At 44.1% G+C, this 72,089-nt stretch overlaps 3 protein-coding genes across 6 annotated transcripts; all 3 read left to right on the plus strand.

Annotated features, from left to right (window-relative positions):
• Positions 1-6,445: 6,445 nt before the first annotated feature.
• On the plus strand, positions 6,446-9,470 carry enam (enamelin). Of its 4 annotated transcripts, none has more exons than XM_030352912.1 (7): positions 6,447-6,605; positions 6,854-6,913; positions 7,106-7,129; positions 7,289-7,354; positions 7,824-7,847; positions 8,065-8,130; positions 8,713-9,470. In XM_030352912.1, exons 1-7 carry the CDS (start codon positions 6,549-6,551, stop codon positions 9,232-9,234), a joined length of 819 nt encoding a protein of 272 aa, XP_030208772.1. In that variant the 5' UTR covers positions 6,447-6,548; the 3' UTR covers positions 9,235-9,470. The 4 variants fall into 4 exon arrangements, with proteins under 4 accessions (XP_030208774.1, XP_030208775.1, XP_030208772.1 ...); XM_030352913.1 differs by having other exon boundaries at positions 7,292-7,354; positions 8,713-9,331; XM_030352914.1 differs by lacking the exon at positions 7,824-7,847 and having other exon boundaries at positions 6,446-6,605.
• Positions 9,471-10,660: 1,190 nt separating this feature from the next.
• On the plus strand, positions 10,661-16,709 carry cnga1a (cyclic nucleotide gated channel subunit alpha 1a). The gene is made up of 8 exons (XM_030350658.1): positions 10,661-10,800; positions 11,304-11,414; positions 12,315-12,377; positions 12,623-12,823; positions 12,920-13,024; positions 13,718-13,824; positions 13,937-14,547; positions 14,670-16,709. The coding sequence occupies exons 2-8, from the start codon at positions 11,329-11,331 to the stop codon at positions 15,576-15,578; spliced, it is 2,082 nt and encodes a 693-aa protein (XP_030206518.1). The 5' UTR covers positions 10,661-10,800; positions 11,304-11,328; the 3' UTR covers positions 15,579-16,709.
• Positions 16,710-32,848: 16,139 nt separating this feature from the next.
• Positions 32,849-58,999, plus strand: tacr3a (tachykinin receptor 3a). Its single transcript, XM_030352807.1, has 6 exons — positions 32,849-32,993; positions 33,157-33,553; positions 40,741-40,929; positions 41,465-41,615; positions 54,059-54,255; positions 55,875-58,999. The coding sequence occupies exons 2-6, from the start codon at positions 33,183-33,185 to the stop codon at positions 56,218-56,220; spliced, it is 1,254 nt and encodes a 417-aa protein (XP_030208667.1). The 5' UTR covers positions 32,849-32,993; positions 33,157-33,182; the 3' UTR covers positions 56,221-58,999.
• The last annotated feature ends 13,090 nt before the right edge of the window (positions 59,000-72,089 follow it).

Raw genomic sequence — 72,089 nt, forward strand, 5'->3', positions numbered from 1 at the left:
GTCCTGCGTGTTCTCTGTGGTTACCTGTGTTCCCTTGCTCCTTGCTCCTTGCTCCTTGCCCCTTGCCCCTTGCCCCTTGCCCCTTGCCTTAGCCTTTTGGCGGAAATAAATTGCAGTTTTCCCTAAACCGTCTGCATCTGGGTCCTACCTGCCTGCCTGCACCCACAACCTTAACACATTGTTTAATGAAGCATGAGTTGGACATTTAAAATCCCTCCCTTCTACTTGTACAGTAAATAAAATAATATAAAATCTCAAAAGGCCCCTTTTTCCGGTAATTGCTGCCAGGATTCATATGTTTTTGCTTAATTAAAACAGAAAAAATGATATTTTGTAACAATGTTTTGGACTAAAATCATTAGGGTTTGTAACTACCCATATTCCTGTTTTTTTGCAATTTTATAGTGACTCTTGGTCAGAAAGTAACTAGCAGCCCAAGTTGTACTGCCAATTCTACTCCATAGCACCTCCTGTACAACACGCAACATGTTTTTATTCATTATAAGCAACTAGGTATTCAAACCTATGTCATGCTCCGTCAACTTCATTTCTATGCTTTTAAACAAATCAATGTGGACATCTTTCACAGCCTAAATGCCTTCACTCAGATGAGGAATCTGCCTTCGGAAACTTCAGAAATCAGACCATAGACGAATCACTGAAGGGAAAGTCAACAAAAGAAAGTAAACGACAAGATAAACCTTTCCGCAACAGGAAAACGGTTGTTGTATAAGCTTTCAGTGCACATTGTGAAGCAAAACAATTGACATAATGTAATGTGTGTTTTGGTATGTGATCCTAATCCCTGGTTTTATTTGCACTCAGTTGAATAGTAGTTCTTTTAGAAACGGCTGAAACAGCACCTGCAAGATTCAGCCGTGATCAGCCTGAAAACAATACGTGACACACTTTCTCTACAGATGGCCTATTATTTTCTCCTCAGTTTTAAGTTGGAAATAATTTCATAAGAAATTATTTTTGTCTCTCTACAATCTTAGTGGACGATTTTATCAAAAGCCATTTGAGTGATTTAGAAAAAGGTTATTAAGGACATTTGGGAAGGAACCAAGGGCCTTGAAGATGGGACAGGGATTAACTGCATCCTGCCCCCTCTTAACATTGATAATTTGCAATAAAACAATGAGTGCTGTGTGTTCATGGCTGGTTTTACCTGTGGTTCAGTCTCATCTTGTTTCTGAAGTAAAGCGTCTACCACATGGTGCACATGTAACTATAATAGCTCCTTGTTGTTTCACGTTCTCAGGCTGTAAAAGTTCTCCTTCTTATATGATGATGATGATGTTTATTTTTCGTGTCATGCCTAAGGTGATGGTTGTCCTTTCCAGGAACCATCACCTTATCGTGGTGGAGAGGTTTGTGTGCCCCTATGAACCTGAGGGCTGTGTTTTCTGGAGCCTAGTGCTCCTGGTAGGGTCTCCCAAGGCAAAGTGGTCTTCGGTGAGGGGTCAGACTACGAATGGTTCATAGTACTTTAACAGCAAGTACAGTTTAGCTGTGAGGAGTTGTGCCCCACAGCCCTATATTATGCACAAAGTTCAACAGTATGGAGAATCCAATCATCACAAATCCTATACTTCCAGTGGCGGGAATCCGCAGGAATCACGTGGGTGATGGAGAAGCTGAACCCCCCATGGGGGGCAGTATGACGTCAGGACCACAAACCTGAAAGGGAGGGTTCAGTCCGAACACAGTGACCCATCTAACGCATTCCTGCGTCGTCGGAGACCACTTATAATGAGAACCTTCAACGCAAACACAGTGAGAGAAGAAGCAAGGCTGGCAGAGCTAGCACACTGTGCAGAGGAAAGGGGAGTGGAAATCCTGGGAGTCCAGGAGCACAGGAGAGTACATGAACAGGACCAGATTGTGTACTGCAGAGTGGGGAGTTACTCGTTCATCACCTCATCAGCATGGAGAAACGAGGCCCAGGCAGTGAGGAGTACGACATCCTACCCTGAGGAGGTCTAGGAGATTCCCTGCCGTAGTCCTAACAGACCTGGGCAATGCAGACAACATCAGCCTGATATCGGACCGTGTAGAGCAGGCACAGGAGCTCTTGTCCAGAGCGGAGAAGAAATGTGGCAGGGTTGGTCTTAGGCTAAAGGCCAAGAAAACCGAGGTAATCACCTACAACATCCTCCCGGACATTCCACCCCTAATTACAACAGGGGGCATTGCTCTGAAGGTAGTCAATGACTTCAAGTAACTGGGCTCATGGGTGAACTCATCAGAGCAAGACCTGAAAGTGAGGAAGGCGCTCGCTTGGAGGTCCCTGAATGACATGGCCTGTGTATGGAAATCCAACCTCCCCAGAAACATCAAGCTCAGCTTCTTCTCTACAGTCATTGCCAGAGACACCGCAAGCTTCCAGCAAGCAGGCTGGTGCTATGGGAACCAACACACGGGCATCGATCAAGAGGACGTCCCACACAACATACGTGGACATACTTCGGAAAGACGTGGGAGCAGAAAGCACTGGCGAACTAGCCAGATGCATAGAGGATCGAGAGGATTGGAAGCACCGCTGGAGGACTCGCCCGAGGACGACCTAGAGATGTCACACAAGTGGCCCATCCCACACAGGATAACAAGACACCGATATAACTACACAAAAAGTGAAGTACATAGACAATCACAACACACTATACAATACAATACAATGCATCCGCATAATGAACTTCGACTTTCTTGAGTAACCTTAGTCGCAAATCATTATAAAACGGACATCCCAAAGTAAAAGTAATTTCATTTTCAATTTCATTGTGCTCACAAAAGTTACAGTCTATTCTCCTCACTGGGGCCCAACCACCGGCCTGATTCAATGTGTAGAGGGAGTATTCGAGACCTTATAAGAATGCAGGTCCAAATCGTGTCTGTGAATGTTCAGTATGATAATCAGAATCAGAAATACATTTTTGTTCCCCTGGGGGGAATGGGGTCCCGTTCCAGAGGCTCTCATTCTAGAATATTAACATATCCATGCATAAGACAATTCAAAGTATGAATAAATCTGTGCATTACACAAAAAAACGAATGCATAGGTCTACACTCATTACTAGCATATTATGTTGTTAAACAATCCTGTGACTCTTTTTGTTTCAGTGTCACCGAATGTATGAACCTTCCTCTGCTCTAAAAACCAGTGTAGCTGTGTAAAGACTTGTGTTCTTTAAGGCCTGCGCTGTGCAGAGTCGTTTCTGACATAGATGAAGCAATCTCAGCCTCCTAAGTAGGAGGCCTGCCTTTCAGTCCAACACTCTGGTAATCACAGGTTCACAGCTCCGCAGGGGCCTTCGGAGGAGGGGAGGGTGGCAAGTCTTAAAGCAATCAAGGGGAAATGCTCAGAGCAGATACGATCTGGGATTGAAAATTGCTATTAGGCTATTTTAAAACCACCACCTGAACTTCGGTGGGGGTAATTCAAATTTTTCTGTTGGTCTGTTTCACTCTTTATTACCATAGCGCTTTGGAAATTATTATTTCCAAATGCTACTTTGTGTTGCAGAGTGTTGCAGTGTGTTGCTCAGTGTTGCAGACACTCTATTAAGGCATTCAGTCAACAGAGTGACAATAGTGACTATAGGTCAATCATTTGTTTGAAAGCTTACATGTAACATTATATTCGGAAGGGAAGTGGTATTAAAATAAGAAAAGAGAACCAAACAGAATTTAAATGATTGGGTGAATTGTTGTTAAATCAATAACAAGCACTTCCGGATGACACACAATTTTTCTCCATTGGGGTTCAAATGAAGTCAGAGTGTAGCAAGATGTCACAGTCAAGATAGGCCTTTCCATTTCAGATAAATTAACATCTGTTTTACCAGTAATCCCAAATATATCCTTTTATCACTGTGGTCGCTCAAGTGATGAAAGGAGTGGAAACTTTTTATTAGTACAAGCCAAAGCCTGAATGTCTCTTTCCCTTGATCTAGTCTTCAATTTCCATCTAGTCTATTATTTCCACGTCAACTTCAATTCGTAAATCAAAAACCCACCAATGCCATTTCCCTTACTTCAATCCCCATCAAGCCGCGGCAACAAGCTTAAAAGCCCAGTGCATAACCACAAGCAATTTACGGCTTGAATAGAACTGCCTGCATTAAAAGATACAACATATACATATATTTGTTGTTGTTTTTACGTTCGTGATGCAATCTACTTGAAATAGCTCAGAGTTCAACCAGTTGAAGACGAATGTCTGGTTGCTGATGACTGATCTATAGGCATCTATAGCAGTCACTGACAGATACCTTATAGCGCGGCAAATTATGGCGGTTATGCTTGCATGTTTCATCTTCCCTCTCCTCGCCCCAGGATCCCTACTTGTAACAACAGGCCCTCCGTGGAGCACAGAGACAAGCGAGAGCGCTAGACAAATACACAGGCGCCACCTTGTCAAACTATTTACGTCTAGGGCTGGAGCCTGCAGCTTTAGGCTGTAGACCTGCATTGCTCATCCATTTTGTAAGCGCACACACAGAAGAACCCGAGTGAACAGATACACATAGACACCGCCACCAGCCCCGCTGCCTTACGCTTTTCCTCTGGCAAATGCATTCGATGCAATCCTGAAATTATTTTGAAACTGCCTGGATGCCTTTGTGATTCTCAATGACTCTTGTTCCCTGACTAATAGGCAAAAATGTACCCTGCACAGAATTAATCACATTAATTAATATTCATTCCTTATTATTCTCTTGGTATTGTTTGGTGTTGCATCATTACATTGTTCGATTACAGGGTTCTGTCTCCTCAAGGCATCGTTTTGAATTCTGTGCTCCGTTTCCCCACCGAGGCAGCATTTAGAATGCATTTCCATTGAGTTGTCATGGTTTCCCCAAAGATTCTCAAAGGTTTTCGCCCCAATATGGCCGCTATAGGTGGATAAGGTCTAGCGTCAGTCATATGTTAGTCACTCCCTGCTATATGCGGTGTCAGTCAGGACATAAAGAATAGTATATGTTCTTTGCAGATGACACTGTTCCACTCTAGTAGTGCTGCATTAATCCAAATCCTTATGGTCACAAGAAAAAGTGGGTCTTACCAGGGCAGTAGCCAGGGTTTAAAGAATAGCGAGGGCCGAGGGGGGGTCGAGGTTAGAGGTGAGTGTCTTTTCACCAGCCTGATGAATGAGGCCCCTGTTGTTTGGGCCCCGAGAAGCTGGTGAAGCACACCACTGACCCCACAGCTGAGGACAACCTGTGCGCAGCCCTGGACAAAGGGAGGGGGTGGGGCATTTTTGTTGGGGAGGGGGGGGGGGGGTTGTGCTCTTAGCGCACGCACCGACAGATTTCTCAAAAAGGTTTGCAACTGCTGACTTGTATACAGATGTATTTAGTCTCAAATTTAATTTTACATCTCGAGAAGAATGACCTCATAGCCGCCTGTGGGCATGGGTCTTACCCTCCACGCTTAAAGACTACAGACCAAGCGATGAATCCTGATGGAGGTCTGGGATCCCGGCTCGCGAAGCACTGTGATATGTATCGCACAAGACAGGCATTCGCCACCTACATCACAAGTCTCTGTTATAAACTCCCGCAAGACACTCATGTGTGATGCCTGCGCTCTCTGGCGTGACACCGACGAGACGGACGAGACGGAGCCCTTTCAGCGAGCCTCTGATCCCCTTTCAGATGGGCCCCCAGATGGGCGCCCAGAGGCCGCCCTGCTCCTCAGTGAGGCCGTCTCGCTGTCTTCCCCCGGGGACATTTGTACCCACCCCCATGCATGGAGCCCTGCCTTAACACGCTGATACACACTTTCTACTTACATACGCTGTTACACTGATATTGTGCAACAGCTAGGGAGCAGAATGTTTTCTTTCCACTTTCTTTTTCTAGAACTTTTATGCAAGGAAACAAAGGCATATTGGGATAGAACATTAAAAGGCTTGGCTTGCTTGATTCGTATTTTATCTATTTAAAACCAAGACCCTATGATTGATGAAATTAATGAATGCTTAATTAAAAATAACAGTGCAGGCTGTAACATCCATTATCTGATTTGGAAACCAAAAAAACGATTCAAAGCCATGACAGGGAACTTTCAATGTTGCGCAAGTAAGCATGAACAGACCTGGATTGGAGGAAAGTCCTGACATCAAGCAAATACAAGTTGTGGTCAAGAGGAAAAAAAGAGCAATGCGAAGTGTCAGCTATGAAGCATTGTCCATCCCCTCCCTTCCTCCTTGGTACAATGACAGCCATATGATTGTATAACCAGGTAATCTTTGGATCTATACTCTACAGACAGACTGACAGCCTCTGCATGGCTCTACTATCCAGTATAATTACTGGGAATATAGTCGCTTATACTTCCCCCATAGGTATGAGTTTGTGTTTTGGGGCAATTAAGTGGGTATGTGTATTTAGCCCATATGCGCAGCGTGTAATTAAACATAAAAGTGCCATTGAACATGTTTGGCTGAGTGTTGGGAAATTTCTCAAGCCCCAAAGGTTGAAGTGGATTGGCTGTGTGTGGGTATATATAGGGTCTATCAGTCCATCTCGCAGTCAAAGTAGATGACTGTGTTTTACCTGAAGCATTCATTTTCAGCTGTTCTTGTCAAGACGAAAAGGGTGAGATATGTTACTTTGGATTGAAAGATTGTTTAATGTGTATGTTTAGCTTGTGGAGCTCGAGAAGTAATTTGCAAAGTGCAAGTTTAAATTTCTTTCCTTTTTCTCCCTTTCTCTCATTCACACTCTCTCTCCCTCACTTGCTCACTCTCTCCCTCACTTTCTCCCTCTCACCGAATCTAACGCACACACTCACGCCTGCACACCTTCACACACACCTTCACACACACAAATTTTCTGTTCCTCAGGAGAAAATGGGGCCACTGCTGCTTTTAGTCTGCATGCTGGGAGCAACGCTCGCAGCTCCTGTAAGTCTTGAAAAAAAATGTATAAGTTAGACTGTGATACCTCTTCAAACTCTTTTGATGGGATCAAACTCAAAATCTGTCATGCAACTATTTTTATATTTAGCTCATTAATCAATCAATGTACTTTTAAATGTTTCAGAATAATTTCCAATTCTTCTATTCAGAGCCTTAAACTCTTTCTCCTGTCCCCAGGTCCCGGAAAGCGGAAGCAATGAGGTATATTTTCATTCTATATTTTTTGACCCTTTTTTATATTTTGTTTCAACTACTCAAACCCATTCTGTCTGGGGGCTCTGAATGGCTCTGGATGGTGTCGCACTGTGATTGAGTTCCTGTTGCCAAATAGTCCGGTGGGTTCATGTGGAATTCTCCCAGCAGGTGGCAGCACATGCTAATGCTGCCCTGCATTGGATGGAGATGTACCGGAGCTCCCTGCAGCTGGTTAGTGTCTCTGTTGCACTTATCACACACACACACACACACACACACACACACACACACACACACACACACACACACACACACACACACACACACACACACACACACACACACACACACACACACACACACACACACACACACACACACACACACACACACACACTAATCTCACACATGGGTTGGCCAGTGTAAACTAGAGCAGCATGATAAAGGCTCAGGATACCGATGGAGGTGATCTGTCTGTCCAGGAGGAGTTTCTCCACTTGATGCGACGTGAAGGAAGAATATGGAAATTATTTGTTGTCTGTTTCGTTAAGGGAGCAGTAGCTGCAGGGGTTTGTCTCTCTGTGTCACTTAAAATAAACTAAAAAATAAATGTAGTCCCTCATAAACACGATGCCGTGCAATGAATCAGTAACTAGGCCTATTGATCGCTCTAATTGTTGTTTTTTATTAAACTCCTCAGGGTTCCCCGATGGAGGAGCAAATGGTACGAACACGACAGGGTACTTCACCAGGCTAGACTTCAGACTGGATGTCTAGACTCAGCTTAGGCTGTGCTTCTAGGCCTTATTCCCCTACCAGCCAATCCCACAGAAGCCCCGCCGGTGTAGCATTTGGAACAAAGATGGCTGCCCCTATGTGAATAAGGCCCATAGGAATGTCAACTTATCAAAGCATGACATCTCCTTCCTTTATTTATTCAGATGGGTGACGCACCTGCTGCAGACCTTCCCGCTCCTCCGGTCAGTGATGACTCAGAGGAAGAGGAGGTGAGCAGTCCTCAACACAAAACACTTTGTTTTTATTTTTGTAGGTCAGATTTAAGAGCTATCATTTGAGCGTAATATGTTTGAAATGCCATATCCATCCATCAGCTATAAGTGAGTGAAATGCTCTGTGAGCAAGACTGCTTACGGTTTATTTCTGGGGACAAACTTTTTAAGCACTTTGGGTATCTCAAAAGCACTAACTAATGAATTGCCTCTCTTTCTTACTCTCTCTCTCTCTCTCTCTCTCTCTCTCTCTCTCTCTCTCTCTCTCTCTCTCTCTCTCTCTCTCTCTCTCTCTCTCTCTCTCTCTCTCTCTCTCTCTCTCTCTCTCTCCCCCCCCCCCCCCCCCCCCCCCCCCCCCCTCTCTCTCTCTCTCTCTCTCTCTCTCTCTCTCTCTCTCTCTCTCTCTCTCTCTCTCTCTCTCTCTCTCTCTCTCTCTCTCTCTCTCTCTCTCTCTCTCTCTCTCTCTCTCTCTCTCTCTCTCTCTCTCTCTTCCTTCGCCCGCTCTCTCGCTCTCTCTTTTTTTAAACCCTTTCTATCTTACCTACAGCAGCTTTAAGTTAACCTCCCTCTTGTTTCCAGGAAAAAGCCGCCGCAGCCCCCAAAGCAGCCGCCGCCGCCCCGCTGAACTCGGAGGAGGCTGGCGAGGACGGAGCCGAGGAGGAGGAAGCGGCAGAGGCGGCCGAAGAGGAACCCGCGGCCGAGGCAGAACCCGCGGCCGAGGCAGAACCCGCGGCCGAGGCAGAACCCGCGGCCGAGGCAGAACCTGCGGCCGAACCCGCGGCCGAAGGGGCTACTGAAGCTGTTGCCGAGCCTGCTGCCGAAGCTGCCGCTGTCGACCCGGCCGTAGTGGAGGCCCCTGCTGCGGAGGTAGTCCCAGCCGACGCCACTCCCGTGGTGGAGGCGGCCGCGGTGGAGGCTCCAGCGGTGGAGGCTCCCGCGGTGGAGGCTGCAGCGGTGGAGGTTCCCGCCGCGGAGGCTGCCGCGGTCGAGGCTCAAGTGGTCGAGGCTGCAGCGGTGGAGGCTGCCGTGGTAGCGGTGGAAGCGGTGCCAGAGCTGGTGGTACTAGCGGGTCCCGTGGAGGTCCAGGCTGGGACAGCGTAATCGCCCCAGTTTGTCACCTCAATTTCTCTCCTACTGACCTGAGTATTATGTCTCAGTAGGCCTAGGTCATGTTAATATACTGACGGCGGCAGATTTTTTGTCATTTTGCCGGATCATTGGACAGATCACAGGCCGCATATGGTCAGCCCAGACTGATGTTATTTTTCTTATGTCATTTACTTGATGATGTTTGTGATGATCTGTGAAAATAAATATGTGGTGGTTGAATTCATCCACTCATCAGGTTTATTGTATTACACTTAAAACGGATCAAATTGATTAAAAGGTAACCATTTACAATAAGGGTACAATAATGAACTATCAATCTAAATTAGTTAATGCGATTATAAGCATTATCTAACAATAACAAGAAGATAATTAACTTCTTAACGAATAATGGTGTAGTAGTCATTACTTGTTAACTAAGTCAGTTTTTGATTTATACTTTTTCTAATAGCACACAAATTAAGATATTTGTTGTATTATATTGAATGATTACTAGACCATAAATTAACTGTAAATAAGCCCTTAGTTCACATCACTCATGGTTAACCTCTTTACCCTTATTGTAAAGTGTTACCGAATAACAGATTACTACAGTTGATCTTTTAGCAATCCTTAAACAATCATATTTCCATATCAAACCTATAGTTAACCTATCATAAAATATATACTATAGCCTACATTGCATTTCCGTTATTAGTCGTCGGCTCTGCTGTTTGGATGCGAATTGTCCATCACCCACAGAACACTGCAGCCAAAGGATCTTCCCATGGGATCGCAGATTCATCTAACATGCAGTAGATGTAGGCTACCATTGTAACAATCAAGCTCAGATCTACAGATGGGATGGTTCGGACAGTCATTTATCACCACATATAAATGCACAAGGGATCGTGTGGCTCCAGTAGGACAGCATTAGCAGCAGAACCGGTACACTCCCGGTGGATTTGCTACAGCTTTAATAGGATATAGAGGGGATAGGCTAGAGTGCTGAGTAAGCACTTAACCAGCCAGGGAGGACTGAAGCGCTTAGAATCCCTCCAATATATATTGGACATAATGCCCCCCCCCCCCCCCCCCCCCCTTATGGGGAATACAAACCACCTTACATTAAGGATCAGAGCTCTGTTTCATATTTCGTGTTTTGTTCTTTTTTTTTTTCTTTTACATTCCTGGATAACAAGTAAATCCAGGAGAGTGCAATTTTCTCCCTGAAGTAAAAAAAACATAGCTAGTCACTTTTTTGCGGTTTCTTATTGATTGTGAAGTGTCTGATAGTTGTCTGTAGTTGTGATATATGATGATTACTCGTGTTCTCTGTAAAAAATGTGTGAAAGAAAGGAGTGTGGATGAATGGTGGCCTCATCCACTTTCATCCTTCTCTAATCCCCCTCGATCCTCCTCAGGGTCACTCACAACTTAGTCTCCTTCCTGGGACTCTACGCTGCGTTTAATTGTGCGGCTGCTCACCAATACATTCATATTATGATCAATTCAACCTTCTGTGCTCCAAAGATCAAACAAAACATGGACTCATCGCTCTAGATTAGCTTGGTGGGAAAGGTAAGTTGGACATATATATATTATTTTTAAGTGTTATAGCCTACTATACACAGTCGGATGCAGCTTATGGGGATTTAATATGCAGATTGCAGATGCAGAGAACATGAATTATGAACACAGTAAAACAGATGGAGCATGGAAGATGTAATACATAATCAAGGGTGATGTAGGGCTTACATCTCTGAGATTAGCCAGGCTGGAGTTAATAAGGAGGTTTTCTAAAACTTTTTGCACATCCAAAGTTTAGAAAATGTGAGATGTAGAATGGCTATCCATGTAATATAAAATGGATGCCTTTTCAAATACCATGTACCTGTTTGGTCTAATGTCATTATCACAAAAAGTATGCATCATTTGTCACAGACTAAATCTGTTTCATATCAACTCTCATAACCCATACCAGACTCGACTCAATCTTAATTTGAAACCTAACAATTCCAGATAATGTAAGGGATGTTCCCATAATCTCCATGCACAACGAGTCTATCATTGACATATTACAGGCTAAACTAGACACCTCCTCTGGGCATGACCACTGCACGTGGCTCCGTCCGGCTCTGGGAGTCAGCGGACACCACCAATGTTGAGATGGACCAGCAAAGTGAAGAGGATATGTATGCAACCCTATAATCCTAGCACAAACCCTATGACAAAAACCCTAATGCTATGACCCTAACTCTAAAACTCAACCAATAGCCCTATACCCTAACCCTGTAACATTATAACCCTAAATATAATTCTAAGTAACCCTATTCCTTAACCATAAAGCCCTTTAACAGTTAATCCTACGCCCTAACCCAAGAACATTATAATCTTAACCCTATGTTACACTGCTCCTTTACCATATAACCCGATAACTTTAAACCCCAACCCTAACCCAATGTAACCCTATTCCCCAACCATCCCTTACCCTAAAACGAACCCCAACTCTAAACCCTAACACTATTCCCTAACCTTTAAACTCAACCCTATAATCCTATACCTAAAACACTTAACCTCTATAACCCAATACCTAACCCGATAACCCAAACTAAAAAAAACCTCAACCCCATAACCCCATATTACCTTAACCCTATCCCACATTTGGTCCAACCCTAATAACCCTAACCCGAAGCCGTATAGTTATAGGGGCGGCAGTAGCTCAGGAGGTGGAGCGGGTTGGCTGGTAACCGCAAGGTTGCTATTTTGATCCCCGGCTCCCGAGTGTCGAGGTGTCCCTGAGCGAGGCACCTCACCCTAACTGCTCCCGCGAGCTGGTTGTCGCGTTGCATGGCTGAAGCCGCCGTCAGTGTATGAATGTGTGCATGAATGGGTGATGTCAGGCAACATTGTAAAGTGCGTTGGTTGGCCACTGGTTACCAAAAACGCTATAAAAATGCAGTCCATTTACCATCCATTTACCATCTATAACCCTAACCCTTCCTAAAGCTACAGTACGTGTTTTATGCTTAGGAACAGCTAAGCAATAAGACAATAGCAAATGATAGAGCCAACACATGTTTGTTGTCTTCTAGAGTGGAACCTGGTGGATCTTCTCACCCTCTGCAGAACATGAACAACAACAACAACAATGAAGAGTGAGGAAAACAGCCCATACAGCCTCCCTTTGATGTGTTTTTAATGGCATTTCAGCTTGTATACTAAATATAATTATATGTATGGTGTTATTTTTCCAACAGGGAAGAAAAGAAGCTACAGAAAGAGTAGAAAGAGTTAATTAAGTTTTAATTACGGTTAATGGCCCCAACATCTACATCAGTAGAGCGCAGTAAAGGCGTTGGTGCTCAGAAAAGACATATGTGTTTGTGTCTTTTTCTTCTAGGAAAGAGAAGGAGGAAGAGGAGAGCAAAGAAACAGAGGAGGAGGCTAAGGAGAAGGAGGAAACGGAGAACAAAGAAAAAGAGGAGAAGGAGGCAAAGGAAAAAGAGGAGCTAGAGAAAAAAGAAAAAGAGGACAAGGAGGCCAAAGAAAAAGAGGAACAAGAGAAAAAAGAAAAAGAGAAGAAAGAGAAAGAAAATAATAAGTGGGTGAATTATTCACTATTATGAGTTTGTCTGTAGTGAACAAGATATTGTTTTCCCCATCAGAGTTAAGGCCTGTTGTGTTTGTGTTTTCCCAGGCCCAAAGAGCTCTTCGTAATAAACCCGGCTGGTGCTCTTTACTATAACTGGCTGTTCATCATCACTCTGCCCGTCATGTACAACTGGACCACTATCATAGCCAGGTGATGAGCTTTACAGATGTGTCTAGTCCTGGGAGTACAGAAGAGAAACTGGGTTACCTGCTGGCTGTCGCTTAACTTTCTAGACATCAATAATATCCCCAAAGTATATCAAATGATCAAACGGTTCAGACCACTGTGCAGGATACATAGTGTGGTTATAAACAAACCTTTCCAATGGGTTGGGCTTATGTTAGAATTTTTTCAAACGTGGAGTAAGCTTCTATTAAAAGTATAAAAAGATGTAATTATTTTGAAAGAATTTGGGGCAACAACTTCATGTTTTTCAGAAGTTGGAGGGGACTTATCCCCTCCGTCTCCCCTGGGATCTACGCCCATGTTCAGGATTATACAATGTTCTTGTATTGTTTTTCAATACAATACAAGAACATGGTTTTTCGTGTTTTAATTCGTAGATTAAAATCAGTATGTCAGCAGGAACAAGCACTCATTAACATTATGTTGCCAGCTCTCTGCATAGTCCATTTACCCAGGGGAAAGGACTAATCTTGGTTTCGCTATCTCTCATAGGTCATATTTGCAAAAGTTTTGTTCACATATTTATAATTATGTTGTTGTTACGTTTTTGACCTTTGAGGAATATTGATGTTCTTATTTTTAATGGCTTAATATGTTCTAGAAGTGTAATGAAATGGCAATTGAAATTCATATTAATTATGCTTTAATTTCTTCCAGGGCCTCTTTTGAGGAGCTGCAACATAACTTCTTCAAATATTGGGTTGTTTTGGATTACACCTCAGACTTCATCTACCTTTTGGATATGGCCTTCAGAACCAGAACAGGTAAAAGGCAAATGACTTCAGGCAATATGTTTTTTCAATTGGGAGGTTCATCAGCTGTTTAGCGTCGGGAATTGGACCATAAGACCTTCTCATATTTACGTCTTCCATCCAGGTTACCTGGAGCAGGGACTGATGATAAAAGATAAGAAGCTATTGATGGAACACTACACCACTAGCTTTCAGTTCCGTCTGGACGTGATCTCCATGCTGCCCACGGACGTCATGTACCTGTACTTCGGCCTGGACTACCCTGAGATCCGCCTCAACAAGCTGCTGAGGATCAGCCGCATGATGGAGTTCTTTACAAAGACAGAGACCAAGACAAACTACCCCAACATCTTCCGCATTGGCAACCTCATCTTGTACATCGTCATCATCATCCACTGGAACGCGTGTTTTTTCTTCTCCTTCTCCAAGTACATTGGCTTTGGTGCAGACGACTGGGTCTACCCGGCCTTGGATGACCCTGAGCAGCCTGCCTTTGGACAGGGCATGAGGAAGTATTCCTTCAGCCTGTACTGGTCCACTCTGACACTAACCACCATCGGAGAGACCCCACCTCCAGCTCTGGACTCTGAGTTCTTCTTTCACGTGGTGGACTTCCTCGTTGGCGTCTTGATTTTTGCCACCATTGTGGGTAACATCGCCACCATGATCTCCAACATGAACGCCGCCCAGGCCCAGTTTCAGTCCCGCATTGACAACATAAAGCAGTACATGCAGGTTGGTATGAAATAACTAACATTTACTTATGGTGTTCTTATCCTCAAGTCTATCATTGATATGTTTTGATGTTGCTATTTGTTTGTTCTCATTGGAATGTGTTGGTGTCTGACCCTCTACAGGTGCGAAAAGTCAGCAAGGATCTGGAAGACCGGGTTATTAAATGGTTTGATTACCTTTGGAACAACGGCAAGGCCCAGGACGAAAGGGAGGTGCTGAGGTATCTCCCGGACAAACTGAAAGCTGAGCTCGCCATCCAAGTCCATATGGACACCCTGAAGAAGGTCCGTATCTTTGCGGACTGCGAGGCAGGTCTGCTGATCGAGCTTGTGCTGAAACTCCGACCACAGGTGTTCAGCCCGAATGACTACATCTGCAAGAAAGGCGACATCGGCCGCGAGATGTACATCATCAAGGACGGCCAGCTCGCCGTGGTGGCCGATGATGGGGTGAAACAGTTCTGCGTCCTAGGCAGCGGCAGTTACTTTGGTGAGATCAGCATCCTCAACATCAAAGGCAGCAAGGCGGGTAACCGACGCACGGCCAACATCCGGAGCATCGGGTACTCTGACCTCTTCTGCCTGTCCAAGGATGACCTGATGGAGTCCCTCACAGAGTACCCCGATGCCAAGGGAATGCTGGAGGAGAAGGGCAAGCTGATCCTGATGAAGGACAATCTCATAGACCTGGACCCGGCAAACATCAAACCGGAGGTAAAGGAACTGGAGGAGAAGGTCAACCGCCTGTATAGCATCATGGATTTGATGCAGATCAAGTTGAAGAAGGTCCTTGTCAAACACAAGAGCGCAGATGTGGCTTTGAAACAGCAAATCCGGGAGTTGGAGATCCTGTCAGGAGAAGAGGTGATGGACGAGGAGGATGGAGAACAGGAAGTGACCGCAGGAGAAACGGTGGCAGGAGAGGAGAAGAAAGAAGAAAAGGTGGAAGAGGAAGAGATGAAAGAAGGTGAAGACCAGGACGCAGACACCAAGGAGGATGTGAAGAAAGATGAGGATAAGGATGGTGAATGAACAAGACGTAGATGTAAATAATGAAAGAGGCTACTAATGAAGTCGAAAAAAGAAGCCATTGGTTTACAGGAAGCGAGTCAACCCATGGATCATCCACATGAAGATCTGATCTGGTTATTAGTGACAGCCACATTATTGAAGAATTTTTTGTTGTCTTTCGTCATCTATTTCTAACTTGCTTTTGACCAAATGAATATAATCCAAATCAAAATTTGCGGGGAGCCAAAGAAAATGCCTATAAATAAAAAAAATGATATAATAGGATTATGATTGTTTCATAATTGTAGTACTGTACTTTTAATTTGCATGTTTTTGTTGTGACTTCCATATTTTAGAAACAGTGTTTTACCAATGTCCCTTCTAGATTACTGATTAGTCGTTCGCGACCGAATCAGTTTGAATGAACAAATCTTTAACTAGAACAAACCAAACTGATTCTTCTCTCCTCCCAGAACCACTAGTCACTTACTTGGTGACTCACTGTTCGTTCACTGACTGTGAGAGGTGAAGAAGGAAGAGGCTTATTGAGCGACTAATACGATTCAATATCAGTGAAATGGTAAATGCATGCTGTCTTTGTATTTTATGTGTCACGCCAGATTAATCAAATATTTGAATGTCTCGTCAATCTGTCTCGTTCTTTCATGGTTCGTTATCCACCCGGCCCGGGACCCCCACCATCATTGTTAAATCAAGTCTATTATCTTACTGATATGTTAAACATCCAATGATCAACTACGGCCCCCCACCCCAGCGTTTGGTTAAAGTTGTAATGTTGTGTTGATTGATGACCGACTTCCACAATCGTTTGAGAATAAGAACGAGGGAGGAGCTGAGTCTGACTGACTCAGCTGAGAACCGTGCATTCCATGATTTGATTGCTACCGGAAACGCGATTGAACAAACAAACAAACTAATGATTCTGAACGGTTCTTCTTGGCGAACTGACCGACGCAAACTGAATCAAGGAAAATAATCATGAAATCCATCACTTATCTAGATGTCTTCTTTCTGTCTGTTGTTAACACTATTCATATTGTGCCACCTGCTGTAAAAACAGTAGTGGCTGGCTAGTCTAGTTGCTTCAAATGAACAGTTTCCCTTCATAAAATTACTGTTTGGCCTCCTGAACTTCCCTTGTAATTTGGTTCTTTCTATTGGAGGCCGAAATGAAGCCTGGGTCCGTCTAGGGATGTCACACACATTAGTAGGGTTAACTTATTTCCCTGGACAAGGAAAGAACTTTGAACTTTGAACTTCATGAGCTCCCTTTAAAAACAAACTTTAAAGTAAAAGTTCTAAGGTGGCGTCCAGCCCAAATCCAACCACACAAGCAGATCTATTAAACTGTAGCTGTTGTCATCATGACCAGCCTATTAAGACCCAGAATGATGGCTCCATTTGTCCAGAGATGCGATAGGAGGACAAATCTTTACAAAAGAAAAGCAAACAAAACATGAATTACAATGAAGCTAGACTTTCTAGCGAAGTCAAACACTACAAAATCCCTCATCTCTCGGAAGACGTGATGAAGTGACGGTGATTAATAATGAGTTACCAGTCCACCCCAGGATAATCTGTTAATCTGAGTAAACACCAGGGTCATGAAGGAGTTATTTCATGCTGCCGTTTTTGGCCAAACTAAATCAGACTGATGGATGCAACTCCCATACATCCACAGAGCCTTACCATCAGGACATTCTTGTGTTAGCTAGGGTGTTTGACAACCAAGGTTTGGTGTTTGAACCCCCATGTCTTCAGTCTACCTGTAGATGTCCTTGATGCAAGATGTCATAACCCCCTACCTGCCCATTAGATATAAGTTCATGTTAATGAATCAATGGCTATATAGTCCTTCATTTTGTGTCCTTACACCAACATGCTGCATTTCATGGTTGCTTATTGGTTACGGTCCTTATTAACCATAGTGTCCGTCTCGACTCCGAACACTTTGCTGTGTTGGGGAAATGAATGTAGAATTACTTAATTAGTTCTACCCCCAGTTAGCACATAGAACCGAGCAGACAAGACAAAACATTTTCAACTGCCCTGCCCAGCAGTTTCCTTATTTGGAGGTGATAACCCAGAAAAAGTCAGTCGGCTCACAGGAAGAGCAGGTGTATACCAATATATATATCAATACCAGTATTGATTGCAGAGCTTAATGCAACAGGAAATTCATCACTGTGTTATTCAATTATTAAGTATTGAGTTGACTCAACTGCGTATTGTCTCGTAGAGTGTGTGTGTTTTTCTGTGCGTGTGTGTGTGTGTGTGTGTGTGTGTGTGTGTGTGTGTGTGTGTGTGTGTGTGTGTGTGTGTGTGTGTGTGTGTGTGAGTGTGTGTGCGTCAGTTCGTCAAGAATCTGGAGTAGGGCGTAAAAGCATATTCCTTCCTGCTGTTGTGTGTGTGTCAAAGAGAGTGTGAATGCAATTAAGTGTAAGATCTATTGATCTAAAAAAAACCACAAGATGACAAGTTTTCTCAAATATATTTTTATTTGATTCTATTGTCCTCAGTGCAGCCGGATGCAGCACAATGCACAGTATAAAAGTCTGTGACCTTGGTTCTTCTAGCTTGAGATGCTCTTGTGCTTGGCCTGTTTTCCTGTGGAAGACGCCTGAGAAGATGGGGAGACCGTGGTCATAAAAAGATTGGTCCATATAGCCATGCTGTTCAGGCCCCATTCTGACTGTCTGCTGCTGCAGGAATATGGCTTTTCAGCCTGGTCAGTTGTAAAGGTTATATCTTTGAAGGAGGACCTGTCCCGGAGCTACCACCAGGTGTCTGTCCAACCAGAGGAGCCACCACCAGGTGTCTGTCCAGCCGGAGGACGTTGCCAGGATGGCAGTTATAACTCCTTTTGGTCTTTGAGTTTTTACCATTGCCTTTCAGACTCAGGATTACAGCACAGAAGTTGGATTTTCCAGTGTGATGTCTCCAATGGCCAAGCAAACGGTCCATCGTTTCCTGGCAGGTTTGCAGAGACAATCTCAATGACACATTAAAGTGGACTAAGTTGGGGCCCATCAGATGTAGACGTGCATACTTTGTGACAGCCCAGGTAAATTGCAACGAAGCTGGGGTTTCACTCCTCCATCGACCTAGGTTGAAAAGCCTTGCTGAACGTTTTCATCGCTCCATGAAGGCTTCCTTTTGGGCCGTCCTGATGGACGACAGCTGTTAACTTGTGTTTAACAGCTGTCTTGTGATCCGGAGTAATCCCTTGTGAAGTCTTGTGATCCGGAGTAATCCCGTGTTCCAGAGAAGCTACGCATGGTGAAGAACGTGTGTCCGTCGAGACGCCTACAAGGGTCTGTTGAGGAATCCTGGGAAGGCACATTCCTCGTCAAGGAAACAAGACATTCCTCTGTGACATCAGAGGTAGGTTGGGGGGTTAGTCTTGGTGAGTCGTCTCAAGGCTGCTCATCTGGATCCAGACTGGCTTGTTGAACCAGGGATTTTCCCAGCCCTGGCTGTATATTTGCTTGTTTTCTTCTCATTGTATTTCTCTGTATTCCCTGGAAGCTTTTGTATTTTTTTTTATTTTTCTATAGATTTTATTCTCTACATGGGTGCCATATAGTTGCTTCTATTTCCTTCTTTTTGCACTCTTGTATTTCTTTGTATTACTTTGTATTCTTTTTTTTTTTTTTGCTGTACATGTGATCATCGGGGATTGCCGAGTGGAGGGGGTTGGCTAAGCTTAATTGAACAGGGAGACCAGTCTGGAAATGCAACTGAAACAAGAGGGAGAAAAACAATTCTTTGTTCACACTGATGCCTAATATCTTCTCATATCAGATGAGGCCCACTTTAGCAGCCCATTGCTGGTAGCGCAGCTCCTCCTTAGCCCTCAGAGCCTCCTTCTTCTACTTCCTTATGGAATCGACTATTCTCACCTTCTTCTTCTCCTCCCAGAGCAGACGGTTCCTATCCATCATCTTCCTCTCGGCTTTTGTCGTCTTGGTGTTGAACTAACCACCCTATGTGCATAAGTGTCAGCGGAACAACATGTACACCTAAGACGATGTATAGCAAAGCATGAGCATGTGCCCCACCACAACATCCTGGGTGGCTTGATGGAATGTGCTGGATTTCACAAAAAGCCAAGGTTATTACAAAGGACCCACAACTGTAGATCAGGCGCGCCTCCCTGTCCTGCTTCAGGTAGGTCCTGGCGATCTTCTGTTCGTTAAGCTCCTTCACTTTCTCATTGAGCTAATAAGTGAATCTCCGCCTGAGGCTCTTTTCCTTTGCAAAATTACGGTTCAACCCCTTTTTCTTCTGTCATGTCCTCCCCATCTTCGTCGGTCATGTCCGAGAAATCAAAGAATAGCTCTTCTTTTATCTTCTTCTTTCGTGTTTTTTCTCTGTTCCTGTGTTTCTGGGGGGCAACGGTCACGATGGCCACCTCAGGTTCTGTTACTGTAATGAGTTCAGAGGTGCCATGTTTCACAAGTCCATTAAAACATTTCACCTCGATCTCTTCTACATCCGGCAGGGCGGTGGCTGCCGGTTGATCCTCTTTCAGGATTGAAGTGCAGAAGATCGGAGCGTTTTTGCGATGTATTTCTTTGTATTTACTGAAGGCTTTTGTATTTGTTTTCTATTTCCTTGAATTTGTTTGCGTTCCTTTATATATTTTTTAACTGTACATGGGTGCCGTACATTCGATTCTGTTTTCTTTTTTTGCATTCTGTATTCTCTTTTGCATTTCTTGATATTTTTTAGTATTTCTTTGTGTTACATTGTGTTTTTTTGTATTTTCTTTGTGTGTTTTTCAGTGTTTTTTTGCTTTGCATGTGATCTGCGGGGCTGGCTGAGTGGAGGGGGTCCGCCTAATGGAACAGGGAGTCCACTCTGGAAATGCAACTAGAACAAGGCGGAAAAAAAACCTTCTTTGTACACATTGAAGCCTCATATCTTCTCTTCGTAACTCACTATGAGTATTTATCAAACAATAACTCACCCTAAAGCCGCCCTCTCCAATTTAGTTATCATTTTCTTATGCTAGAAGATTAATTTTTCATGAGTTTGCCGTGTGGTTTCTCCAGGTCATCGTTGTCTTTCCTCGGGTGTCAAAGGTCTGCTTAGATGAACCTTCTGCCCTAGAATATGTCTTCAGATAAGACATACTTACTTGGGATGCCCTTCATCCAAACCTTTCTGGTGGTCATGACAACGTGTGTCAGGTCGTTTTTGGATGTCGATCTCGGATATAGCCTGGCCTTCGAAGTCCTCAAGGCTTGGTGTTTGTGTCCTTTCAGATATTAATGACACAACTGTAATTAATGATGAGCATTATGGCTTTTATGTGTTTGTTGCTTTTATGTGTTATAATTCAGTGACAATTAATGTTTCGTGATTATGCTGCCATATAGAACTCAATAGATAAATGCAAACCAACACACACAAACACACACACATAGACACACACACACACACACACACACACACACACACACACACACACACACACACACACACACACACACACACACACACACACACACACACACACACACACACGCACACACACACACACACACACACACACACACACACACACACAGGTTTGTGTGGAAGTGTGGAGCTCTGTCTGGGCAGTGGTCAGTGGTACGTTTTCGGAAACCAATCGTATAACGCTACGGTGTAGTGGATGTTGAAGCTCCGTCTGAGTATAGATTTATTTAATACTCCCCTCCGAAGGTTAGGATTGCCGGACATACATAATATATTGCTATGGTGTGTGTGTGTGTGTGAATGGTGAAGCTCCGTCTATGCAGCGATACATTTTCTGGGTCCGAGGGTTGGGCTGCCTGGACACCTATAGTATATCGCTACGGTGTATGGTGCATTTAATTTACAATGCTCATACATTTATAAAAGTATCACAAAGTGGGTTCACTGACTCTTTAAACTGAAATGGTATCATTAAGTCCTCATATCGGTACTCTGTATCTGTATTGTTACTCGATATCCAGCTCATCATGTGTTTAGCTGAGGTTTGGCCTTGGTTCAGGGCTGATAGCCCGTACTCTGCTTAATCGTACACCTCCAAGACCCCCGGTCTCCTCAACATCTAGAACAGAACACACAGCGTCAGGAACTCGTCAAGTTCAAATTTGAAACTACGCTGAAGATTAGGGATGCATCAATACTGATGCTAGTATCAGGGCCTCATACTGTGCTCATGTACTCATACTCGTAAAACTTCTCAGGTACAACCACCCGATAAAACTTTACTCACAGTGATGTGAGTAAAGTTTTTCAAACATACCACGTTTGAAAAAAACCTTTTTTTTCAAACGTGGTATGTCCTAGATTTCCTATATGACCGTCAACATAGAAATCGATGCCATTTCATCACTGTTCAATTTAGAGAAAAAAGGGCACAGTTGGCTCAGTCTGTGTGGCTGCGTAAAGCTCTGTCTGGGCAGCGGTTGATTGCGGCGTCCAAGAGAAAGTTGAGCTTTTCTGAAACTTATTGTGTAACGCTACGGTGTAATGGATGGTGAAGCTGAACATCGATTTACTTAATACCCTTGTCCGAAGGTTAGGCTTCCCAGACTCATTTAAAATAAGTCTATTGTGTAGTGGACGGTGATGCTCCGTCTGAGCAGCGATTTATTTTCTTGGTCCAAGGGTTGGGCTTCCCGGACACCTATAGCATATTGCTGCAGCGTGTGGCGCATTTAATTTACAACACTCATACACGTATAAAAGTATCACAAAGATGCTGTCGGCCGTAACCATGGCAAAAAACATGCCCCCCTCTTACCTAAAACTCTCAGCCCAAACACTTTGTTAGTATCTCCTACGGTTCGAAATCCTATGAAACAATGGGTTCAATGGCTCTTTAAACTGAAATGGTATTATTAAGTTCTCATATCGGTAGTCGGTACTTGGTATCCAGCTCACCATGTGTGTAGCGGAGGTTTGGACTGGTTTCAGGGCTGATAGCCCTAACTCTTCTAACGCGTCCACCTCCGACCCCTCCTGAGTCTCCAAGACCCCCAGTCCTAACACCATTTAGGACACAACACATCACGTCAGGAACTCGTCAAGTTACATCAGGAAACAACGCTGGAGACCAACGAGAGGAAACCAAAAGACTTCTAAGTCGGTCTGTACCCGTGTCCTCTCCTTCCTCACCTCTCCCAGTTGGTCTTCCCCTGGGAGCGGGAGGCCAGGAAAGACTAGTCAGGCTATCATTTGGTCTTTTACCAACTTTAATGTTATTGATATTTTAACACAAGTTTGAAAGCATCATTCTTGTAGATCAATTGGAACACACACACATACACACACAGACACACAGACACACACACACACACAAACACACGCACACACACACACACACACACACACACACACACACACACACACACACACACACACACACACACACACACACACACACACACACACACACACACACACACGTTTGCATGTTAACCAGTAATACGCTTCCAATCAACAGCTGAGGAATGTCATGAAAGTCTCATGACATACACATAAAATATCCATCCCATACTGTTGTAGTATATATAATCCATAGTTCACCTGCGTGGGTTGCTGAAGATAACATGGAATTTTTGATGCGGGAAGTTCTTCTAGGTCTGAAGAACAGAGGAACGACGAGGGGAACGGTAGACCTACCTGCCTCTGTGTCACCATAAGCCGGCCGGTTTGGTTTCTAAGAGCAACTTGTATTCCCTTGCATCTTCAATCCAGTCACGTCGCCAGAGAAACCAGAGCCACACTCGGTTTCACTAGGAGGAGAACTACTTTGGTCGCTGAATTAAAGAAGGAGGCTGTTTTTGATTTGTTCTACTATGGTAGAATTCACAACACAAAATAGACGGTATTATGATTCAACAGTGAATGTCATGTTCAACCATAATAGCTGAGGGCTACTGTTATTGATGAATATTTTGAATGGAATGTAAATCTAAATATTTCACGTTTTCAATATTTTATCACATTTGAACATCCAAGTTCTGCATTATTCATCAAACGGTAGAGCATGGCATAAACATTGCCATGGAAAAGAGTTTGAACTTTTGCCACTGATGTTGAGAAACGTATTTGTAGGCGCTTTGACCATCCGCTGAATGGTGTTCCCTAGGCAATTTTGTTTAGTATTTATTCAGGTTACATGTGCAAGTAAATGGACCAAGAAATCAAAAGGAGGTTCAAATGCTTCCTCTAATATTATCATAACCATAACGGGTTGGCGTGAAGATGCACTCCATCCTGTATAAACCTTGAGTTAGCTTCAAGTTACTGTAAAAAGTCTAATGCTTCCCTCATGCCTGCTGTATCAAACTGAAGAAGAAGCTGTAGCCTTTTGTTTGTATGTTTCGAAATGACTACATTGAAAGGTAATTTTCGCACTAAGTACGCAACCCAGTCGCCAAGAAAAAACGTTGACTGTGTACGTTTCCATGAACACTGGATACGTAGCATTTCAACGTAAAAAATAGCGTGTTATAGTAGCCTATATTAATCTTTATTATCTGAATGGGAAATGCAATACTTTAGGACAGATACACCATTAAACACGTTTCTAATGACATTTCTAGCGAGAAATGTACATTTTCCTTACATAATCTTCAGTCAGTGATTGTGTCTGATCTTTAGTTTTATAGTTATTAGGATTTCATCGGCTCGCTCGCATGTTTCAACGACGTCAGGTTGTTAGGGACGCTGCTTTCGCTAAACTAGCAGCTCACGTGCTTCCTGCGTTTGTGTTATTAAACTGTTACTTTATGTAACTTTAAATGATATCATCTTGTTAGAAACACGTATATCTGAGAGCCAACCCAGTCGCCAAAAGCATACGTTGAAAGTGTACGTTTCGTGAACACTGGATTACGTCTCATTTCAACATAAAATAGCGTGTTATACACACGCACGCACACACACACAAGAACACAGACGCACACGCACGCACAGACACACACAGACACAGACACACACACGCACACGGTGCATTTCGCTGCTAAAACAACAACAAAATTCCCTCAAATATTATTACTAAAGAACCGTTTTCCAAAGAACGAAATGTAAACCCATGCATTCTGAATGGGAGTGTTTCTCAGATTTTTCCATGCTACACAGAACGAAATGTAAACCCATGAAAATAAAGACTTCATGGTCATAATAATTTAAATATCATTAATCTCCTGAGTGTGTTGGGTGGTATTCTATTTTTTTCAACGGGGCTGCATCCAGTCACTTGACTGTCATGGTTGCTATGGTGGTTGCTATCGACCGCCCCCTCTAATCCTTACATGGCTCTAAAAACCACGCGGCAAAGGAGCTGCCGTAAATTGTGTTGTTTTTGTCGTAAACTGGGGTCCGACGGTTAAATAATAGACAGATATTCCGAGGCATCCTTAAAAGGCAGCTTGGATGTTTTTATTTTCTGCAGTTTAGACTTCTTCTATAACCTATTTTTTAAAGCAAAACACCAAGTTCATTGATTTAACGAGGCAGGGTTATTTGAAACAATTTATTCAATGAATATTTGTGAGAGGTCATTCCTTCTCCTGAGTTTGCTTCCTATTTATGTCTAGTGTACACCCCTACTGTCCAAAAGCATCCCCCCCCCCCCCCCCCCCCCCATATGGATTTGGAGAGTTGTTGCCACGTCCCAGTGGTGGAAGTATCATATAATATGAAAGAGGGCATTCAATTATACTACAATGATCAATTAGGAGGCCGAAGCCCTAAAGGAAGTGATGCAATAGGTCACTGAGGCGAGAACATTTAAGTAAACTGTACCTTGGGGTCTCTTATATATCAAAGGGGGTTTCAAAGGATGCGTATACGCTTCAACCTGTGGCTCCAGCCCTACAGGAAATGACTCAGCAAGTGCTCCATCTCGTTGCACCTGCACCCAGCGGCTTGCTTGCAAGATTTTGGCCTGAAGTTCTTCCCAGACCTGTACCCTAACAGTCCAACATGCATATCTGAGAATCAGGCCTCTCTTCAATAATGACAAAATGTTATGAGAGAAATACAGATTCACTTTTTGTTATCTCATAAGCGGCGTGGTGCCGGCTCCTTTTGACCTTTTGACCCCAGACTTCAAAGACGTGGCCACAGGCCAGCTGTGTCTACACACATTAAGCCACAAATGTACACCTCCATCCCGCAAAAATGGGGCCTAGAAACTAACCTCTGTCTTATGTGCAGTGACTGTACTGTTGGAGGTCACGCCCCTTTTCCAGCCTTTTCGAGATAGCTAGGGATGCTAAAATGTTTACACACATTTCCCGGGGCCCCGAGAACGACCTATCCAAGATTTGTAGTTCTAGCCCATAGAGAAAAAAAGTTTTCCCAAATGGACTGTCATTTGGACAAAGCCCCTTCAGAAGTGTTGCCTGCGAGACCTAATGGTTCAGAATGTGGTGGAAAAACAGTTTTTGAGATAGGAAGGTCCTACCGCCCTGAAATTTGAATACCATATTCTAGGGCCTAACTGGGACCCCCGCACCGAAACTTGGCCCCGGTCGGACCCCGAGTGCAGGAAGGGGGGGCCTGGACTTTCATAATCTTCGCTCGGTGAATGTAAAGGATGTTTGGTCGGATGTTATGACGAAGAATCATAATGTGAATGGGAATATTCTATAAATGTCTTGATATCATCTTTCGTCTCAACACTTCTGCTGCAGCCGCTTAAAGTCTCACTCCGAGAACCTTAAAATATGAATCAATCCATTAGAAGTATGAAAATATCTTCCCGGTCGTGCAACAGGGCAAACAAGGTGTCCTTTGACATCTATGTTTCGAGACGATTGCAACAGTGCCACACATGATCATATTTGAATATGTTTCGGGGTAGTAATTAGCTGTCGATTTTGGAGGCCTTTATCAATAATGACCAGCTATAGATTTGCTTCCCGATGGAGATTTTTGTGAACTTGTTTTGTTGTTAGGATTAAGTGGGGTTAATGGGTTCGGGATGTTATGTGGTTGTGTGTTGTTCTATTAACATTGTTCGTGTGTTCATTGTTGTCGACACCGTCACCGAGAGTGACGTGACCATCGTTTCGTGCAGCTGTTCCGTGTTGAAGTCTCGTTGAATAAAAACCAACTCTCGTTGTCGAGCGTGCCCCCCCCCCCTACAAACGTGTCTCCCCCCCCCCCTCAACAAACGTGTCGCCCCCCCCCCCCCCCCCCCCTACAATCGTGTCGTCGTCGTCCCCCTCAAGAAACGTGTCTCCCCCCCCCCCCCCCCCCCGGTCAACAACAGTCTACCCCCCCCCCCCCCCCTAAACAATCGTGTCCACAATTTGCCGCGAAGCCGTGAAACCCAAACCCCGAAACCCGCCTCCACAGCGGCACACGTGGATACTGTAGGTATAACACGCTATTTTTTACGTTGAAATGCACGTATCCAGTGTTCATGGAAACGTACACCGTCAACGTTTTTTCTTGGCGACTGGGAAGTACGCCAGGCTTGCTACCTTAGACAAAAGGCTGTATTGCAGTCTCAATGTTAAGCACACACCAGAAACAGGCTCAATGGATCTGAAGGGAGCTGCATGCTCCCTTCAGATCCATTGAGCCCATTTCTGGTGCCCAAACAAATTGCTATTTGGAGGCAAACATATTGGTTATGGTTAGGAACGACATAAGAAGCGCATTTGTTCTGTGTGTTTACTGTTACTGCAACGGACCTTCCTAATTCGTCCGTTTCCACATCCCGTTGTCACAGTGATGACAGGAAATGATCCTGGGGGTGTTTGGCATAGTTTGGACAGAGACACATTGTTGACATTTGTGGAGATGATCTCGGACGTGGCACGTGGCTTTATTAGAGGGAACCGCTTCAAAGTGCTGGTGAGGCAAGGTCAGGGAGGGCTGCGGGAGACGGGCTGTCCTAGGCCTGCAGATATGTGAATTCCATTTAAATGAGGCAGTGGTGGCACAGCCATGGTCCTCTGGTGAACACTGAGACCCTCCATGGACGAGCCTGTCACCGCTTGTAGTTGTTGTAATCAACATTCCTTCAAAAGGACGTAAGACGTAAACAGAGGAAGATGGACTGCTATTTTCTTTTTCGTCATAGCTTTACTTACATATGAAGAGACAACCTCATCAATTTATCTCCATCTGTTTACATCCCACAAACAATATGCTTTAAAGGAATGTAGGAAGGGGTGAAGCAACGTTTCTGGCTGCTATCAACACTGATAGATAGATAGATAGATAGATAGATAGATAGATAGATAGATAGATAGATAGATAGATAGAGAGAGAGAGAGAGAGAGAGAGAGAGAGAGAGAGAGAGAGAGAGAGAGAGAGAGAGAGAGAGAGAGAGATAGATAGATAGATAGATAGATAGATAGATAGATAGATAGATAGATAGATAGATAGATAGATAGATAGATAGATAGATAGATAGATAGATAGGTAGATAGACAGATCGATCGATCGATCGATAGATAGATAGATGCATTCAACACTGAAATTCAACACTAGGAGCTGCAGAAGGAGGCTGCAGCAGCAATGTTTCAATTATATCTCCCCGTTCCTGTGAGAGTCCATGTGTTGGCCTGGAGGACCTAAGGGGAGGTGGCTCACTGGTTACAATTAAGGCTCAGTCCTGGGTTCTATGCCTGTCCGTGGTCCTTTGCTGCATGTCTTCCTCTCTCTCTCCCATACCTTCCTGTCTAACTCACTCTATATTACTGTAAGAGCATAAAACCTGCAAAAATAGATCTTTAAAAAAGGAAGCTTGAATTCAGGGGTGTGTTAGAGCGTTTTCGACCCTCTCAAAGGACATCTGATGCTGCTCGGTCCACCGGACTGGATCTGAAAAACTTTTTTCGGGTGGGGTCGCTGATGGGACTGGTCTGCTCAGAAAAGGCAGGGATGAACCGTCTATAGTAGCCCGCCAGCCCCAGGAATGGCCTCACCTGCTTTTTACTCTCAGGCCTAGACAGCCTATGACTTTCCCACCTGCGGGCGCCCAAGTGGTCTCCCTGCTACCGTACCTCCCGGCGTCCAATCAAACACCTCCTTTAGTTTGTCTGGAGCCCTTCCCGCCTCAGATACCCAGCACCAGCGCCACCTACTGAACATTTATAGTACACTTTTATAGGCCTAGATTAGGCTAACTTCAACAAGCTTTCTCCACAACAAAACTGTCAGCTGTGGAATAACCTTTGAGAGAATCTGTCCAAATAAATCTGGGAAATAATTAAGAATCCCTCATGTTGTGGTCATATCTTAGTAGTTGAAATTACTAAAACAAACATTTTTGTGTCTGGATTAGCAATTTAATGTTATGTTCAGAATTGTAATTTCCAAGAAGGCAGATTAAAATGCCAGCGGTGTTAACAGGTGGGACGGCCTCTCCACAGCGGTCCCACTGCCCACTTGAGTCGTGCTTCATGCTACTGGTCATTAGGAGTCCGTGCAGCGAAGCTGCTGGGCCCCTATTGTTTCTGTTACGTTTTTTTCAAATTCTATAAAACTCATACTGCAGCCTATACCGTAAATCGAAAACTCTTGACATTTTTCGGTATGGTTACCAATAACCCCCTCTACCCATAAACCCAATTTATGGTACTGCACCCAAAGGTGGCGCTATTGTACAATATGCGCTTATTTCTCCTCACCAGATTGACCTGGCCTCATAATTCTTTCTGAATATTAATCTCTAGAATCAGACGCATTTATAAAACCCTAAAATGGTATTCTTTTCCCTCAATATCATATTAAAGCTAAACATGGTAAAAAGATTCACAGGCTACAAAAATAATAAAAAATTCACCAAAATCGCCACATCAAATCTTTAGACCAAGCCTCACAAAAGTCATCAAACAGAATTTGTTTTACTTAGTTCCATTTGAGACAGATTGGCCAATAAAGTTGGAGCAGTTAGCCCATTTTTCTTATATGACCATTTTGTTATTGTATAAAAAAACACTACTGCACTCAAAGGTGGCGCTATTTCTGGCCTTATTTCTCCTTAATTAATCTATAAAATCAAATGCATCTTTTCACCCTGGTCTTCTGCTCTAAAAATGTTTACTTTTCCCACAATTTCATAGAAAAGCCAAACATTTTGCCTAAATGTCCATTTTGTTAAAACTACCATACGGCTATCATTAGGTGGATACCATTAACAGTGCAAATTTTCAGATCTGTATACTCTTTTAAGAATGCCCTTAATTCTCTTGTGAAATGTATGCTTGGAGTTTTCTTGATGTTGTGTGCTTATCAATCGACATTTTGGCAATGTGAAGCTTTGTGCAGTTCAGGCATGTCAGTGGCTCAACGGGATAATGCCGGGTACTGGTGATCCTTCGGTTGAGAGTTTGAATCCTGATTAGAGCAATATAAACAAGCAGGACATGGCATTCTGTAATTATCATTCAATTATTAACACAACTTTGAACCGCACCTGAAATTCATCAGGCAATCAGCATTCCCGCTCATTATTTTCCAAGAATCTGACTGCGAAGACACTATGGGGAACATAATTAATTCTGTCATATTTATATTTCCTCCTTTAGTGTTCTTGACTACCAATGTTTAATTTCCCCAGAATTTCAAATATTGTTCAGACATTTGCTTTGAAGAAATCCCTTAATTAAATTGAGAAATGTGTGCTTGGAGTTTTCTGGATGTTATATGCTTATCAAGGTGATCCTTAGGTTGAGACTTCGAATCCCGATCATAGCGTCATGAACAAGCTGAACATGACATTCGGCCATTGACCATGACGCACATAAGTCACACATAAACCACGTCACCAAAATATCCTTCTTCCACCTGCAGAACATAGCACGCCTTCGACCCACTCTCTCCTTCTCAGCTGCTGAAACACTAATTCATGCCTTCATCACCTCCAAACTCGACTACTGCAATAGCATCCTGTATGGTCTCCCCTCCACTGTTCTTCAAAAACTGCAATATGTTCAAAACTCGGCTGCTAGACTGCTCACCCACACCCCCTCCAGAGAACACATCACGCCCATCCTCCATCAACTTCACTGGCTTCCGGTAAAACAACGAATACATTTCCACCTCACCACCTATAAAGCCCTAAACAACCTTGCCCCCTCATACCTGACGGATCTCCTCCAACGCCCCATTCACCCACACCGATCACGCTCCACTGTTGCCAACACCCTCATCCCCATCACCAGGACCAAGTACCGCACCATAGGGGACAGAGCCTTTGCCATTGCCCTACCCTCTGGAACTCCATCCCCCTGGCCATCCGTAACTCTGAATAACTGCCGTCTTTCAAAAGTCATCTCAAAACCCATCTCTTCAACATCACTTACAACACCTGACGAATCTTTTTTCACCCTCTCTCTTTCTTATTGTCCTATCTTTCTCTGTATTGTTGTTTTGGAATATTTGTATGTATGCATGTATGTATTGTACTGTCCATTTGTATCCTTTTTGTTTTGTGTTTTTGTAAAGCGTCTTTGGGTACCGAGAAAAGCGCTATCTAAAACCTATGTATTATTATTATTATTATTGCTTTGCAGCTCATTTGAAAGCCGAGGCACAGTATTGCATTAAGTGGAACATCTTCATCAACAGCTTACCTTCATAATTAGATGTCATATTTATATATCTTCCATTAGTTTTTTCTTGACTTTTAATTTTGCTCGGACCCCGTTAATCACCGCTTGCGGTTATATTTTCTTTAAGAAAAAACCTCCCTGGTCGATTTTGATCAAAGTATGACAAATTATTTTGCTCCTTTCACATTTTGTCGTATGCATGGCGTTCTGTTTCGAGGTGCATCTTGTTTAAAGAAAGGATCCCATATAATGTTTGTTTTAACCGGTTTCTGGTACGATTCTGGTGTAGAATTCTTATTTTATTTTGTGCACCTATGTCGATTTTTGTTAGCTACTTCTGTCAGGCATTATAAGACCATTCCCATTGATGGACGCGCCCACGTGTGATGTCAATAGAGGCTAGATGTAAAGTGGCTTGTGATGGCGGTCCAACATAACATCTGGTGGTGACATTGGGGTCCTTTAAAGATGTTAACCAAGACATTGCCACTGTAGCCCCTTCTTCTACGGGGTCTCTGCACGGCAGCTTTGTCTTCCCTTTCATCGATTTGCAGACAGTACAGTAGTTTGAAGATGTTGATATCCATGCACTATAATGCTGTGTCTGTGTCATCGTCAGTCAACAACATGGTGAGCCCTGTTGGGCTCACTGATGATGACACGCCCATGTCATCATCGGTCAACAGCACGATGAACCATGGGCTGTGTTAGAACCGGGCTGAGACCCTGACTGTTTGATGAATAGTTACGGATATCTTCATTATTTGTCATTCCGATTATGCATTAAAGCCCACGATAATGACATGTCCCCCTGTACTTCACACAGCTTTGCACGTGCACATTTTGTGTGTGTGTGAGAGAGAGAGAGAGACAGAGAGAGAGAGAGAGAGAGAGAGAGAGAGAGAGAGAGAGAGAGAGAGAGAGAGAGAGAGAGTGAGCACAGGTTGCAGGGATTGTCATTGCACCTCAGTGCATGAACTGAATCTGACAATTTTATGTGTGTGTGCGTGTGTTTGAGAGAGATATGTGTGTGTGTGTGTGTGTGTGTGTGTGTGTGTGTGTGTGTGTGTGTGTGTGTGTGTGTGTGTGTGTGTGTGTGTGTGTGTGTGTGTGTGTGTGTGTGTGTGTTTGTGCGTGTGTTTGTATATGTGTTTGTGTGTGTGGGGGGGAGGGAGTGTGTGTGTGCCTGTGTGTGTGTGCGTGTGTGACAGGGTTCTCCGTTTTTGAGGAAAACACATACAAGATGTTCATTGATAAAGACACATAAATAAGGTTCCATATTGCATCAAAAAATAAATCAATCATGAAAGAAAAAGACTTCCGGATCCCTCTGGAGAACAGAGCTGCGGGATAAGCACAGAATTTCCTCAAATCCTGGCAGCGCCCCTGTGCTGATATGTTTTCTGGCAAATTGCGTTGTGATGTGATGTTATTTATCAGTCTTTCCCACCCTATTACAATCATTGTGTTAAACAAAATAAAATAATCATTGAAAATATGAATCAATCATTATTAATAAGGTATATTATTCCAATCATTAAACAATTTGCAAAGAACAAAACACCAAACCAACTAAAGCGGAAATGCATTCATAATCGATTTGTTCCCAGTCGACGCGCAGTCATTTCAATCAGTCAATCAATCACTGCGCCCCTCGTGCGTCACTGGGCGCGCGTGGTGACTGCCTGTTGCTGAAGCTGGGCGCGAGAGCGGTCTACTTCACACCTCCTCGGAAACAGACAGTGAACATGTCTCCTTGAACAACATCCTCTCCAACTCAACTCACATTTTCTTTTCTTCCGTGTATCCCGTTTGTCCGGGATATTCCAAACGTGGACTTTTAAAGGTAATTGCAAATTGGCGGTTCTTTATTGTTTTACCCGAGAGTGCGCGCTATGATGGGCCGACATCACACGTCACACAGCGGCTGCTCTACCAGCGCGAGACCACATGTGTAGGAGAGTTTTATTGCAACTAAACACTTCTGTTTGTTTGTTTTTTATGAACAGAAGAGAGAGAGAGAAAAGTAAGAGCAATGGCAGCCATGGCACAGAACGTTACCAGCGTGCCCGACAACCTCACCAACCAGTTCGCCCAGCCACCGTGGCGCGTGGCGCTCTGGTCTCTCTCCTACAGCGCGTTGGTCGCGGTGGCCGTGTTCGGCAACCTCATCGTCATCTGGATCATTCTGGCCCACAAACGCATGCGGACGGTCACCAACTACTTCCTGTTGAACTTGGCGTTTTCCGACGCGTCGGTGGCGGCGTTCAACGCGCTGGTGAACTGTATCTACGCCACCCACGGGGACTGGTACTTTGGTGAGGCGTACTGCAGATTCCACAACTTCTTCCCCGTCACGGCCGTGTTTGCGAGCATCTATTCCATGACGGCGATTTCGGTGGACAGGTAAATGCACACACACACACACACACACACACACACACACACACACACACACACACACACACACACACACACACACACACACACACACACACACACACACACACACACACACACACACACACACACACAAACTATGGATGTAATGGACGGAGAGAATAAGTGCGCCTGCTTCACGCAGCCTTGTATCCATCAATCAAATAATGAAACATCTACGCAACGAGTACGTGGAGCGTGGCCATCGGATGACACTGTAAAGTCTGTATTACTATTTGCATATATATGGGCATCCGCTTATTTGATTATGATCTCATCCTTCTCCACGCGTCCAAGCTTTCCCTTTCACAGTTTAGGACATGCTACAATCCGTGGTGTAACTCGTGTGTGTGTGTGTGTGTGTGTGTGTGTGTGTGTGTGTGTGTGTGTGTGTGTGTGTGTGTGTGTGTGTGTGTGTGTGTGTGTGTGTGTGTGTGTGTGTGTGTGTGTGTGTGTGTGTGTGTGTGTGTGTGAAAGGTAAATATGTGCGTGTTTATGTGTGTCATTTTATGCCTCTGCATCGGTGGTCTGTGTGCGCGTGCGTGTGTGAGCTGGCACACGTGTGTTTTTGTATGGATTACTGTGTGGGTGCATGTGTGTTTAAAGACTGTGTGTGTGCGTGTGTGTGCCTGTGTGTGTGGTTATTCTCTTGTGCCAGCACCTTTGTGCAATGAAAGGGTCTCCAAGCAGACACAAATGTGCACATCCATTCACACACCCTCCGCTGAGACGGTTATGCAAATAAAAGCGCTTTCCCCCCGCTTCACATGACTCCACTGCCAACCTGCGGCCCTCACTTATTTATTCAGCCCCTCCTTCCCGCCGCGTGTCACCGGAGTAGTACACTTCCATTAGCTCAAACGACAGGGTCATTTGCCCTACTCTAAACGTGCTTGTGCATCTACGGTCCCTCAGAAATGGAACGGACCGCGAGAGGCTGTGTGTGTGTGTGTGTGTGTGTTTGTGTGTGTGTGTGTGTGTGTGTGTGTGTGTAAGTGTGTGTGTGTGTGTGTGTGTGTGTGTGTGTGTGTGTGTGTGTGTGTGTGTGTGTGTGTGTGTTTGTTCTCACCTGCCCCTCCTCCACCCTCGTTGGATGAAATCAATGCGTGAGTGATTGGCGGTGTACTGGGATGATGGACACTCTGCGGTGGGGTCTCGTACAGACCGCGACCCCCTGCGCTGTAGGGCCTGTGAGGGTCGCCTCTGAGGATTCCTATCTCCAGAAGTATGCCCTCGAGGGAATGCCGCCACGCGTGTGTCCGACCAGCGCGGCAAAACAGACCCCTCTTCACCCGCTAGATTCATCTTCTCTCTTTCTCTCTCTCCGCTCTCTCTCTCTGCTTTCTCTCCATACCCCCTCTTTATCTTTCCATTTTCTCTCCCTCGTCCATTGCCTCTCTTTCATCGTCTCTCTGTCCTCCATACTTTCTTACACTTCTTTCTCCCCCTTATCCTCTCTCTTTCATGTTCTATCTCCCCAACCTCATTGTCCCCGTTTTCTTTTCTGTGTGCCTCTTATATTTTCTCAAAGACATTCTCTCTCTATGTTCTCTCCCTGTCTCCCGTGTCGTTTCCTAGATGAGGGCCCTATGCGCTCCTTATAGAGCTACATTGAAAACGGTCTGTGTTAATCAAGGGATCTCTGGTTGACGTAATCAGCGCGCCGCTGTTGGACAGTTCCACAATTATCGATGGAAAAAGCCTGTGTGAAACCACAATTAAACTACGATGTCATCATCCTCATTCTCTGGTCTAATTAGTTAATATTTGAGATTCATGCAAAATTAAGAGTCTTCCCCATCATCAGAGAAATGTGGAAGGGCAAGACAGGGATACTCAGTGTTCATGATGAGCAAGGAAATGACAAATGCACACAACACAACGCTAATATGGATTATACAGTATCTATGTTAAATAGAACCTGTGATAATGTATAATTATAATATATAATTTTCTGTGGCTGACTATGTAAGATGAGCTACATAACTCAATATTGTTCTATGGGAATGTGGGACTGGTTTCCTTCCTTCCTTGCTTCTTCCATGCTTCCTTCTTGTTCTATTTAATTCCAACCTTCTTTCCTCCCTTCCTTCCTCCCTCCACTAAATAAGTTTCCTATATCCAACCATAAACCTAAAGGTACATTTATGAAAAGTGTCTTCAGCCTGAGATCTGTTCACCGGTCGATCTTGTATTTGTTCAGATAATTATTCATATTAAATATATTTCTTCACAAGGCTGTACAGAGTGGCTTTAGCAGCACATGCATTGATAGTAAGTTAGATAGATAGATAGATAGATAGAGAGATAAATAAAGCTGTATTATTCCCTGGAGGGGAAATTACGTCCTTTGTTACAGCACAGCAGCAGTGGAAGACACATACAGTACAATCAAATAAAATAAACTGAGCAGTGCTCAGGAAAACAAAAATAGCCTAAAGTAAAGGCTAAAGTAAGGACAAACAGAGCAAACAGGGCAAACAGGACAAAAAGCATAAACAGTATAAAGGATAAGTGGCCCAGTGGCCTTATCATAGTGCTCGGAACTAGAGAAGACATGATCCACATCAGGCGGTGAAGGTGAGCGGTGGGAGTACACCGAGCGTTGCGTCGTACCCCCGGGGCTCAGCCCTCCTTCAGCCGAGGCAGCGGGTTCGACGGGTCGGGTATTTTTGGTCGGAGACGTCCCTTTGAGTTAATCAACTGTGAGCGGGGGCAGAGGACACAGAGCTGACCCGCCGTGTTTCAGACGTAACCCCAGGTCCTTTATCTCCTAACCCCATGTCCTGCGCTGCCTCGTGGCCCCTGTGTGTCTGGAAATGGCACCAGGCCACGTTACGTGAGCGTCTGTGGCCTCGCCGCTCTTCGTCGCTAAACCGTTGGCTTTGAGGCCGCCAGCGTCGAGCTAACCAACAGCTAACCAGTTGCGAACCAACAGCTGCTATGTGAATGGAAGGTAACCGTTTGTTGTTGCTAGCAACCTACAACGGTTTTCCTGAATAGCTCAAATTTGGGACTTACACTTTACAATGTATGATGCTTCTAAATCGTTGATCAGCTCCTAAACTGAGATGAGATTGGTCAGTTACATCAGGTTAGTTTGATGTGTTCGAGGGATGCCTGTTCTAAGGTGGTTTCCAGGGATTCCTGAAAAACACGGGTACGGCTTTAATGCAGGGGTACACCTCTTCATGTTATGACTTCCCGCTGCTGGAATCATGGCTACCAGCTGCAGTCTAACTCCATGAATTATCATTGCCACAGCTAGAATAACTCTAAGTATCTTGAAACGCTGATTTACTGTCATGTTATTTAGTAAGTCAATAAATAGTAGATAAATACATAACCCTGCTCAAAAACACAATTAGGATTGTCGATAAACTGCATGTGAAATGTTGATTTGCAGTCAGTGTTATTTGGTCAGTCAATAAAGCTACAAATCTCCTCATTGATTCATATCATTGATTACAAAATAATTGTTAAATCTACATAACCCTTCCCAAAAACTCAATACTGATGTAAATAAACTACTTTCATGGAACACTTTGCAAACCAATTAAAATTCTCTCAAATTAGTACAGTCGGTCAGGTTAAGATAACAACCTCCGCTATTCTGTATAACGGGGACACAGACAGACAGAAGACCGTCCACTCTATCTTCCCTGCGTCATGTTCTGTTTCTAATTGAGGAGGTTTGCGTTTGGTTAGGTTCATTTGCACAAAACATCGTGTCCATATTAAAAAGATCACTCGTTGCCAACCAGAAACTATAGATTGGTGTACAGACCCCCAGTCTACACACCCCCAGTGTAGAGAGTAGAGACTAGTGATCGACCGATATATCGGCGATATTTGTGTTTTTTAAGTGTATCGGCATCAGCCGATATTTTTTTCAGTATCGGCCGATTTATTTATTTATTTTAATTTTCTTTTGCCGTGATTTACAGACAGTTCAATAATTGTATATTTTTTTTTTATTGAGACATTGTAACATTTGTTATCATCATTGTGTCATTTTTATGATGTAAATTGAGGGAGGCTTAGCCTGGAAATCCAGACCAACATCTAGAAAGCTGTAGGGTCTGGCAACGAGTAATGAAAATGGCCCAACTCGAGGGGTGGTACCAAGCATGCATTTGAAATTATTGTCACTGAATAAAACACATTGGATAACACTATGACCAATCAGAAGAATACAAGGGGTGCCGTATCCAGACCAGTGGAGCTAACCAATAGATAAGACTCTTGCCGTATCCGGTCGGTAAAACAGCAACACTTTTGGCCCGCCTATATTGATACATCGATGTGATTATTGTTCTGGGCCAGGGGAGGCCCAGAATATACACAAGTATATTGCTCGTTCCCAGAGTGACTCGCTGAGCAAATTCAAATTGTGCTCTGGATTTCCAGGGTATTATCGGCTCCAAATATCGGCTCAAGAAAATCGGTATCGGCGTATCGGTTATCGGCTATGGCTGATGAAAAAATACAATATCGGTCGATCCCTAGTAGAGTCCCCAAGTGTAGAGACCCCCATTCTAGAGAGTAGAGACCCCCAGTGTAGAGACCCCAGTCTAGAGAGTAGAGACCCCCAGTGCAGAGACCCCAGTCTAGAGAGTAGAGACCCCCAGTGCAGAGACCCCCAGTGTAGAGACCCCCAGTGAGTGACCCTCAGTGTAGAGACCCCCAGTGTAGAGACCCCCAGTGAGTGACCCTCAGTGTAGAGACCCCCAGTGTAGAGACCCTCAGTGTAGAGACCCCCAGTGTAGAGACCCCCAGTGTAGAGACCCCCAGTGTACAGACCCCCAGTGTAGAGACCCCCAGTGTAGAGACCCCCAGTGTAGAGACCCCCAGTGAGTGACCCTCAGTGTAGAGACCCCCAGTGTAGAGACCCCCAGTGTAGAGACCCCCAGTGAGAGACCCTCAGTGTAGAGACCCCCAGTGTACAGACCCCCATTGTAGAGACCCCCAGTGAGAGACCCTCAGTGTAGAGACCCAGTATACCTCCGGTGGTCAACACCGAAAATGAACAAGCCACATTAGTAATCACGGTCAGGAAATGGAACTCCAGTTGACCAAGAAAGTGCTCTCCCCTTTCAAGCCTGTCCATGAAACATGGGTACCGATCCCCCATTTCAGAAGACAACTTCAAGTGCGGCAATGTTTTCGCCTCCTCCCCTTAGCAGGGCTGTCAAGAGTCCCTCATCATACTCTTGATGATGGTCCCTCATCCCTCAGAATAGTGGGAATAAAACTGCAGTGGCCCCCTACAGGCTCCCTGGATGACATGTATCTGATCTCAAAGCGATCATAAGGCGACCTCAAAGGGACCTCAAAGGGACCCCGAAGCAAAATGACGAAACCATTAACAACGGTTCAACAATAATATCCGCCGGCAGAAATTCACTTAGTAGAACTTTGTGTGTGTGTGTGTGTGTACAATCGCGAATGTAACAGTATGAATGAAACACCTGAGAGACAGTATCGCAGCTGCCTCACTTGGACGCTGTGCATCAACACTTTCTCACGAGACGAGGAAAAGGCACCCGGCTCCTCCTGACTGACTTGCAGGCTGCTGCGTCATCAGTGCGGTCGTGTTGGGATCACACAGGATAAACGCTGCTGCGTACGCTGCGTGTTCGCTCACGTGTGGCAGCAGACGGGCTGACATGACACGTATCACGTATGTAATACGTGCATGTTTTCCTGGGCTATTGATATCTGGATGAGGGTGGGGAGGCTCGCGGAGATGTGACGGTGAAGACTGCTGCTCTGAAGGAAGGCAACGCAATCAGTGGGGGATGCGTTTTGGGATGTGTGTGAGTGTATGTGTGTGTGTGTGTGTGTGTGTGTGTGTGTGTGTGTGTGTGTGTGTGTGTGTGTGTGTGTGTGTGTGTGTGTGTGTGTGTGTGTGTGTGTGTGTGTGTGTGTGTGTGTGTGTGTGTCTGTGTGTGTTGGTGTGGGTCTTAAGTGTGTGTATATGGTTGTGAGCGTATGTGTTTTTGTTTTTGTTTGTGTACTTGTGAACATGTATGTATATCTGTGCATATGGATGTGTGTTCTTGCATGCATGTGTATGTGTGTGTTTGTGTGTGTATATTCAATTGGAGAGGGGAGGAAAAGTCCTCCTCTGAGTGGGTGTGACTAGCTAAGGGATCTGGATCCCGCCTTTGTCTGTTCATAGCGCATGGCTGCGCTATGAACCAATAAGCAGGAGCCCTGGCTGTGGAGCAGCCTGGAGGGAGGGGTTATCCCCTCCGAGAACCGACAAACCCGCTCAGCCGTATGCCTCATTTCCACCGAGCGGTGCGCTACTGTTCGTTGCGGTACAGTCAGCTCTGTTTGGTTATAATGGCGTTTCCGTAGCCCGCGGCCGAGCTGCAGCGCCCGTGGCAGAGCCCGGTGCTGAGAAGGCCTTATTTGACTAATTGGCTTTGCATCCTTTCCTCTGCCCTTGTAGTCCAAGACATGCTGCCCACCAGCTTTCAAAGTACAATGCTGCCACTGGTGGATTTGTATCAATTCACATAATTATCCCTCCCTGCTATTTTGTAGTTCCCAAAAATACCCTGAAACCAACTTGAGAGTGTGTATGTGTCTGTATATCAATGTGTGTGAATATGTGTGTGCATGCATGTGTGTCTGTGCATGTCACTGTGTGTGTGTGTATGTGTGTGTGTGTGTGTGTGTGTGTGTGTGTGTGTGTGTGTGTGTGTGTGTGTGTGTGTGTGTGTGTGTGTGTGTGTGTGTGTGTGTGTGTGTGTGTGTGTGCATGTGCCCCTTTGAGAGTGTAATCAATGCGGTGACATTGAAGTTGAGCCATCCTTAAGGCCCTGTTGCATTAGCATCTCATGAATAGATGTGAGGGTGCAGTAGACTCGGACAGTGCATGGGATAGTTGTCCAGGGCCTGTGTAAATAGTGTGTCAGTTGGTAAGTGGGAGAGTAAGTGGTTAGTTTCTTGCAGGTTCCCTTGATTATATAACATTACTAATTTGTTCACTGTGTCATCGTCATTTGACTGAACATAATTCATCCAAAACTTTGTACGTTTTATGTACAGCCTCATTATATGATTATGCGATAACGATCAAACCCTCCAGTTGAGACTCTTACAGCCCAGCCCAACTGACTTCAGCCCTTCCATCTCTTCAGGTACATGGCCATCATCCACCCACTGAAGCCGCGCCTCTCCGCCACGGCCACCAAGGTGGTGATAGTGTGTATCTGGGGGCTGGCGGTGGTGCTGGCCTTCCCCAACTGCTTCTACGCCACCATCAGAAGGTACCCTCGCAGGACGAGCTGCTACGTGAACTGGCCGCGCGGCAACCAGGACTCCTTCATGTGAGACCACGTCTTCCTGCTTCCTACCTCCTCTCAGAAATATGGGGATCCTTGTTGGTACTCTGGTACCAGGGGGCTGCATAGGGCTGGGGATGGGGGCTCCACTCCCAGTCAGAACGGGACTGGGCCTGGGCTGAACCCCAAGAATGTCCTCATTCTACCCGTTGAATAACGCCTACCTTCTCCTTAAAGAGTTTATAAATTCACTTTGAGTCCCTTTGGGGGATACAGAACTAAATTAAAAATTAGCCATTAGTAGTAAGCATTAAATAGAAGGGACAGGATTAATAGGCCTTTGTATATTTAGTTTGTTTTAAGGTAAGGATAAGTGTTCTGGGCTGTTTCAAATAAATAAATGTAATGTTATGTAATGTAATGTGTTCAAAATCCTTGTTTCGAAAAGATGTTTTATTAATAATAAGAGTGCTACATTAAACAACAAACAAACACTCTCTAACTGTGTTACAGTTAGAGACATGCATTGATTGACCATAGCACCCACCCCCCCCCCCCCCCCCCCCCCCCCCCCTGACAGGTACCACATCATCGTGGCCATACTGGTGTATTTGCTGCCCCTAGTGGTGATGGGCATCACCTACACCATCGTGGGGGTCACACTGTGGGGAGGAGAGATCCCAGGGAACTCCTCTGATAACTACCATGGACAGTTGAAGGCCAAAAGAAAGGTACGGTGGAACCATGGATGGATATGAACATGAACATGTTGTTGTGCCGGAGGAGCAGAGGACCCCTGAGCTGGATATAGTGTCGCTGTGTGTTTTCGCTTCTGATAGAACTCAAATCCTCGATGTGAAAAAGCCTCTCTTGTGAGTGGAGCTTATGCAGAGAATCAGCATAGCGACAAAACAAAACAACCTACCAAGTATAAAATATCAATCAACCATCTAGCGATTGAATTAGTGCGAGTTAAGGTGTGGGCGTGATGCCACGCTGATGGGCATCAGGGGATAAATGTGGCACGCTAATTCACTCCTACACAGAAATTGGCCAAAGAATCCGCCTTTGATTCCAGAAACAGTCGTAATTGGGAGCCCATGAAACAAAGAGCCCTCGCTGACTCGGTGGTGGGGCGGGCCCATGGATGCTGTTAGGCTGAGCCTCTGGCACAAGCCATCCTGGAGGACGGCTGGAGGCTTCCTAGTTCCCTGATAAATCCACTCTGTTATTTGTTATTGTTGCGTACAAAGTGCTGGCGACAGACCCCCCTGCTGCTACAAATGACCATGAGGCCGTGTTCATGGTCATTCGTTTTAAGTCGCTGGCTTCCTGGGCCCTTGTGCTCAGCAGCTCATCTTGGCTTGTTTAAAACCCTGGTTAATATTTATGGTCACATTCAAGTGTGAACTACGTTCAGTGTTTTGTGAAACACTGCAGTTGTTGATAGGAACTACATTCAGTGTTTGTTTATTAATACGGTGCCGTTGGGTATGGGAACTACATTCAGTGTTTGTTTATTAATACGGTGCCGTTGGGGATAGGAACTACATTCAGTGTTTACATATTAACACGGGTAATGGTAGTGGGAACGACATTATAAATTATATTTCCACTTTCCTGAAATTGGAATTCGTCCCTATTTCATATCGTGTGATTACAAACAACGAAAAACATTAGGAAGTGTTGAATCCATTAGTGTATAAACATTATGAAGCACTGTCACGATTTCAGAAGAAACCTCCATCCCAAAATGTTACTATATTCATCACTTTTAACACTGTATCATACCAATTCCCCTGTGGTTCCTGACCGGTCTTTGCCTTTATGAGGGCAAGACATGAATGTGTTAGTTCATAACTACTGAATCTCTGATCTTCTTATCCTGACAACGTGTGACTCTGCTCATGGCGTCTTGTCAAAGTGCTCCCATAGCTGTTGAGCGAACCGTTCTGTAAATTACAGACGTTGATCGATGGCTGAGGCGCGGATTCATCGCTATTGCAGGTTTTTCCCTCCAATCAAATAGCTTTTCCCTACGAGGGGTGGAGTTCCTTATTTACAATGTTATTTACAAATTTCTCTGTTCCTTGGGGGCGGGTTTTTTATATCAATGTTAATTCAAGTGGTGTTATTACAAAAGTGTGCGTGTTTTATTGTGTGTGTGTGTGTGTGTGTGTGTGTGTGTGTGTGTGTCTGTGTGTGTGTGTATGTGTATGTGTGTGTGTGTGTGTGTGTGTGTGTGTGTGTGTGTGTGTGTGTGTGTGTGTGTGTGTGTGCGCGCGCGCGCGTGTGTGTGTGTGTGTGTGTGTGTGTGTGTGTGTGTGTGTGTGTGTGTGTGTGTGTGTGAGTGTGTGTGTGTGTGTGTGTGTGTGTGTGTGTGTGTGTGTGTGTGTGTGTGTGTGCATCTGTTTCTATATGTGTATTTACAGTGGTATCCTTGTTTTGCTACATGGTTTGATGTCTCAGGGCATAAGAACAATTGGGTTGTTCTTGAACCAATTACACCTGACAGATGTTGCTTGCTCATAATAAATACAATACTATACGATGCACTGTTGGTAGGGTCGCGGGGGAAAACATTTATCATCGGGGACACAAGTAATTCAGAATGCCTTTGGGGGCCGAGAAAATTCTGGCATGTCGTAGCCATTCAATTATAATAAACTAAATATATTGCTCACTTAAATTATTGATAATTTGGAATTAAAAATCAAAACATTCATTTTAATAAAATCCTTAAAAATATTTTTTGATACCTATCTATATCTGTACTAAGTGCACTGAAAATGAATATGAGCATCGGAGTGCATTCAGACATGCACATTTGTTTATGTAGCCATGACAACACACCCATACAAAATATATGGTCAGTGGGAAGAGCTTAACTAATCATATGGCTTTGCTGGCGATTTCTGAGAAAAAAAAAAAGGCTATCCGGGCCAAGACTACTTCACCCATGTGACATTTAATTACAATTTTTCTTCGTATGTTTCCGGTCCAGATGCCATTTCTGCTAATCTCTATTAGAATTTCAAAAGAAGATATCAAAGCTAATCAAAAGCTACATCAGCGTGAGCCGTGACCGATGGGTTACGAGATGGTTGCTCTCTGCAGGGACTGTTTACCTGCATTCAACAGAAGTCTGCCCAAAAATGATCGATCAATAATACTCTGAGTCGGACTACAAACAGACTAAACTAAGCCAGAGCGCTGCCGATACCAAAACCTTGTTGCCTCCAGATTCTTCATTTGATTCAAATGTATATATCTGCTTATAGAGGTTAAGACTAAACATGTTGCTACAATACAGGGGGCGGAGGGAATCTAATATCAAATAAGTATTAATCAATATCATATATTGATTAACATCATGTTGGGATCATCCTGCTGAAATGCTCTATTTGAGTTTGGTTTTTCACCGAGATTTTAACAATTGTAAAAAGGCAAATTTGAAGATTCACAGCTACCCAGTGTCACTTTCGTAAGCTGAAAGTGGAAGCTCACCTTCAGGTTCATCTGACTTGAACAGACGGATTAAGTGCAAGAGTGAAAAAGACAAACTCATGTGTTTGAATGCAGCCGAAGCCAGTGGAAGCACTGTACTATACATTTACTTGTTTGTTTTTGGTCTTATTCATAGTGAAACACGTGGATTGGAAAACATTTCCTCAGGGCTTTGTCGCTGAATTGCTCTCACCTTGTACTCCATTCACACCTTTTCAGGAGGACTGTTATTTTCAGTGCAGTAGAGCTACATGAAAGTGGGAAGCGTTTTTTTTGTATTGTCACATCAGTTTCAGTTTCATCCAAAATCACATCTTCTGATAAATGTCAATGAAGATAATCAAGCTCTGATCATTGCAGGCTTGATTAGCCTCCTGCTTCTGTTGACTCAAAGTGTCCCCTGATAATCTTACGACGAGGGGAATGAAATTAAATCTACCACTCATCACTAATCCTGGATCATTGATCATTGACTTCAAATGTATGTGTGTATGTGTGCGTATGTGAGTGTGTCTGTTTGCGTGTGTGTGTTTGTTTTGATGTGTTTGTGTGTGTCTGTGTCTATGTGTGTGTGTGTGTGTGTCTATGTGTGTATGTTTGTATGTATGTGTGTGTGTGTGTGTGTGTGTGTGTGTGTGTGTGTGTGTGTGTGTGTGTGTGTGTGTGTGTGTGTGTGTGTGTGTGTGTGTGTGTGTGTGTGTGTGTTTGTGTCCGTGTGTGAATGGCTGTGAAAATGGGGCTGATCTTGAATAGACGGCAGTCAAAGCGTATGACATGGCTAGCTGAACACATGGCGGACAGGAAGGACAGTGCTCATCACATTATCCCAGCCCAATTACTTTCCTTTTTGATATTGAAAGCATCAGCAGGGATTTTCCAATACAAATCTTTAGTGCCGTTTTTCCCTTCAAATCATTTATTGAGATTGCTTTTAAAACTCTGAGCTTAGAAGTAATCATTCATCTGTCTTCAACTTGCAATGATTTCTTTGGTAATATATTATTTAAGATATTTAATATATTTCTTGGATACTGATGCAAGGCAGAATATTCGTCTTAGAATATAATTTTGCCTTAACTTCAAACCGAAACAACTGGAGTACCTACCCACTGATGAACCGAATGAAAAGAGACTACACCACACAGCGTTCCCTCCCTGGCCTGACCCATCAGGTCTAAGCTGTCACCAGCGCTCAGCTCACAGCCTCACAGAGTTCAACGATCCTCCCCGCGCTCAGAGACACTTCTCTCTCTCACAGCCCCAGGAGAAGGTCAACAGTCTCCTTCTTCCTCGAAGCAGAAAAAACCAACATCTTCGGTTCTGAGTGTAGCCCTGTCAACGTATCCCTCCTGTCCGCTTGTCGCAGGGGGAACAGGTCCTCTGTGGGAGGGCTCGGTCACCATAGGGGGCCACGGTGGGTGTGGGGGTAGCAGCGGGCGTGTTCATGTATAGATAGCATGTTCTTCACATGTTTGGGACCTCCTGGGGTGTAGCGCATGCTGCTCTACCCTCAGGTGGTTGAGCTTTACACCCCCACACAAGCTGTGAGGGAGGAACCAGGGTTCGTCAAGAAGAAAATAATTAAGGGCTTTTCTTTTGGAGTAGGTTACGGAGTTCGTCAAATAAACACACAACATTCGCAGTCCTGGTTCTACTGCGAATAGGGTTATAGGGCGATAGGAAAAGGGTAGTAAGTTGATAGAAATAGGGTAGTAGGGTGGTATGAATAGGCTAGTAGGTTGGTAGGAATAGGGTAGGAGGTTGGTAGGAATAGGACAGTAGGGTGTTAGGGTTAGGAGTAGGGTGGTAGGAATAGGGTAGTAGGATTGTAGGAATAGGGTAGTAGGGGGGTAAGAATAAAGTAGTAGGGTGATAGAAATAGGGTAGGAGGGTAGTAGGAATAGGGTAGGAGGGGTGTACGAATAGGTTAGGAGGGGGGTATGAATAGGGTAGTCGGGTGGTAGGAATAGGGTAGTAGGGTGGTAGGAATAGGGTAGTAGGGTGGTAGGAATAGGGTGGTAGGGTGGTAGGAATAGGGTGGTAGGGTGGTTGGAATAGAGTAGTAGGTGAATAGGGTGGTAGGGTGGTGGGAATAGGGTAGGAGGGTGGCAGGAGGAATTTGGTTCTACGGTAGTACCGAATTCTACTGGGTTCTGGGTTTGAAGCCACATTTGTGTAGGTAGTAGTCTGTAGGGGCCCTGTAGCCTAACCCCTATCTGCTCCTTAACGGTGTGACAGTTCCGCAGAACAATTAAGGTTTTTATGCATTTACAATTGTCACATACCCTCGACTGGTTGCACCCATTTCTAAATGTATCCAAGTAGAGATTGCCTGGCTACAGTACTGACCCGCATTATCCCTTTCAACTGTTTCTCGGAGCAGACGTTCTCCCATCTTTAGGCTAAGAGCATCAACAGAGGCTGTCATTCTTGCGTCGTTGAATTCCCACCGGAGGCTAATTAATCCTGGAAGGACTCATTGACATTTTAATGAGAGGCTCCACACTGTAGAGCCAATGGGTGAAGCATATTAGGCATATAACTCATTATAACACCAAGGTTCGTGGTGCAGAGCATATACAACGTCACTCATTATAAAGCCCATACACAATGACGGTACTAAAAAAGTAACACTTTTCTTCCTAGAACTTTCCCCGAAAACATTTTCTTTTGTGTTTGACTTCTCGCTGAAAAAGTGGCTTCACCGACACTTCAACAGACCCAAACCTAACCATTACCTTAACCCTTGAACCTTACCATAACTCTAATCCTAACCATAATCTTAACCCGTAAACCTTACCATATCCCTAACCCTTACCTTAACCTTAACCCCAACCATATCCTTAACCCTTGCCATAACATTAACTCATACACCTTACCATAACTGGGGTGATTGGCTAGTGTAAAGCCAAATCAGCTGGACCAGGAGAGGTGAGGTCCAGCTGATTCGGCCTTAATCTCATGAGGTCCAGCTCCACCTCTAGAGAGGTGGAGCTGTGCTAGCTCCAACCATTGGGCTCTGCAGTGAGGACCCCAGCAGGTGGAGGTGGAATAAATAGAAGCCTATAGCAGCACGCCTGCGGTGCGGAAGAGGTGATTCATCAACACAGGGGCGGAATCTGAACCGCTTGAGCTTACCCTTGTGTACAAAAAACCCTTCTCTGTCTTTGGGGGGATTTCATCCACCAAATTGAAGAATATCAACAGCAGAAACATGACATCTTCAACCTAGCTAGATGCTACTGTGCTTCACTGAGCCCCTAAGAGACCAGGACACAGGTAGATAAGGTACAAACTCTGTTGTGTATTGATCAATGCACCACATGCGTGCATCCTCACCCAGCTCTAATCAGCACGCCTCGGGCAATTTGAGGCTGCTTCAACCAGCCATCAAAACACCCACTTTCTCAGCGAGATACCAGGACACAGGTAGATGATGTAGAAAAAAGTTTATTTGAGGGTTGGTGAGATGTTAGAAGGTGAGCAGATGTTCCTTGCTGACATTTCAGAGTAATTCATGAGTGTGTTGTGATGGCTGTGTTAATCAGTGTGCATTGATAGGTCAATGCAGCCTCGCACATCTCCCTTCAGGGTCTAATATGCACGGGCCAAGTGAGGCTGCTTCAACCAGACATCAAACACGCATTCTCAGCGAGATTGTGAAGATGGTATGTTTCCTTTGTTGCCATTTTTTCCTTATTTCTCTACTTTCTTTGTTCAGTGTCGCGGTTTCTCCCCTTTGAATTGTACAGGGAGTGATCTCATCTTAGGGACGAAAATTAAGAAGGAATCCGTAGAAAGGCACTCTAAAGTGTGTTCGCACAACGGATGCTATCCCAGTGTTGGTCGTACCACCCCTGGGGTGACCCAATAACCCCCTGCTGTGCGAGTTCCACTCTTCACGGCAGGAGGCGGTCCGCAAACACAGGATATACATGAAGAGAATGGTCAAAGCCAAGTCTGTCACCAGGTCTCTCTCTCTCCGTCTGTTTCACTCGATCTGTCTCCTTCTCTTTCTGAATGTCTGACTGTTTATCTCTGTGTCTCTCTCAATCTCTCTTTGTCTGTTGGTCTCTCTGTCTGTCTGTCTGTCTGTCTATTTGTCTATCTCTGTCCCTATCTCTCTGTCTGTCTCTGTCACGCTCTGTCTGTCTATTTGTCTGTCTATCTGTCTGTCTGACACTGTCTCTCTATATCAGTCTGTCTGTCCGTCTCTTTCTCTGCGTCTCTGATTCTCTCTCTCTCTCTCTACCTATATATATATATATATATATATATATATATATATATATATATATATATATATATATACATACACATATACACAAGCATATCTCTACTAGGAGAGAAATGAAAACCAACGTTTGATGTAGAGTGATGAAACCCTCTACGTGCAAACTCTGTCTCTCTCAGTCTCTTAGTCTCTCTCTCTCTCTCTCTCTCTCTCTCTCTCTCTCTCTCTCTCTCTCTCTCTCTCTCTCTCTCGCCCGCCCTCTCTCTGATGAGACACGATGAGCACAATGGCATGGAGGCTCGGGCATGGGGGTGGTGCCTTGAGGGATTGAGGAGAGTGTTCCTGTTGAAGGGCCCCGCCATAGATTGCCCTGCCAGTGTGGAGAGGCTGGACAAACCCAGCATGCAAACCTCTCTCTATACAAATTTCAACAGATATTTCTGTTGAAATGTCTTTACTTTTCATCGTATGAGTTGGACTGGAGTCAAATAGATGAGTCAGACTGTAGAGTTTCTGAAGGCTTCATAATAATATTTACCCATTTTGCAGTTGCTTTTACACAGAGTGAGTTAAAAGTGATGCAGGGAACCATCGCAGCATATCATCTAAATACCTTTTTGGGGTACTGTTTATACCAAAAGCATGCAATTTAAATGAAAGTAAAACAATTCAAAGTAAAAAAAAATTGCCAGAATTCAGAGTAAATTCATGTCAATCAGTGATTTGGATGAGAAGATGCATGTATATTATTATAGACCTCTGAAGAATAAGTCCCGCCTCCGAGGCTCTTGGTTCCATGTTTAAATGTCTATGGAAAATAACATGGGGGTTTTGAATGATCGTACGTGACAAACTCTGTAGGTGGTGAAGAAGAAAAAGCTGCTCAGGTTTTGAACTACACACTTTATCCATCCACTTTCCACTTGGGTTTTGGATTGTCGTTGCCGTTAAAGTAGTTAACTATTTTGAAGAAGCATTATGCTAACGCGGATCTGCACCGACTTAGGACGTCACGACTCTCCCAGTCAAGGTTGTATAGCAACGGCAATGTTTCATAGTTTGTCTTCACCGAAATGGCACCAGAGCCCGCCTACGGAGGAGGTGGCACCAACGCTGCTCGTCCATTCATGCGTGAAATGACAATCACGTTAGGTTGTGAATGGTTGCGAGCAACTCCCGCCTCCCTTACAAGTATGACGTATGAAGTCTGTGCAGATCAGAACTAGCTCCCAGTTAGCATTAATAATAGTTAACTACTTTAACGGCACCGACAATCCAAAACCCAAGTGGAATCTAGATGGAAAAAGTGTGTAGTTCAGACCTGAGCAGCTTTTACTAATTTGCCACCTACAGAGTTCGTCACGTCAATTGTTCAAAACCCCCATGTTATTTTCAATAGACATTTAAACATGGAGCCAAGCAAAGGGAACCAAGAGCCTCGGAGGCATACGGAAGAGGATTATGGCCACACATAAAAAAATAATTAAATTCTGACTTTATTCTCAGAATTCTGACTTTAATCTCAGAATTCTGAGATTAATGTCAGAATTCTGACTTTAATCTCAGAATTCAGATTTTAAACTTTAAAAAAGAAGAAGCCATTTCGTTAACGGAAGACCAAAAGGTGAGTGAAACTGGAACATGTGTTGTTTTGGTGCAAGTGCTCCCACAGAGTTTGGTCCTTACAGGTACCTGTAGAATTCTGACTTTTTTCTCAGAATTCTGAGATGAAAGTCAGAATTCTGAGATGAATGTCATACTTCTTAGTTAAAAGTCAGAATTCTGACATGAATCTCAGAATTCTGAGAAAAAAAATCAGAATTCTGACTTTAAAGTCAGAATTCTAACTTTAATCCCAGAATTCGGATTTTTTTCTGACTTTAAAGGCAGAACTACGGGTACCTGTAAGGACTAACCTCTGAGAATTCTGACTTTAAAGTCAGAATTCTGAGATTGAAATCAGAATTCTGACTTGAGAGTCAGAACTACGGGTACCTGTAAGGACTAACCTCTGAGAATTCTGACTTTAAAGTCAGAATTCTGACTTTAAAGTCAGAATTCTGAGATTAAAATCAGAACTATTTTTTTTTTTCTTATGTGTGGCCCTAATCCTCTTCCGTAGAGGCCAGACTTACTCTTCAGAGGTCTATTATTATTATTCATAGTCCAGAATAGAAGAAAGGCAATACTACTGCACATTCATACCCAGTGCATAGGCTTGTCAGTTAGAAGGAGTCTGCCTCAGATGTTGTTAGAGGATAGTATAAACTGAACTTCACATAGAATATGTTCTGTTTATACATAATATGAGTAGCACGGAATGCGGCCCTCCAAATATGGCAGCATAACGCACCGAAACCACCAAAGGGACCGCAAATACTTCACGTTGTCCGGAGTATGTGGCGGCAGTGGGATACACAATTTGTGATTGTCTTAAACAAAGAATCTGTTTCCAAAGCTTTTATTCCTCCAGATTGGAGCCACCGAAAACCAGGCCTGTAACAAGGTTGGCACGTCATCAGTAAAAGCCCTGACAAAATAATCTTTATCCCATCACACTTTCAAATATGACATCCATCAACGAATAAAGCAGTTCAGCAAGAGGTTACAACTGGAGAATAGTTTAACGTGGTTAAACTAAACTCGGAAACATGTCTGTCTTTCCTCCAGCCCCACAGCCACATCCTGGTGAGGTCTCTGCAACACGTTCACGCACACACACACACACACACACACACACACACACACACACACATGAGTGTAGGCCCACTCGCAGACGCATGCATACCCACACACACAGAGAAACACACACACACACACACACACGGACAGACACCCGCATACACACATATGGGCGCTTGCAAGCCCTTCAGTGCACGCACGGGCGAATGCACGCACACTCGCACACACACATGCACATGCACACTCTCACAAATGTACATAAATCACACAACCTTAACTCACAGCTCTCCTAACACACAGTCAGGAGAGCTGTGGAAATCCCAGACGCTTCTAGGAAGTATTTATGGTCCTCCGGAGGAGAGAAGAGCAGATTGTTCTGCAGCTCTGGACACCGTCCACCTCAGTGCGGGTAGCTCCGCCACACAGATGCTCCACTCTGGGCAGTGGCCATGCCGCCCAGAGAAATCCCCGGCTCCACCCAGCTAGCTGACGGTTAAGGTGTCCCTGAACAAAACACCTAACCCTCATTGCGTCAGACGAGTTGCATGTCGCCTTGCAGGGTTGACTCCGCTGTTGGTGTTTGAATGTGTGTATGAATGGCTGTAAGACGCTCTGGAGCTCCCTCCCCCACGACATCAGAGACTCAGAGTCCCTCCAAGTCTTCCAATCCTGCCTCAAGACCCATCTTTTGTCTTCTGCCTTCTCTTTGTGTTTTGATTTCAGCTTATCTTCGGTCTGAATGTGATTTTGCATCTTGTCTAGACATTTTATTTTAGATTTTTTTAAGATAATAGACTAATTAACAAAGTAAGTGGCCTTTTTAACGTAAACATCTCTCATCGTCATCCGCTAATCCGTGGTCGGGTCGCGGGGGGAGCAGCTCAAGCAGGGGGCCCCAGACTTCCCTTTCCCGGGCCACATTGACCAGCTCTGATGGGGGGATCCCGAGGCATTCCCAGACCAGTGTTGAGATATAATCTCTCCACATAGTCCTGGGTCTTCCCCGAGGTCTCCTCCCCACTGGACGTGCCTGAAACACCTCCCAAGGGAGGCGCCCAGTGGGCATCCTTGCCAGATGCCCGAACCACCTCAGCTGACTCCTTTCTAAGTAAAGGAGCAGCGGCTCTAATCCGAGTTCCTCACGGATGGCTGAGCTTCTCACCCTAGCCCTAAGGGAGACGCCAGCCACCCTTCTGAGAAAACTCGTCTCGGCCGCTTGTACCCGCGATCTCGTCCTTTCGGTCATCACCCAACCCTCATGACCATAGGTGAGGATAGGAACGAAGAGCGACCGGTAGATCGAGAGCTTTGCCTTGCAGCTCAGCTCTCTTTTCGTAACAACGGTGCGGTAAAGCGAACGCAATACCGCCCCCGCTGCTTCGATTCTCCGGCCAATCTCACGCTCCATAGTACCCTCACTCGCGAACAAGACCCCGAGGTACTTGAACTCCTTCACTTGGGCTAAGGACTCATTTCCTACCCGGAGTAAGCAATCCACCGGTTTCCTGCTAAGAGTCATGGCCTCAGATTTAGCGGTGCTGATCCTCATCCCAGCCGCTTCACACTCGGCCGCCAGCCGATCCAGTGAGTGCTGAAGGTCACAGGCCGATGATCCAATGAGGACCACATCATCTGCAAAAAGCAGTGACGAGATCCTCAGATCACCGAACTGCAACCCCTCCCCACCACGACTACGCCTCGATATCCTGTCCATGTATATCACAAACAGGATTGGTGACAAGGCGCGGCCCTGGCGGAGACCAGCACCCACTGAGAACGAAACTGACTGGCTGCCGAGGACACAAACACAGCTCTCGCTTTGGGAGTACAGTGATTAGCGAGAGCTGTGTTCGCGTACGTTAACATATTCACAAATATTTATTGACTTTGGTCATAGTTGCCCAGATATTAAAAAAATAAAAAAAACATGCATTGTATTAAACAGTTAGTGCCTTGAAAATCTTTTACACGGTTTGAAATGGCAGATTAGCTTGTTCTTTCTTTATCCATCTTTTGGTAAACATTTTTTATGGAACAATTCACACCTTGTTCCGGCAGCAAATGTTGTGGTTTCATCTAGGTGGGGCACCATCAGGTTATCTGTGTGTCGCTTGAACAAATTCAATTCGTAATCTGCATCCGGCAGTGATAAATGAAATAGTAAAGTAAATAATAACAGATCTGCCTTATGGGGTTTACTTTGACATGCGGCATTCAACCGTCTAACCGTATAATTCAACCGTCTGTCTCAATCTATCTCTACCTATATCCATATATCTCCTTGATTCTAATTCTGTCTCCCCATCTCAATCTATCATAACTATATCCTATCTCCCTCTGTCTCCTTCTATCTCCCTCTATCTCCCTCTATCTCCATCTATCACAACTATATCATTCTATCTCCCTCTCTATCCTTCTTCCTCCTTCCATCTCCCTTTATCTCCTTCTATCTCCCTCTTTCTCCTTCTTCTCCTTCTATCTCCCTCTACCTCCTTCTACCTCCCTCTATCTCCCTTTATCTTCTTTCTCCCTCTATCTCCCTTTATCTCCCTCTATCTTCTATCTCATTCTATCTCCCTCTTTCTCCGTTATCTCCCTCTATCTCCCTCCATCTCCTTCTATCTCCTATCTCCCTCTAACTCACATCCCCCTCTATCTCCATGTATCTCCTTCTCTCTCTCTTTGTCTCCTTCTATTCCCCTCTATCTCCCATCGCCATCCATTTCATATCTCCATCTCTCTCCTCTGCAGGTGGTGAAGATGATGATCATCGTGGTGCTGACCTTTGCCCTCTGCTGGTTGCCCTACCACATGTACTTTGTGGTGACGGGGGTGTTCAAGTCGCTGACCCGCTGGAAGCACATCCAGCAGGTGTACCTGGCCGTGATGTGGCTGGCCATGAGCTCCACCATGTACAACCCCATCATCTACTGCTGCCTCAACAGCAGGTGGGCACACATATACACACACACACATACACACAGACACATGAGCGTACATGCACGCATGAATACACACACCTTTTAATGCATGCACACACTCAGACAACCACACACGCACTCACTTTGGAGAACTCAAAGTTGTAGTTGTTATAGTTTAACAATAATATTATATTATATCATGCAATATCGATTTAATTGTCTATGGGTGTTCAGATGAAAGGCAGGACAACTTGATGATGTTGCAACTCTAATGGAAGGTCTGAGTGCATTTACGCATTAATCGAAGGACATTATCTCTAGTGGCAACGGTTAATACAAGTGTTCTGTATACAACAAGTGACTGAATGGTGTAATTCCAAAACACTTTACACAAGGGCATGCATTGTAACTAATGAAGAGGATATGCTAATGTTGACTAGATGCCATTTTCAAAGCTAGTCATTGTTGCTACAGAGGACATTTATATTTGAACTAGCGGCCATTTTACATAAATGGCCGCTAGTAACTGTAACTGCTGCAAAGGACATGCTAATTATGTTAAAAAAAATTACGCCCATGTCAATAATATAATATATATAATAATAATAATAATGCATTATAAACATACCTGTCGTGCATTATGTTCTGCTTATAGCACTTAATAATTACAATCACATGTTCATAATGCTTTAGCCATTAACATTAATTATAGGGTTAGGGTTAGGGTAACCTAACCTAACCCATTATGCAAAATAATCGCTGTTATAGTTTTCACTTACTCAAAGTCCCAAATGACCAAGTAAATTATTATCACATTTCAACCTTATAAAAGTACAATAATAAAAGTCATTATGAATGCATTATAATGTCTTATGATTGACTTTGTTACGAAGCATCATGAGTATTAACAAGTGCTTATAATTATAATCACACAGTGCTATAAACAGATTAAAACAAATTGTAAGTATTTTTGTAATTCATCATAGACATCATGAATTATTACAGAAAGAGTTTCCCTAATTCTCCCCAATCGGAATCTTAATCGCTTGTAATCTGCTTCCTGTCCCTTGTCCGCCCTCGAACTCCCCTCCCCTCCCGTCCCCTCCCCTCCCCTCCCGTCCCCTCCCGTCCCCTCCCGTCCCGTCCCGTCCCGTCCCGTCCCGTCCCCTCCCGTCCCCTCCCATCCCGTCCTGTCCCGTCCCGGCTGTCCCTGTCCCATCCCCTCCCGTCCCCTCCCATCCCGTCCTGTCCCGTCCCGGCTGTCCCTGTCCCTGTCCCGTCCCCTCCCGTCCTGTCCCGTCCCGTCCCATCCCGTCCCCTCCCCTCCGGTCCCCTCCCGTCCCGTCCCGTCCCGTCCCGTCCCATCCCGTCCCCTCCCGTCCCCTCCGGTCCCGTCCCGTCCCGTCCCGTCCCCTCCGGTCCCCTCCCGTCCCCTCCCCTCCCGTCCCATCCCGTCCCCTCCCCTCCCGTCCCCTCCCGTCCCGTCCCGTCCCGTCCCCTCCGGTCCCCTCCCGTCCCCTCCCGTCCCGTCCCGTCCCCTCCCGTCCCGTCCCGTCCCGTCCCGTCCCGTCCCCTCCCGTCCCGTCCCGTCCCGTCCCGTCCCGTCCCGTCCCGTCCCGTCCCGTCCCGACCCCCCCACCCCCCAGGTTCCGGGCGGGCTTCAAGCGTGCGTTCCGCTGGTGTCCGTTCATCAAGGTGTCCAGCTACGACGAGCTGGAGCTGCGGACCACTCGGCTGCACCCTGCGCGCCAGAGCAGCATGTACACGCTGTCGCGCATGGACACCAGCGTCATGGTGACCTCCGACCCCGCCGACGCTGACGGTGCCACCACCACCACCGCCGCCCCCAGGAAGCCACAGCCGCTCGCCGCCCGGAAGAAGAGCTACGTCACCGCGCGGCACGCCGACATCGGCGGGGTCGGCGACACAAATGGCGGCAGCACCAACGGCGGCGGGGCTGGCGAAGGCATGAAACCCAAGGAGTTCTCCTAAGCGGCAGGATTTTTTTTTTTTCTTAATTTGGGGTGATGGAGTGTGTGTGGGTGATGACTGGTTTAAGCGGCCTCACCTGGCCTGCGTCACACTGATTTGGCGCTAGTTGAGGCTGCACACCTGTGGCGCATTTAGCCATCAATGTGCATCCACAAGTTGAACCAGCCATCACCGCACACACTCTGGGGAAGGATCTCCCGCACGGCAGCGCGTTCCTCCCCTCCTGCTGTGTGTCATTACATTCAACTCTGACTATAAAACCGGTTCCAGCATCACCATCCTGCTACCTTGTTATGGTTGAGCCCTGTGGCTGGAGAGCGGCGTGTGGCTAGCCCAGTGCATAAAAGGAGTGTGGATTGTGGCAGCCACCCAGGCGGCTTGTAGCCTGGACATAGCTGAACAGTGTAGAGCAGTGCAGTGGGTTCACTATAGAAATCCAAGTACAATCCATTTTATACAGTACATCGGTGCAGGAGTACAGGCTAGGGTCCCCTGCGTTGATGAAGAGCAGCCTGGTAACAATGCACTGGCTGGCAGGGCTGATGAGCTCATTTATTTTTCCACTCTGCAACCCGGCTGGATCGATGCTTCACAGGTGTCTTGGTCGTGAGTTTCTCTTGGGTTGATGTTGTCCTTTCATGAATAAAACAATCATCCCCCCACCACCCACTTCAGTACCCTCACCCACCCCTCAGCCTACCAATGAGATTAGCATTTAAAGTGTCATTAGACCTAAAGAATCATGATCATCTGGGCCAATGCAACATGGGACACTCTCTTCCTCCTCCTCATCCTCGCCCTTTCTGCTTTTTCTTTCTCATATTCCTTCTCGTTCGCCTCCTTATTTTTTCGTTTCTTCTCATATTCCTCCTCCTCCTCCTCCTCCTCTATACCTGCTCGCGAAGGAGTGTACAATATCGGGCAACCTTTAGTTGTGGTTTTCTTGACAATGTGGGAAATGTCGAATTACATCTTTCATCTTCTTATCACATTAGAAAGAAAATGACGCTTGGGAAAATAACTTGGCGGTTTTATATTGTGAAGGGCCCCTTGCTCTGAGACCTATTTCACGTGAATAATTCAGATGGGTAGTTTCCATTCCTCAGCGTTACTGGTAGTGGTGACCCTGCTGTGATACCCAGAACCTCTCAGCCTCCAGGCCTTGAATGGGCAGCTGCACTTAGAGCTTTCCATTGGAACCACATCTGATTGAATGCTGTTTGGCTCCACCTAGCCCTCTGTGTGTTTGGTATTGAGCTGGACTCGGGGCTTGCGTCACCCGGCCCGCTGCACTCGAAGGCCCTTTGACCGACAAAGAGTTTGCGGGCACAATATTGACGACTGACTTAACACATAAAATTGAGTGGTAGTCAGTTAGTCGTTTTGAAAAACGTCTCTTCTTTTGCCAGTTCAACAATTGAATACATTTCTTTTGAAGTGCGCTAAAGATTTGCTTGATGCTTTGCCAGTCTCTTTGGTTCCGGACTTCTTCTATTGTCCTTCACCTGAGTGTTATAGTTTCAAGTAAGCGCTGCCCACACTTGTGCCAAGTAGGAGCGATTTTATTTTGACGCTGATATATACAATGAATACCTGCCAACCTACAAGAGGCTGTCATGCTCTGAGGTGGTTCAGTGGACACGGAGTTGAGAAGAAATGGGTCTGTTGTTTGGTAGTGTATGATGTTATCTTATGGATGAGGAATTCTAAATATTGAGTTTGTTGCTGTGAGGGCTAATGGCGTTCTATGGAGACACAGCCAGATTACCTTTGTTTTATTCCAGAGAAGCACATGGCACGTCGAATATGAAAATAAAGAAATGCTTAAAGATTGTGGAATTGCTGCCAAAAGACAACAGTGTACTTGAATCCACCTGCTGACGTACCGTAGAGGTTATTTACACAGCATATAGATATTGATGACAATTTTGTATTTCTGTGTCATGTCTTGTAGGTGTGGTATTTTCAATTTCAGGAAATGATAGCGTGATCAGTGTTAAAATGCAGAATCTCTGTTTCTATCTGTGTGTTTTATTTGTGATATTTCTATTTGTTTGTTTAACTAAAACTGAGTGTTTGAATGAATGTCAAGTATTATCAACAGTGCCTCTCTGTTTCTGCTATCATTTTGTTGCATGTGTAAAAGAATAACAAAGTAGCTTTATTAACTAGTCTGTGCTGACATATGCCAAAGTAATAGTAATGCTTCATTTTGTTATTGTTATTGTGTGGATTGATATTATTATTGTTGTTATTCTGCTTATTTGTTTAAGAAAGCTCTAATTGGGAGGTTATGTTAAAAATATAATTATTTTAATTTCTTATTGTTTTTATCATATTTCTGACCTCTAAAATATCTGTCGATTTTTTGTGATATGAATATATATATATATTTATATATATAAATGTACATTTTTAAACTCTCCCAATGGAAAGGCTTTCATTTTCAGGTGGCATTCACATGTGTTTCTAAGTTACATTAACGTAAAGATATGGTAAAAAAAAAGATAAAATATAGTTCTAAAGAATGGGAGAAGCACATTTTTAACAATAACCCTCTCCAGTATGTCTTCACAATGCAGGCCTCATACTCCATAAACGCTAGGCCCTGTTATCGTCGGTATTGTTAAAACGCCTATCTTTTTTTTGTAAAGAAGAAAAAAGATTCCACCAATAGATATCAGTTTGTGTGTTTGTTATTAAGAATGCTTCTGTGGTGGCAAATGTGTTTGTCCTCGCCTTGCTATACAAGTTGTTAATAAACACGTTTATCTTGTTTCCTCAAGGCAGCATTGCCTCTTTATCTCTATCTGTTTCCCACATTATATTTTTCCCATTTGATATAGCATTGTCCGAAAGTGCTATAGGTATGATTTAAGAGCTTCCATTTTAGTGTAATTTTTTGGGAATGCTAGCATTTGTGTCGTGTTCCTTTCTCCTCCCTTACTTTGGTGCTCCCGGTCAAATTTGACCGGCCTGTTTTAACTGCCCTTCCATTAACACAAAAACCATTGATCATCACCAATTTTATTTCACTCCCTTTTCACCTGTAAACAATGTCTCAGACTACTGGTTGACATGAATAACTGCAGTGAATAGACACAGAAATTAAAAGTTGTGTTCCAAAATTAGCATTTATTGTAAAGAAAAGACAGAAAAATCAAAACAGAAACCAAATTCACAGAACGTCAGAAAATCAACATGAACACATGTGTGTAAGTGTGTGTGTGTGTCTGTGTGTGTGTGTGTGTGTTCACATACAGGAGTGGCATTTTGCAATCAGGTCGCAGTGTGCCTTGCAAACGTAAGCATCACATTTGAAACATGTAAGACTTGTCTTATTGTCTCTAGGGGCACAGAGCTCGCATGTCTTCTGTTTCTGCCCCTGTTTTGGGGGGAGAGCTTGCAGACTCGTCACCAGACTGCCAGAGCCTGGTGTGCGGGGAAGGTGCTGGCGCCGTTGAATTAGAGGAGTCACTAAAGCTTTCCCAAGCTCTGCCAGGAAGACTCTCCTCTTGAAACAGTTTCCCCTGATTCCAGGCTGGGTCGATCGCTGTCCACACCACATATGCATTACATGCAGGCGCTCGTCCACTGTCACCTCAGAGCCTGGATTGCACGTCAGTGGTAGGCGCTCCACCCACCTGTCCCAAACGTTCCTGATGGCAGCCAGTTTGTCGTCTTGCCAGCGGAAAGGTCGCGTAGCTCTGTCATGACATCTGATAACTCTTGAGAGGACATGAAACTGCTGCAGGGACATAGTTGACCGGAATAAAGGCCTCCCTGACTCTGCATCCCACAGACTTTTTGTAGCCTCATTGTTGGACCGATGATCTCCTGCTAGAATAAACAGACCCATTTAGGCTTGGAGGTCTACCTGGTCCAATGCCTTCCATCTGTCCGCAAACACATGCCCCTCTTCCAGGTTTGTCATCGCCAGTATAATTTCCACAATGGAAGAGTTGGAAGCTGGACTTGATGTCATCCACACGAGATGTTGCATACCGTGTTGGCCCTGGCGTCATCCTAATGATATTTTCCCCTCTTGCTCTGCCTCATCTGTCCTGGGGGGATGAATACCAGATCAAGTTGCCATCCTTGGACTGGAATGTCACCTCAGGTGTGTCTTCCCCAGGGGCCTCTTCCCCAGGTGCCTCTCCCCAGGTGCCCCCTCCCCAGGTGCCTCTTCCCCAGATGCCACTTCCTCAGGTGCCTCTTCCTCAGGGGCCTCTTCCTCGCCATCTGTTGACTGTTCGGTCTCATGATGGTCTGGATCGAAATCAGGATAGTTGTCTTCTATTTCTGAGACATCCTCCTCTATTTAAGAGCCTCAAATCGTCTGATCGGGCGCCGACTCATTGTGTTCAGAGTAAAATAAGAGCAATGCACAAACAAGCTATATATAGGGGATCTGTGAGAAGATATCATACATTTTGTATGAAAAGTGTGGTTCACTTAGGGGGATGAGCACATAAGCCCTGGAAAGAGCCGTGTTCCCCTAACAAACACCTAACTGGTAACGTAGAAATTTGGAACAGGTGTTATACGTTTAGTCTGGAAGATGTGGTTCACGTAAGGGGATAGGCACATAAGCATGGGAATGAGAGGACACCTAATTGTTCAGTCTGAGGGGGGTTCACGTTGGGTGGAGTGTGTGTGTGTGTGTGTGTGTGTGTGCGTGTATGTGTGTGTGTGTGTGTGTGTGTGTGTGTGTGCGTGTGGTGGTGGTGATGATTTTTTGGTTGTGTACTATCTGATGGATGAACACAATCTAGGGTCACCAATTCATTTCATATGGCGGTCATTCTTGACCGGGAACACCACAGCCTGTTACAAAGTTGACTAAACAACTCAAAATTCAATGAAAGTAGTCATCAGCAATTGTATATGTTCAAATGCCTAGTGTGGAGGATATCAAAAGCCCTTGAGACAAATAAATGTAAAACACAATATTTATGATTGATCGAAATGGAAATCGGTCAGATTTGACCCGAACACGACAGGAAGGCTAGAGCCATCTGTCAGCTATAAGTGAGCGATATTCTCTCCGAGTGTATCTGTTCAGGTTTAGTTTAGTTTAGTTTATTTAGATCCCCATTAGCTTTTGCCACGCAGCAGCTATTCTTCCTGGGGTCATTTCATCATAATAAATGACAAATACAAACCATTAACACACCACACATTAATACATAAAACAGAAAATACATACAGAAAACACATACTCAATACAACAACATCCAAGACAAACACTTAACATATGTTACCCGCTCCTTCATTGAATCACTACACAACAAGGATACCAGGACCCAATTTACAAATAGGCTACTAATGGTCAAAATTGCGATCAAAATAATAATCTCTTAGTTTAATTTTAAAACTAACCATGTTTCTTTGTTGTATGACATAATTGGGAAGGGCATTCCACTCCTTCATAGCTCGATATAACACTGTACCTTGAGAGAGTGCCCTGGGTAAAATAAAATAACCTCCAGCAGCATGTCGAGTTGAAAAATTATGTATGTTTGAACTAAAAGACAATTTTCTATACAAAATGTATGGCATTTTAGTTGTTATTATATTTTTAAGAAAAACCATTAACAGATATGAAAATCTGTGCTTAACATCCAGCCAACCAAGACTGGCATGCATTAGGCAAATATTCGACCTTATTCCATACATAAGTGCAACACGTGCTGCTTTATTTTGTATAAGTTGCAGTTTTCTGATGTTGGCTAGTGAGGTATTGGACCAAACAACTGTACAATAATCCATATGTGACAGAACCAGTGCTTGAATGACTTGTTTAGTAATTTGTGTTGTTAGATATTTAGAGCATCTCCTAATCATTGAAAGAATATTTCCAATTTTGGTTATTATCCTCTTAATATGCATGTCCCATGATAATGTACGATCTATGATGATTCCTAATAATTTTACCTCTTTCACATGTTTAATTAATTTGTTATTGATCATCACATTAAGCTCTGGGTTTGAACGCAGTGAATAGTTTGATCCAATAACCATACTAGTTGTCTTATGCCGCTTTCACACCAAAAAGAACCGAGAGCCAGTTCCGGGCTGGTGCTAGGGCCAGTTCCAAACTGGTTCCAGCCTTACCCCAGTTAAGAACCGGTTGGTTTCACACCGGCCAGAGCCAGCCATGGAGCCGGCGTGAGCAACGTCATGACGTCACTGCAAACGTCTCCGCTAGTGAGCTTGGACAGAAGCATACGGCCGACATCTTTCTTTATTCTGGGTGGAAATAGTAACATAGTTACGCCATTAAATGCGTTTATGGAAACATTTTTAGCGAGAATGTGCATTTTACTTTCATAATGTTCGCTCGGTGAATGTGAAGGATGTTTGGTTTGATAGTTATGACGAAGAGGGAACGCTCCGTTCACTTGCATGGACATGGACTCATCTGGCTGCGTTGGCGCGTTGACGCGTTGAACCACCACACATGATCAAGCGTCAGGTTAGGCGCGCAGAAGAACCCTCGCGCCAGTTTCAAACACAACAACAACGATTTCGTCTTCGATTCAATCCGTGTATGGTTCGTTCTTTGAATATTCCGATTTAAAACAAAATCAGAAACAACTAAAAAGAACCATACACGGATTCACGTCCATTGTTTACTTCGGTGTTTTAAAAAATGCCGGTCTTCGCTGGTCTTCCTGTTTATGAAGGTATGGATAACTCCGCCCCCTGCCCCCGGCGTAAAAGCGGTTCTAGTTCCAGCCCAGCTCTAAAGCGGGGCCAGAGTTGAACCGGTTTTTAGGGGCCGGAGCCGGTTCTTTGGCGGTGTGAAACCAAAGCCCTGGCCCTAGCTCCGAACTGGCCCGGAACCGGCCCCGATTTTGCGGCGGTGTGAAAGGGGCATTAGACACATTCAAAATTAATCCATTACAGTTAACCCACTCAGTAACCAACTTCATTTCTTCACTTAATTTTCTATTTAACCCATCAATAGTTCTTTCAGCTAAATAAATTGTCGTATCATCGGCATACATTGTCATGCGAGCTGTTTTTAATGCCAAGGGAAAATCATTGGTGAAGATTGAGTACAAAAGAGGTCCAAGGCAACTTCCTTGGGGTACTCCATGTCTTACTTGTTTTAAATCTGACTCACTTCCATTGAAATAAACCATTTGCCATCTCTCACTCAAATAACTTTTAATAATTAACAAAGCTGATGATGAAAACCCATAACGTTTCAGTTTTGCCAATAATAATTCATGATCTAGAATATCAAACGCAGCCGAAAAATCCAGGAAGACAGTTCCTATCATTTTCTTTTGCGTGATTTCATTACACCAGTCATCTAACATTTGTGTCATAGCTGTTGTGGTAGAATATTTTTCCCTGTAAGCATGCTGAAAATCTGTAAATAAATAATTATTAGAAAAATATGACTGAATCTGCTCATACACAATTTTTTCCATGATTTTACTCAAAATTGGCAATAAACTGATAGGTCGACTATTTGACTCAGAAAACTGCAACTGTTTTTTTTTTAGGAATTGGTATTATTTTTGCAATTTTCCATCCTTGTAGCCATATATTTTTAGTCAAACATAAATTAATGATATTTGTTACCACTGGGGCCACAATACCAACAATAGGTTTCAATAACCTTCCATCAAGAAAATCAACCCCAGGTGACTTATTCTTACAATTCATTAATAATAACTCAACTTTTGAAACTGTAACAGTCTTGAAATCAAAGATACATTCTTTACCTTCCATAATTTGGTTAATTAGTCTATCTGCGAGGTCAGTATCATTATGCTGTACAGTACTTTTTAACTTATCGATTTTATTAATGAAATAATTATTCAAATGATTAGCAATATCCTTGGGTTTGGTCAAGAACTCTCCTCCTGTTTCTAAGTAAGATGGTGAAGACTTGGTGTGGCCCTTAACTAAAACATTTAGTGTACTCCATAATCTTTTACTATCGTGCTTCATTTCCTGAACTATGTTATCATAATATTCTTTTTTCCGCCTCCTATTTAACTTTGTAACAAAATTTCTTAATTTACAATAAATTTGCCAGTCTGATTTAATACCAGATGATAAAGCAATCTGATCAATCAGGGCGGCTCCGCTGATTGGTTCAGGAATACATCTTGCTTGTCAATCACAGGTCACAGGTAGAGAAGAGGCAGTGAGGTGAAAGTTGAATGTTGTTGGTTCTTCATTTTAGCTTTTTTCCTTTTCTGCCGGTTCTCTCTAAAATCATACCTCTCAGTAAATCTCAGTAAATTCAAATAAATGTAATTAAAGGTGACCTATTATACCATTAGGTGTGAGTGTGATTAGCCGTTACAAGCCGTTTTATAAATCTTTTGGCCGATTTTCAAAACGGCTTGTAACGGCTGATGAAACTCACACCTGGTGGTATAATATGTCACCTTTAAGGAGCAGGTTGGTGATTAGGGAATCTCGTTTAAAGAACAATACAAGGAGTTCTGCGGCCCAGTGCCATTGGTCAGGGAATGAACCCCACAAACCATTCACCAACCTGCCCCCGGCACTATGTCAACTGAAGCAGCACCTGCCTGAATCCTTCACATGAATGAAACAACCCCAGCAAAGGCGTAACACACAACACCCCCAACTGCCTTAATACACTATTATTATCCTGTGATATTATACACCTCTATTTGAGATATGGAGGCCTTTTCTCTTAAAAATCATCCATCCATCCCCACCTACTGTATATATCATATTCCTCCACTTACAGCTTGCCCTTAAGTGGTTGGAGAAGATGGATGGTGGCCGGGGGGGTGGATGTAGAAGATGAAATATATGTTGGGGGTGATGGTGCTGGAGTGGTGGAAGAGGTGGTGGTGTTGGTGGGGGTGTGTAGGTTAAATGACTTAGCAGTTCACCCTGACGCCATGACACGGTTGGCCATCGCCAAACATTTTGATGCTTTTGTTAAGATGAACATTAAATTATTAATTAGTAGAAATTCCAAGACGGGTGACATTATCCTTGTTAGGATCTTTCTAGAGAAAAACTGATATCATTTGAATGGGGCTTTGTGTCGGGATCAGAAAATCCTTCTCATTACTGACTCCTTAGGCCCTTTGGAGCTGCAGCATGCTGGAGCTCATGCATTGAGAGCACCAATGATAGTTTTTTATCATAAATAAAGGTAAGTTATAATGGAAGTAGACTAGTATAGGGAAGTAGGAGTATGCATAGAATTTAGCAAGAATGGTAGTGCGCATAAAGGGCCCTATTTTAACGGTCTGAAACGCAAGTGGGAAGCGCAAAGCGCAAGTAGCTTTGTGGGCGGTTCTACGGCGCTATCGCTATTTTACAGGCGGATAAATGACACTTGTGTCGCGGCGCAAGTGTCAAAAGGGTTGGTCTGAAGCAGCCTAGTTACCCGTAGGTGTGGTTTGGGCGTAACGTCCAACAAACCAATGAATGAGAGTGCCAGCTCCCATCCCCTTTAAGAGCCATGAGCGCATTTGAATCGGACAAGTTGATATTTTGACAGCCCGTCTGCAGTCTCCGATGAGACAGATGCACATGAATTTCAAACTGCAAATGGCTCAGTTTATTGCCAAATAATATGGCCTAATTCACACATGGAATAAGGGGTTTTCTTCCACAACTTCAGAAATACTGAGTCCTCAAATAAATTTCGGCAAAGAAAACGTATATATACGTCATATGTTATATCATCTATGATATAACATATTATATGCGGCAACTGTGGTTCTATATACGCAATACATTATAAACATTGTTTCTTATCAGTATTGTATGCTATCCTAATATGCATGTGTCCCCGCGGTAATAGACATTGCCATTGATTGTATTATGCGTTACGTGTTTAGTTTGCGTGTGTTTAAACAGAGCACACACGCGCGCCCGCAATCATTCATTATTTTTAACACTCACTCGCGGTAAAACAATGTTTTTCACGATCAAATACTCATCAATCCTAAAAGTTATGGGCATGTAGGCCTACACGATGTCTCTGTCAAGAAAATATGTGTTTGCTGTACGGTGTTTGCAGATGCATTGATTTAAAAGTACAACTTATTACCGCTGCATCAGCTGTTCTTTACCAAATAATTTACCAAGAATGTGCGGCTAGGTTGATGGGAGAAGCAAAGTGTATGCGCGAGGTGCACAAGCAATCCGTATGCATCGCATGCGCATGTATGCATGCGCCCTTAAAATAGCATCTGAACAACGCGCCACTGACTTTAAACCAGGTATTTCCTGGTCAGTAGCGCAATGGTATTCAGAAACGGCAAAATACCGTTTGCGCCAGAACACGCCTCCTCCTTCCGCCGAACCGCCCCTTGGGGCGCATGATCAATCCCTAATTTACCGGCGAGTGGCGGTGGTGGGAAAAGAACGCTCTGCGCCAGTTGTAAACTAGCAACGACACATGCGCCAGTGACTAAGTCACTTGCGCCGGATGCAAGATAGGGCCCAAAATGTGTAAGTTATAAAAGAAAATTAATTTTCCATTCATCCACACTAAAGGCCAAAGTATACTACTCTCTCCGTAGCTTACTATGTCGACGGATAGTAACAATTATGTAAATTAGCGTGACCAAAATTGGGCGCACACGTAAGCTACAGAGAGTCTTCGACAGGCACTCTGACGACGGAGAGGGCTCTGCGTGTCTGCGTTCAGCACTTAATGGAGGAGTATATAGCCTTAAGCCGTCACTTCCTTCATTTTTTCGGTCAAAGCCAAGAAAAAAAACACTTACACGTTTGCACTTTAAAAATATTATATTTTTTGGGGGGGATTCAACACATGAAGAAGTGCATTAGACTGTAGCAGGGATGGAAATTAACACCCGCCACACGCCATTTGCGGGTGGATTTGTATGGTGGCGGGTGAATTGTGTCACTTTACCCGCCACTGTGGCGGGTAATACTTTCCAGTCAGGTCTGATCAAATTTGCATATCTAATACATTCGTTATACGGCGCTGCACAGTTCCACAACCATTACTGTCAACATCCGGGCCCCTTCTTCCTCTACGCCTCTTTTGCTGAACTGCGACTGTCAATAACCGGGATAATATCGGCAACAGGGCTCTCAAGTCTCACGCGTTCGGCGTCAGACACACGCAATTCAACCCATGCACACGCTCACACAGACGTCCTCTTTTGCCCGGACATGCCATCTTTTTGACACACTTTTAAAAAATGTGTGTCGGAATTTCAAAATCGTCCGGGATTTTATTAAAGCCTCATATATGTTCACATTGAATTTGAGTTGCGTTTCTCTGGGTCGTTCACAAACTAGTTAGGCTACGCCCTCCCCTACTCAGTTCTGTTCGCTTCGCATTGGTGGAAGTGAGTAGGGGGAGTGGTTAAGTAGAGCCTTCAGATTGGACGGTTTGACCTACTCAGTTACCGTCGTGTTTTGTATTTATTATTTTACCATTATTGTTTTATAGGGACAAACATTAACAAATGTGTCCTACAGGGGATTGATAAAGTTCTATCTATTGAACAGAAAGAAACACTTGGTCATACACTTTACCACAGCATTGGCCTACAGAATACCACAGATATATTTTCAGCATTGGACTGAATGCCACACATATTTTCTTCTGAATATTAGTGTTAAGGGCATATAATGCTTACTATCATACGTTAGTTACCATGTCTGTGTGGACACATTTGTATGCAGTCACATGTAAATACAAAAAAACAAATGTTCCTATTGACTTATGATGGTGTAGCCATGCACGTTGTTTTATTATTAATATGTCAATTCGTTTTTTAATGAAAATACTTTGTATAGATGAATTATCCCCAAACTTGTCATCGTAACACCAACTGATGTGTATGAAAAACACTTTTCTTATCTATTGTTACTATTATATTGTTTAAAATGTACGCATATATTAAAAAATATATAGCGTATAAAAAGTGGCTGGTAAAAAAGATGAGTGGCTGGTCGATTTTTAAATCTACCTGCCACAGTGGCTGGTGGGCAAAAAAGTTAATTTCCATCTCTGGACTGTAGTCTTTTATAGTTTTAATACATATGAAATTTTATTTTACAATCCAATAATTCCCTTCCTTCCTAGTCCCTACTGTACTAGTGTGTCACTTGGTCTGATGTTAGCATAAAAAAACAAGAATCCTGCTTCGCTTTCGTTGTCTATAAAGGTGGACTCTTCAGATAGAATCTTAAGTGCAGTTTTAATAAACCCTTTCCCCTCTCCGCATTATTTCTGTTAATCCTTTTAGGTTCAGAAGATATGCCATCACGAATCTGAAACAGAATCAACCCCACCGATTCTGAACTTCCGGGTTCTGAATGAGGGATGACCTCTCCATTCCAACCCGAGGAAGAGCAATGGAACCCAGGTCTCTCTCGTACTGGCAGCAGTAAGTCATCGCTAAATAAGGCAATTCCCCCTCTTGGATCTCGTACCGCCTTCACATTTTTTTATAAGTACTGTCTGCTGGCATGCTTCTCAGTGTCCCGCCAAGACTTGTTCTAAAGAAGCTTACTCTATCTCTATCTCTCTCTATCTCTCTCTATCTCTCAACCCCCCGCACACTCCCCCCACACTTACACCCACAGACACACAGCTGTAATTAGGGGGCGAGGGGACCAAACCTTGTGTCAGGTAGTCAGTCTGACCGAGAGGCTCTGGCTCTGCTCCGGTCTACAGTGCTTTTGTCCTCCTCCCTTAAGTCAAGGATTTTGATGTGGGGAGCACTCTAGCTGTGGCTGGATGCATTTATACAACTTCTGATCTTCTTAACAGCGATAGTGAAGGGATGCCTAGAAAGGTCCATTATGCTGAGTTTTATTACCTTAGATCCATCTGTCATTCTTGAGTGGAGACTATTGGGTTTGAGATGATGAATATTTCTGGGCCCATCTTAATATGGTTACTCTGCATGGGGAACCATTTTTCTAGGCATCCCTCCACTGGCTTGCACAGAGCAACAACACTTTAAAGTCTTTATAAGGTCAGGTTTATAAGATGTGATGTCTTGTAAGGTAGTGGACGTCACTCGAAGAGACGTTTATCAACTGTGGTTGCGGGGACGAAATAATATTTGTAGTATAACGTGTGTTTTGGTTTGTGCTTATCTATTCTTAATAGTTAAATATATATAATCGCATACACATGAATACTACTAGTATAATACTATACTTCTTAATGTTTTCTCTGTAGTAATGTAACACACTGGAGTAATGCCTACACACACACACACACACACACACACAAACACACACACACACGCACACACACACACACACACACACAAACACACACACACACACACACACACACACACACACACACACACACACACACACACACACACACACACACACACACACACACACAAAACTACACACACATGCACATAAACACACAAAAACAGAGACCTGTTTCTGGGGACCACAGTGCCTTTCTTAAGGCAACACAGCTTCTGGAAGTGTGAGAGCTGCTGGGAAAAGCAATATCAACACTTAGAGGAGCCACTCCTTGACTGTGGCGTTCACAATGCCGCCCCCTCCCACCGATCTAGTGCAACGGAGATACAGAGTTTGGTGTAGAGTAGGACGGCGCAGTAAAAAACATGAATAATAAACGTGCTTGTGAATCCACCGGCGCCTGGAGCTCTCTGCTGCTCTTTGATGTCTTCAAGATGGCGGCGGGACAACTCCGGCTTTATCCCCACGTGAAGGAACAGATTCGACAGCAGCCATTCGTCACCGGCGGACTTTAGGAGTGATATAATGGATTAGAAGACCACAGCGTTTCAACATCAACTCCCTACAACTCTAGTATAGAGAGGTCGCAGTCTGTTCAGAACTGAGAGGTCCTACTGTTGCATTTCCTGTAATGTTTTTATTGTTACAATACTAGTTAAGAAGATAGTTATTAATCAGCTTATGAGATCAGCTTACTCTCTTAGCATTACTCATTTGAGATTAACTTTACCTCTTGGTAACGTTGCTGTTGGTATCTATGTGTGTGTGTGTGTGTTTGTGCGTGCATGTGTGTGCCTCGGTTCCTGTGTGCGTGCGTGTGTGTGCGTGCATGAATGGACCTTTGTGGAGTATGTGTCCGTCTGTATCTTTACTGAATGATGTGTTTGATTAAAAAAGTGATGGGAAACTGAAGCACCACAGACAAGAACCATGGACATGGCCCCATCTGAGGTCAGAGTCAGCTTATTGCATTAGAGCTGGGAAATCCAAGGCCGGGAATTGAGAAGATTCGGGTGCAATTACCTGAGTTTGTTATTGTTGCCTGGTTCCAGTTTCATAGTTGACCGATTATTTAGGATTTATGATGCACTATGTATATGTTGTTTACACCGATCCAGCTTTATTTGTACTGATTATTTAGAAAAATAATAGACTAGGCCTATATTCGTATCGTATTTTTTTTAATGAAATTAAGCCGACAATCTATGTAGATATAGTTAAGGACATGGCCAGAAAATGAAGATTGTTAATTCGAGGTGAAAAAGGAAGTAGCCTAGAATAGGGAAGTAGGAGTATGCATAGAATTTAGCAAGAACTGCGTTAGCATGCATGGTGAAGTTAGCAGGTGTCTACAAGGGAGTTGTATCTTAAATATTATGTCATCGCCGCTGTATAGAGAAGGTTTAACCGGTAGGCTAACCAGTAGAAGATGAAAGACTAGAGACAACAGCGTCTATTATGTGGTTTACCTTAGATAGCCGTTATAGCAAGCAGAGCACCTGCATATTAAACATCTCTCAAAGGAACCCTCTTCAATGGCAAAACCAGGAGAAGGGTGGAAATAACTGACAACTTATGTCCTGATGGAATCCTGGAAGCATCCTTGAAGGGCGACAACAAACCGGCTTCTGCTGAGCCTCTCGCTGGGGAGGGGAACACAGCGTAAACAACACTCTAAAATGCCGCTTTAACTTTTCTCATTACGTTTTTACAAAGACAATTTTAACTGGATAGGTTCCTGGGATATTGCAATTACGTACTATTGCTGCAAGTTGCAAACGTTTAAAGTGGATTACCTTTTCTATCTATTCCTCTATAAATATTTATGAAAAAATAAGTCATTAAATCGCCTCACAGAGGGAGAGGGAACATGAGTGAAAGGCTATATCTCCACAGTCCACAGTAGCCCAAAACCCGACCCCCTCGGTCAGCAGGTGAACTAGAAGCGTGGTGTCAATATTGGTTTGTTTTGCACATAAGCACCAGGTTTCCTTCCTCTGGAACCTCCAGCAGACAGACAGGAGCTGAGAATGAGGATAGGAAATGAGGACAGGCAAGTTCTTCCCTGACAGGACCAAATGGAGGACATACTTACATACAAAATATAAGCAGGTTGACAGTTATAGAATAAACAAATCTGATATAATACACTTGGATGTCCAAGAACCAAGATTTAAAGATAAACATTCTCCGATCATCTGTGTGTGTGTGTGTGTGTGTGTGTGTGTGTGTGTGTGTGTGTGTGTGTGTGTGTGTGTGTGTGTGTGTGTGTGTGTGTGTGTGTGTGTGTGTGTGTGTGTGTGCGTGTGATCTTGTCGTGGTAATTTCTCTAGAAGAGTTTGTGTCTAAGACAGATGAGATATTTAGATGCAAAAAGCACACAATACTCGTAGACAAGTTGGTCGTTATATATATTTGTAATAAAAGTACAAACAAAGATACATCACAACATGCATCAACAAACAACAGGCTGAGGCCTCAGATGGGAGTTCGCCCTGCGCCTTACTTCATACTCTAAAGGTATGCTCGGAGAAAGTCTGCATAGTGACTACAGTTAGGAATTTTAAACACTTAGATCGGATCCTTGAGGGCAGTGGGCCCCAAATAAACCAAAAGCCTTTGTT

This window comes from Gadus morhua, chromosome 3, assembly GCF_902167405.1.
Source record: "Gadus morhua chromosome 3, gadMor3.0, whole genome shotgun sequence".
In the NCBI taxonomy this organism is placed as follows: Eukaryota; Metazoa; Chordata; class Actinopteri; order Gadiformes; family Gadidae; genus Gadus; species Gadus morhua.

Bases quoted from the DNA above. Each gene is read 5' to 3' on its own strand.
- enam (XM_030352912.1), top strand. From the start codon at position 6,549: ATGACTGTGTTTTACCTGAAGCATTCATTTTCAGCTGTTCTTGTCAAG. The intron at 6,606-6,853 runs GTGAGATATGTT...TCTGTTCCTCAG, and splicing joins TTCTTGTCAAGACGAAAAGG to GAGAAAATGGGGCCACTGCT. The intron at 7,848-8,064 runs GTACGAACACGA...TTATTTATTCAG, and splicing joins CCCCGATGGAGGAGCAAATG to ATGGGTGACGCACCTGCTGC.
- cnga1a (XM_030350658.1), top strand. From the start codon at position 11,329: ATGACCACTGCACGTGGCTCCGTCCGGCTCTGGGAGTCAGCGGACACC. The intron at 11,415-12,314 runs GTATGCAACCCT...GTTGTCTTCTAG, and splicing joins CAGCAAAGTGAAGAGGATAT to AGTGGAACCTGGTGGATCTT. The intron at 14,548-14,669 runs GTTGGTATGAAA...GACCCTCTACAG, and splicing joins ACATAAAGCAGTACATGCAG to GTGCGAAAAGTCAGCAAGGA.
- tacr3a (XM_030352807.1), top strand. From the start codon at position 33,183: ATGGCAGCCATGGCACAGAACGTTACCAGCGTGCCCGACAACCTCACC. The intron at 33,554-40,740 runs GTAAATGCACAC...CCATCTCTTCAG, and splicing joins ACGGCGATTTCGGTGGACAG to GTACATGGCCATCATCCACC. The intron at 54,256-55,874 runs GTGGGCACACAT...CCCACCCCCCAG, and splicing joins TACTGCTGCCTCAACAGCAG to GTTCCGGGCGGGCTTCAAGC.